Source organism: Lithobates pipiens, unplaced genomic scaffold (assembly GCF_037356315.1).
Source record: "Lithobates pipiens isolate NorthernLeopardFrog02 unplaced genomic scaffold, aLitPip1_a1.2 Scaffold_8, whole genome shotgun sequence".
NCBI classification, from domain to species: Eukaryota; Metazoa; Chordata; class Amphibia; order Anura; family Ranidae; genus Lithobates; species Lithobates pipiens.
The window spans coordinates 539,142,056-539,205,378 of record NW_027507903.1 but is presented as its reverse complement, the minus strand read 5'-3'; the positions used below and the strand labels follow the sequence as shown (position 1 = coordinate 539,205,378).

General features: G+C 44.1%; 1 protein-coding gene across 1 annotated transcript; it reads left to right on the top strand.

Moving 5' to 3' along the window:
• The first annotated feature begins 11,810 nt into the window (after nt 1-11,810).
• Nucleotides 11,811-62,298, top strand: ELMOD3 (ELMO domain containing 3). Its single transcript, XM_077469688.1, has 13 exons — nt 11,811-11,985; nt 23,022-23,259; nt 27,101-27,178; nt 32,745-32,817; nt 34,419-34,478; nt 38,970-38,990; nt 39,667-39,758; nt 44,782-44,905; nt 49,715-49,837; nt 50,265-50,395; nt 51,077-51,153; nt 54,100-54,227; nt 57,628-62,298. The coding sequence occupies exons 2-13, from the start codon at nt 23,248-23,250 to the stop codon at nt 57,846-57,848; spliced, it is 1,140 nt and encodes a 379-aa protein (XP_077325814.1). The 5' UTR covers nt 11,811-11,985; nt 23,022-23,247; the 3' UTR covers nt 57,849-62,298.
• Nucleotides 62,299-63,323: the final 1,025 nt, after the last annotated feature.

The window sequence follows — 63,323 nt, the reverse complement described above, 5'->3', positions numbered from 1 at the left end:
TCACCGTACACAGTAGTTTCTCTTGCTGGTTCATATGTCCTGTAGTAACATATAATTCAGGTGGAGAAACCACAACGTGTGGAGGGAGGGAGCCACATGTTCTACACATGTGGTAGTGTGAAATAGCTGCAGTGGCTGGAGAGAAGATGAGCTGCATTTCGGAAAATGAGTCACTGGAAAGGTAAGTGATAGTGACTCTTCTAATACAGGCATGTTTACTATGCAAAGTGACCCTGTGATGTTGTCATCCCTTTCTCCATTTTCAGTGTTTTAAAAGTAAAAGTCCTTCCTAAGAGCAGGTCTCGTAAGATGCTTGGTACTATTTTTATTAAGCACAATAGAGGATTTGGGAGGAAGGGACTTTTTTTTTTTTTTTTTTTTTTTTTTAAATGTAGGGCCCTCCACCAGAATTCACTGGTACCACATCCCTTTGAATACAATATAAAAAAACGAAGAAACCGAACACAAGAAAACTATATGGTATTTTTACGGTACCACACCCAATTTAAAAAAAATGCTTTTATTGATGCATGTCCAAATATGAAAGTATAAAATACATCAGAAACAATAGTCTTCTATACAAATCTCAGTTTTCCATCACAATGGTACTGGTATAAGCAATCAATACCCCTTACGTATATCATAATTGGAGAAAACATAATGGATTATATTTCTCCTTGATGGCTGCACCATGTAACATTGTGTACTTTTATTTTGTATAGATGTACCTCTATACTCCATATGCAGGACATTTTAATGTTTTATCTTTTTTTTGGACCTGTATCAATAAAAGCTAAATATTTCAAAATAAAAATTGGGTGTGGTATCATAAAAATCCCATATAGTTTTTCTCTCTCCAATTTAGATTTCATACTGGAGCCTTGATTCTCTGAAGTTATGGTTGGGTTACACCAATCGTCATCGTCCTGTCCAATAAGAATGCCTTTATTGGACAGTAAAATGGCAGTTGGCGGTGCTTAGTCTTGAAGTCAGTCACCAGTGACAAAAAACTAAACAAAATTAGGACAACAGCAGAAATGTTCCTGGCTAATAGTGGCAATGGACATCTTGTGGTGCCTGTTGCAAAATGGGGCTTTTATCTTTTTTTTTTTTTTTTTTTTTTTTTTTTTAAAACGTGTATATTGGAGTATAGGCTCTTTTTTTTTTAGTTTTCAAACAGACCCAAAGAATCTGAAGCCTAGTTTGACTCTTTGATTAAGGGTCCTTTCACACGGGGCGGATCAGTTCTGATCCGCCCCGTGGATATCCGTTTGCTCAGCGGGGATCACTCCGCCGATCCCCGCTGAGCAGGGAAATGACAGCTCCGTCTCTGCACACTGCGCAGGGACGGACCTGTCACAGCGCCGCTCTCCCCTATGGGAGATCGGATGACGACGGACCGCAGTGCCCGTCGTCACCCGATCCGATCCGCAGACGGATGGAAAAATAGCTTTTTCCTCCGTTACACTTTTTCGGATCGGAGCGGGTCGGATGTCAGCGGACATGTCACCGCTGACATCCGACGCTCCGTAGAGCTCTATGGAGCACCCGTTCAGGTCCGCCTGAAAAACTGACAGGCGGGCCTGAACGGCACGTCAGTGTGAAAGAGGCCTATATATGGTGGTCATAATTTATCTATCAGTATTTCAGCTAATATAAATAAAGAGTGAATAAAAGAGCTGAAAATACTTGTGTTATTTAGTCTTTTTGATAAGCAAAAATGAATGAAAATTTTAAATTAAATTTTGTGGTTGACTGCAGTCTGCGGCCTTTTGAAGTGAACACTTTTCACTTCAAATACACTGAAGAATATTTGACTTGGATTTATCACTTCTTTTATTCTCGTCACAGATTCCAGATAGAATCATTCCCAGAGTGAATTATCCTTCACACCAGATGCATTTCCGTACACTTTTTTTTTTTTTCCTGCACTTAGGACCAGTTCACACCAGATGCAGTTCTGTGCGCTTTTTTCTGCACAAAATGCATGCGCAGTGTTTTCAATGTATTCCAATGGCGCTAGTTCACACCATGCAGTCAGTTTCTGCACTGAAAACTGACCGGAAACTGACTGCATGATATGAACTAGAGCCATTGGAAGACATGGAAAACACTGTGCATGCATTTTTAGTGCAGGAAAAAAAGCACACAGAACTGCATCTGGTGTGAACTAGCCCTAAAAATCCATGCACAGTGTTTTCCATGTATTCCAATGGCTCAAGTCCACACCATGCAGTCAGTTTCCAGTACAGAAACTGACTGCATGGTGTGAACTGGAGCCACTGGGATGCATGGATTTTGTGCAGAACACTGCGCAATGTAGTGCATCTGGTGTGACCTGACCCTTAAAGAGCAAGGGGATTTTTTTTATGTGTATTATCCATTTATGAAGGATTGCCTTTATAGAAGACATTACAAGCCCTATTCCATGCTGTAAAAAAAAATCTGCCACCAGTAGAGGGCACTGTGAAGACAGAAAACCTATCTGCATTTGGTGGAATCAGCAGGTGGGTCACTGCAGAGCAGGGAGGCTGCAGTCCATGCTATTTGAAACAAGATTATCTTCAGGAAAGGAAAATCCATCATATCAACTACAGGGACATGTGCCAATACATAATTCATACTGCAAAATGCACTTATACTTTTTTTTTTTTTTTTTTTTTGTTATTCATGTTCACTGTCCACCAATTTTCACTGAAGACTATCAGCTTAATTATGACCACCATGTACTGCTCAAATTTTGGCCTATTCCTGCTGAAATGTGGACTATGGATAGCTTAAATGGTTTCTTAATATGAATGAACCAAGTGTTATTTTATGCTAGAAACCACATAAAGTGGATAAATTGGGTGAAAGTAGCCCCTGGGTACGCATCGATATCTGTATCAAAACAAAGTTGCCTAAAACTGCACCAATCCATAGCAACCAATCAGCTGTTTTTGCTTTTGTTATCTAACTTGTTAAATGACAGCGAGCATAGATGCTATGGGGTGTAGTGTATATGTTGTGCCTGAATGTATGGTTTTATACATCTACATTTGATTGCATTGATCAAAGCATGTAGAGCTGGTTTTCCATTGCAACCAACCAGAGTCTACCCGCTTCTCATACTGCAATACAGTCTCACCCGTAGCTGTGGACATCAAGTACAGTTTGCTTTTGATGAAGACATTTAAAATATTCTTTTTGTTTCTATTCAGCCGTCTGTACTGTATAATTCTCCTCCAGCACCTTTTCGGGAAATCCTGTTTAACATTAGACCACATGTGTAACAGATGTATTGCGCTTTTATTCTGTGGAGGTCCGTTTATCCCACTTGAAGTCTATAACTCTTTCATCTGATATCGGGAAAATAAGTTATAAATATCCCACCTCTGAAACATTCAAATATGTTTGGGGGTGGGCTGGGTTGCAAGGCTTGCTTTGGAAGCTTAAAGGGGAATCCAGCCTTCTTATTTGTAAGAATGTGCTTGAAGTAGAGCTGCACGATTCTGGCCAAAATGAGAATCATGATTTTTTTTTATTTTTTTTTGCTTAGACTAAAAAGATCACGATTCTCGTGACAAAATCTTTCACATTATACAGAAAAAAAAATGGGATAACTTTACTGGTTAAACTTTTATCACTTACACAGAGTCTATTCCATTGACAAATTGTTACAATGTTGTTTATACTTAAGTTCAACTGATAAAGAATGTTTTGATTCTTGGCGGGCTGTCCAGTTTTTCTCCTTCCTTTCTTTTGAGGGCTGTGGCTTCAGAAGAGCAGAGAGAATACTTTGCATAGAAAGAATTGTGACACACTTGAGTCAAGATCACGATAACGATTCTTGACGATTAATTGTGCAGCTCTAGCTTGAAGGAGTTCCCCTTTAAGTGGTCCTCTGTTGCGGTTGGTTGCTTTCTCGTCTTTCATGTTCTCTGTCCTAATCCCACTGTCTGTGAAAACATTTCTGTAAGAATTGAATACAATGACATTCTTTGTGAAATTACATGATGATCATGTTGGAAGGTTTTATTGTTTTGCCTTTTTTTTTTTTTTTTTTGTTTTAAATCATTAGAATATAAAATAAAGTCTTTGATAATGTGCACTGGCTTTTTGTGTTCTGAACTTCTTGGACAAATGTAGGTTGACTCAGGATTTATTTATTTATATTTGTACTTCATTTATATTTCATGATTTATTTTTGGGGCCCTCCATGTATCAGATATACAAGTCCAATGTAATCATAAGTTTAGGTAAAAACTAAAAGTAGAAGAATCAGCACAAGGGACATAACTTAGTGTGATCTACCCCTTTCAATTTCAATAGAAATCTTGCATCTTGAATCGCATGCCAAAAATCCAACATGCCGGTTATACCCAAGTCGATGGATGGATTGACTTAGGTGCATTCAGCCTGCCCATTGATGGTTCGAATATCGGCTGATCCGGCCAAGATTGAACCATCTATGGCCAGCTTTGGGCTTTATTAAAGCTCTGTAGCTATTAATACATCATTTAGGTATATTTTTTTTAATGCAAGCAATGTAAAAAACAGAATATTATTTGGTATCAGCCTATTGCTGTACAGCAAAGCTCAAGTGGGGGAGGGAGAAGCACCACAAGGAGCTGGTGTGTTGTGCTACAGTGCAGGCAGCGTGTTAATGAGAGGGGCGAACAGAGCGATAGAGGGAGTGTGCTGCTTCCCATTTCACTGTCCATTCATAAGCTTGGGAAGGAAAAGACATGCAAGACCCCTTTCACACTGAGGCGCTTTTCAGGCTCTTTCACGCTAAAAAAAAAAGCGCCTGAAAAGTTCACTGAAACCTATTTCCATTAAAATCAATGAATGCTTTCACACTGGGGGCAGTGGGTTGGCAGGGCGGTGAAAAAATGCCCCTCTCTATTGAAATTAATGGAAAGCTCTTCAAAAGCGCCTGAAAAGCTCTTCAAAAGCATGCAAATGTTTTACCTGCAGTTTAGAAGCTCCTCGGTGTGAAAGGAGCCTTAATGTTGCTGCTGAAGAGAAAAAAATCAGGGCTCTGGTCAGACAGGGATGTGCTGTATGCCAGAGCTGTGTAAATCTCAAGACTGGACAAATATTAATCTTTATGGAAGGTAGAACAGCCATAATATGTATTTCTTCTGTGTATTTATCGGTTAGTATGGTGTTTATTTTTAAAGTAAAAAATCCAGTCAAAAATTATTCTTATTAATAGTATGTTAAATATCTTTATCATTTTCTGTCTAGATGACTGGTTAGCTTAGAAAGTCTGTCTTTCACTTGAAAAGGTTGTGGTCGTTCTTAGACAGGCATGCCTAGACCCGTCTAGCCCCGCCCCCCCATCCCTCCTACCCTTCACAGAACATGATCTCCTCCTGTCTTCATAGCCATGTTTTGGCCAGCTGCTTCTTGAGAGAGGGGAGGGCAGGCTTTGGAAGTATGTTCTGAAGATTACAATGCAACATGCTGGCGATTTTTTTTATTTTTATTTTTTTTACAGTGTAGATGCATGTGGTTGTTTCTGCGTGGCACTGTGATGGGCACTGTGCATTGCTGGGCACTGTGTGTATGGCGTGACACACGTCCAGCTGCTGTGAAGAACGGGGGGGAGCTGGGGCAGAAATATGAAAGAAATAAGGTACAAAGGAACATTTTTGAAAGTTTGGAAGGCTACAGATAGATTTCTATTGCTCATTACATGTGAGTAATGAGTTTAAGGCTCCGTTTCCACTAGTGCGACTTGTCATGACACACAAAATCGCATGATAAGTCACAGCCCATTGATTTCATTGGCAAACGTTCCCAAAGTAGTGCAGGTACCTTTTTCAAAGTCACTGATTTTAAAAGGCGTAAAGATGGGAACATGTACCATTTAAAATCAATGGGCCGTGACTTGTCATGCGACTTTGGACACAGTCACATGACAAGTCACGTTTTCACTATTGTGACCCCAAAGTTGCACGATTTAGAGTGCAGCTTTGGTGCAACTTTACACTTTCTGGATCAAAGTTGCATCAAAGTAGTGCAGGTACCTTTCAAAGTCGCTGATTTTCAAACTGGCATAGATGGGAACAGGTGTCTTTGAAATCAATAGGCTGTGAATTGTAATGTGACTTTGTGTCCATATCATACTAGTGGAAATGGAGCCTTAGGCTATTGCGACCCCAAAGTTGCATGACTTAGCCTGGGTTCACACTTGTGCAAGCACAGACATCTCATGCGAGTCGCACCTGCACTGTGGTGCCGATCGCATACGAGGTCTGTGCATTGCGAGTTCAGCCATACAGTTGTATGGCTGAACTCACATTGGATTTGCAGGAAAATAGTGCAGGGACTTTTTTTTCTCCCGCACTGTAATCGGATCGCATGGGTGTTCTCACCCATGCGATCTGATTCTTATCCGAATCCACCGTTCGCACTGCGATCTTTGAACCGATCTGGGGGTGTCATTAACAATGTGTCAGCACCCTTCGGTTCGCAGAGGGCAGTGTGAACTGCCTGCGGGAGAGATGCAATGCGGGAACCAGAGCTGGAATCAGGCTGGTCCCTGCATCGCTACAGTGTGAACCTAGGCTAGAGTGCGACTTTGGAGTGTGACTTTGGGACTTTGAGTCCACCTTTACACTCTGGATCAAAGTCGCATCAAAAGTTGCATCAAAGCATTGTAGGTGCCTTTTTCAAAGTTCCTGATTTTCAATGTCGCATAGATTGAAACGGGTGCCATTGAAATGGGCTGTGACCAGTCATGTGACTTTATGCCCAAAGTCACATGACAAGACGCACCTGTGGAAACTGGGCCTTAGTGTGGTTGCCTGCGCTGTTCATTTAGTGCAATGATGAACCTTGGCACACCACACAGCACCCTGCATCTCTGGGCCCCTTTTAGATTACATAGCACCCTGCCCTTCTGGACCCCTTTACATTACATAGCACCCTGAACCTCTGGACCCCTTTACATTACACAACACCCTGCACCCCTTTACAGTACACAACACCCTGCACCCCTTTACAGTACACAACACCCTGCACCCCTTTACAGTACACAACACCCTGCACCCCTTTACAGTACACAACACCCTGCACCCCTTTACAGTACACAACACCCTGCACCCCTTTACAGTACACAACACCCTGCACCCCTTTACAGTACACAACACCCTGCGCCTCTGGGCCCCTTTACACATTACACGGCATCCTGCGCCTCTTGGCCCCTTTACACATTACACGGCATCCTGCGCCTCTTGGCCCCTTTACACATTACACGGCATCCTGCGCCTCTTGGCCCCTTTACACATTACACGGCATCCTGTGCCTCTTGGCCCCTTTACACATTACACGGCATCCTGTGCCTCTTGGCCCCTTTACACATTACACAGCATCCTGTGCCTCTGGACCCCCTGCATGTTACACAGACCCTCCATTCAGTGTAACCCCCGTTCAGTGCAGAGCCCCCCCCCCCCCCCCATTCAGTACCTCAGATAAGCGCGGCAGCACATGCTCAGCAGATCCCCTCCCCCTGTTTACACATAAACAGAGGAGGGGGAGGCGGCTGCTCGGCTGTGCCTGTGTGACATCTGTGATTGGACAGACAGCCCGCGGCCACGAGAGGAGGGGGTGGAAGGTGCACCTGTGTCACCCTGCACCCCCTCCCCCTGGCATCACAACGATAGCTCGCCTCTCCCTGCCTGTGCCTGTCACTGTGCTGCTGCCTAATCCCGCAGAACTGCCACCGCTTCAATCACGGAGGGGGGCGCCGGCCTGACACCCTCCCCCCCCAGTGTGTAGTACCCGGGGCTGCCCGCACCCCCGGCCACCTACTTAGTACGCCTCTGGGTTCAGCAGGAACCGGCAGAGATTCGAACTATTAGCGAGCAGGCTGAATGTACCAAGATGATCGATCCTGGGTACAGCCAGCGTAGAGGATTCTTTTCCGAGTGTATTGGTATAACCGATAGCCATAGTCACGGTCTTCTCCTGGCGGGGACTGTGGACCCCCCCCCTTGCTGGTAGCAGACAATGGGGGGGATTTCATTGCAACCCGTGGTTGCAGGAAAGCAATTTGCACCATGTATGGCTGGCCTTAGTCTGTCCCCTTTTAAATTGTAGTTTATTGCATTCCTCCCAGTTTGGAGGTTATATAGCTATGATTTATAACTAGGTACAGGAAAAGCTGCTCCCAATGCAAATAAAATGAATGTACAATGCACTTTTGGCTTGTGTTTAAGGGCCAGTTCACACCACAAAACACACTCCAGATCTGTTTCTGCATGCTCGTTTTTAATGCATTCCGGATGCATTTCAGGTGCTTTTTTTTTTTTTTTTTTTTTTTTTTTTACTTCTGTACTAGGGTACATTTGTGATGTGTTTTACTGTGTTCCAATGCAGGAAATATTATGCAGCATGTTTTATTTTTTTTCTTGAACTGAAAAGCTCCAGAACTGACTGCACTGGTGTGAACTATGCCTTTGGAAACCATATAACCTACTTTCCATGTGTTTTTGATGCAGAAAAAAAATGCACTAGACTGCATGTGGTGTGAACTGGTCCTTGTTGGATCCCCGTTGGCTGAACAGACTGGAGTGCTTGTTATCGGGCACTCACACCATGTCGCTGATGCTTGGTGATTGACCCACTGCTGCCACATGGGAGGAGCAGGGAGAGTGTTGGCACCAATTGGCAATCTAACTAGAGCAGTGTATTGCAATTAGCGGACCTCCAGCTATTGCAGAACTACCAGTCCCATGAGGCATAGCAAGACTGACAGCTACAAGCATGACACTCAGAGGCATGATGGGACTTGTAGTTTTGCAACAGCTGGAGGTCCGCTAATTGCATATCCCTGAACCAGAGCTTACACATACATAGGTTAAGCCAAGGTGTGAGTAGTGTCACTGAAGCCCTTGCTTCCAAATGAGAATGGGCTTGGGTGTGTTTGGATCAAAGCCACCACTGCACACCGCCAATCATAGGCAACGTGTGTATGCGCAGCTGCTGGTCAGGAAATGCCTCACTGCCTATGACTGCCGGTGTGCAGTGACGATCCGCACACGCCCGAGCCCAGTGCTACTTCCAAATGTCCTGATTTGCAGGGACCATCCCTAGGCCTTGTTCACACAGGCATATCAATGCAAACCCTGTGCAAAGGTTATGATTACCTGCATGGGGTGCACAGGTGTTATGTGCAGGCAGTCCTAATGATGCCCATTGGGATGCAGTAAATATACAGACAGCTGCGGCTCCCAATCTGACGTCTGTGTGTCCCTGCACTCACACGGCTTACGTTTGGGGTTGCGCACCCTCATGAAAGTAAGGGTGGGTGCCGTGGCTGTGCAGCTGCTGGGTCCCAACTGACATCAATGGGGCTGGGTGCATAAGCTGTGCATCCCAATGTTCACACTGATCCTCCTGTGTGAACAAGGCCTTCGTTTGGAATATTTGTCCTCAGGTTTTGAAATTTGATGGGCTTTACAATAAAGTTTCCATTCTACATTTTAAACATAAAGCTGAACTCCAGCCACAAAAACTCATTGATAATATGTATCTCCATAGCCACAAATGATATAAATCCACTTTGTGTGCATCAGATATCTTTGCAAACCCTGCTATTAACTTGTAAAGGTAGAATTTAACTAATCGCTGTGCTGCATATTAACCAATATCGATAGCAGAGCTATAGAAGGGGCCCAGAAGACCCCTCCCACTGCAGGCTGCCTACAGAATACTACACGAGGGGGTTGGGGACAAGGCCAGTCCCCCCTGCACGAGGAGAGAGGGCAAGAGTGACAGCCTTGATTATGGGGAGCTCCTGCACAGAGACACTGGGGGTTATTTACGAAAGGCAAATCCACTTTGCACTACAAGTGCAAAGTGCACTTGAAATTGCACTGAAAGTACAGTCGCTGTAAATCTGAGGGGTAGATCTGAAATGAGGGGAAGCTCTGCTGATTATATTATCCATGTGCAAGCGAAAATGCTGTTTTTTATTTTCCATGCATGTCCCCTTCGGATCTACAGCAAGTGCAAAGTGCATTTGCCTTTAGTAAATAACCCCCATAGTCTCTTTATTGGATTACTGAACAGATCTGGAAGAAATACACAAAGCTCACCAAGATTCAAGAAAGAATACACATGATGAATGTATTTAGACAATATTTGGTGATCCTGGAGTTAGTGTTACTAAACCCAGGACCCTGCATTCACTATATCTGGTCTCCCACAGTACACAGAAATGCAATTATTTTAGAAAATATAAACTGTTAAATACTTTTTCTCATCAGCAGTATATAGCAGTCTTGTGACCTCTATCAGTGTCTGGTTAAAGCCTGTAGGACAGAGGGTTTTTTTTTTTTTTTTTCTTCTTCTTCCATTCTCCCCTGACTGGCCTATGTGGCTGCAGAACCCCTGACCCTACTGTCTGGACAGTGCTGATTGGCCCTGTGCTGATTACATGCACTCTCCCAAGGAAACAAAAAAAAAAAAATACTCTCTAGCGATACACACCAAACTGAGCATGTGCAGAGTGCAAAGGCTCTGTCTTGTCAGAAGTGGGATTGGAGACAGTGGAAGAAGGGGAGGACCAGAGAAGACAGGATGAAACAGGCTTTTTTTTTTTTTTTTTTTTTTTTTTTTTTTTAATTAACACACACATTGCTGAGGATTAATCCTTTAGGTTCCACAGTGAATATAACCAGCATGCTTTACTGCATATACAGACTGATTTTACTGTTGTGGGTTAAGTAAAGCTTTAAGATTGAAGCCACCCCCACATGAAGTCATTCTCTGCAGCTATTACCTTTTGTACCACCACCCCCTCCCTTTATAATGTAATCTCTATGAGCGGGCCCTCCTGTACCTTTTGTATTGAACTGTACTGTAATTGTCTTGTCCCCCCACTACATTGTAAAGTGCTGCGTAAACTGTTGGTGCTATATAAATCGTGTATAATAATAATAATACGATTTACCCTTCCTGTCATCCATAAATGTTTTGTTGCTGTTCTAGCTTTGTGCTTGTTGTATTGCTGAAAACATTTACATTTTAAAACAATCTACATCTAGTATATTTGTCAATATAGCATGGACTTCTGATGGAGACTACAAGTGGATATATCACATATTTTAGGCACTTGTCACCATCAACAAACTGGCCATGAAAAATACCAGGCAGCCATCCCAGGAGTGCGTGTAGATGGGAAGTGGATGCAAAGAGGTTGCAGGAGACCAGCAATGCTGAGATGTAACAAATGGTGGAAAAGGGGTGAAAACGGTATATAATTTATGATTGATCTGAGTGGTTTGGCAAACTAGAAGTAATTTACGGTAGTTGTATATCTTTAAACAGTGAGGAGGGAACAGAGACGTGCACTGCTCCTCTGACATCATTGGATATGTTACTATGGGGACAAGCTGTAATGGGATTCCTGGAGTGCACATCCTGGCTGCATACACCTACACAGTACAGTATATGAACGCACTGCACACTGTTCCTAATCATATAAGCAGTATTGTATATATTCTGTCATATTTAATACTGTCACAGATTACACCTTTCATCATTTCTCTCCGATGGTTTTATTAAAGAGACCGTTGCAAGATTTGTCCCCACTACCGGAGACATTTTTTCAGACTTCTCCCCTTCTCATCAATAAGTCTCAGGCTTCATCAAAATGGCGACCTCCATTGAAGTGTATTCATGAGACCGGGGACACAAATTACGGTTGTGTCAGCTGATAGTGCTGGCGCTGTAACAGGGAGGCTGCTGGGAAATGTAGTCCGCATCCCGCCTACGGCCGTGCTTGAGTGGCTCTGTCGGACTACAATCCCAGGATGCAATGGGCGGCTTGGTTGCCAAGACTCGGGGAAGTTGATGGCCGCTGAGATTGGAGGGAGTAGCGGCGGGGATCTGTATGTGGGGGACACGGAGGAGGCTGGACGTGGGACGCCTGCACACTGCTGCACCAACGATGTGATGTGCACCGGGAGAATCGCTGCATAGACTATTGTATGTATAGAATGCTATATTATACATTGCATGCTAAGTACTACTGCTGCATGACATCATGCCTTACAGTCCTGCAGGCAAGAGATGTCTATACCTGAGATGGGAAGCTTTCATCACTGCAACTCATTTTCTGTGACCCTGATGTGGTGACACAAGAATGGGGTCACCCATAGACCCTGATTTCCCTAGAAATGGGGATCCTCTTCAGAGTTCATGTCTGGGATTGAAGCCTTTTATTTAGTGTTAGCGTTCAAGCGTCAGCTAGAAATGCAACTTCCTTTGCTCCGCCCTTTACCTTCTTTATAATATGTATATATATTTTTTACTAAATACCTTTTAACCACTTCACCTCTGGAATATTTGCCCCCACTTCCCCCCTTTATGACCAGGCCATTTTTTTATTTTTTATTTTTTGCACTACAGCACTGCGTTACTTTGACAAGTAAAAGTAGAAATTACATCCATTCTCTATATTGACCTATGCGGACAGCAGAGCTGTGGGAGGGGCTCAGAAGACCCCACCCACTATAGGCTGCCTGCAGAAAACTACACTGGGGGGCAGGGACAAGACCAGTCACCCAACACAAGGAGAGAGGGCGGCAGTGACCGGTCTCTATTACAGGAAGCCGTAATAATAGTCAAATAATATTGATGTCCTTTTTTGCCAAAAGCTTTCTTTTGGTGGTATTTGATCACCTCTGTGTTTGTTTGTTTTTTATTTTTTGCACTATAAACAAAAAAGAACTAATAATTAAAAAAAACTTTCTGCTATAAAACATATTCAATTAAAAAAATGTAAAAAAAAATCAAATTTCTTCATCAATTTACACCAATATGTATTTTGCTACATATTTTTGGTGAAAAAATCCCAATAAGAGTATATTGATTGTAGACGCTATAACCTTTGCGCAAACCAAACTATGAGATATATATATATATATATATATATATATATATATATATATATATATATATATATATATATATATATATATATTCTGTCATTTTTATTACTTTTTTTTTTTACTATTATTGACGGAGACAAATGACTTAGACCCCATTCACACCTGAGCGTTTTGTAGCTTGAAGCCTGAAGCTACAAAACGCCGGAGGGGAAAAAAAATCTATTATTTTCAACGGAGATGGTTCACATCTCCACTCCATGCCGCCTGAAGCTCAAACAAGTTCTGGACCCTTTTTTGTCCCTCGAATTGAGCAGATTTGGGCATTTTTCTTCTTTTGGCATTGGTGACCTTTTGCCCTGCACAAAATCGCGGTAAAAAACTGCGCACAATCGCAGTAAATTCACGCAATTTTCTGCTAGAAAACGCTACGCTCAGGTGTGAATGCAGCCTTATAGTGGCACTGCAATATTGCAGCAGACATTCTGGCACTAACTGACACTTTTTAGGCACCAGTGACACTAACACAGTGATCAGTGCTAAAAATATACACTGTTACTGTTCTAATTACACTGGCTGGGAAGGGGTTAGTATGTAGGGCAATCAAAGGGTTAAATGTCTACCTAGCCAGTGTTTTTATGTACTGTGTTGTACTTTTACTACTGGAAGTGATGGATTTTGTTCTCTGCTTTGCAGGGAAAGGATATCTATTACTTCCCCACTGACAGGACATGGCTCTGCCTTGTTTACATAGACAGAGCCCTGCCCTGTGTAAATTCATGACGATTGCTGGGTGTCAGATAATGTATCGCCACCTGCTCAACATCTGTAGTGTTCAATCGCAGCATGTCCGGGTTGCCAGGAGCGCGTGCACCCCCTACCCGGAAGTGGCAGATCACGTACTAGGTATGTGATCTGCTGCAGCCGAGCCGCTTTGATGCTGTATATCTGTGTTATACGGTCGGCAAGCTGTTCACTAATGCTCAACTCTGGGCATAAAAATCTTCATTTAAATTTCTCAATAGCCACAAAGGATAAAAATCCACTTTACCTGCATCAAATGCCTTTACAAACCTAGATATTGCTTATAAAAGTAGTGGTTACTTCATCAATATGCTGTATCTAGCCCAGTGATGGCGTACATTGGCACCCCAGATATTTTGGAACTACATTTCCCATGATGCTCATGCACTCTACAGTGTAGCTTTAATGGGAAATGTAGTTCCAAAACATCTGGGGTGCCAAGGTTTGCCATCACCGATCTAGCCTGTGCAGAGAGAAACAGAGCTGTGGGAGGGGCCCATCAGGCTCCACCCACTACAGGCTGCCTGCAGAAATCTACAGGAGGGGGTGGAGACAAGACCAGTCACCCTGCACAAGGAGAGAGAGCAGCAGTGACCGGTCTTTATTACAGGAAGTTCCTGCACAGGTAACGTTTCACACTGGATTACTGCACAGATCTGGAAGAAATACACAAAGTACACCAAGATTCAATAATACACACGATTCTTGTATTTAGACATTATTTGCTTATCTGCTTATTTCAGACTTCCAGATTCCTCACATAGGTTACAAAGTAGGTGAGGTTGAAAAAAAGACACAAGTCCAACGTATGTGTGTGATTATATGTCAGTATTAGATTGTATATCCCTGTATGTTGCAGTCGTTTAGGTGGTTATCTAATAGTTTTTTGAAATTATCGATGCTCCCCGCTGAGACCACCGACTGTGGAAGGGAATTCCACATCCTTGCCGCTCTTACAGTAAAGAACCCTCTACATAGTTTAAGATTAAACCTCTTTTTCTTCTAATTTTAATGAGTGGCCAGATGTTCGGAAGCACTACTGGGCACAACGGCCCCTTCTTAGCATCCTGTGTAGTTTTCGCCCAGGACCAATGCATGAAAACACCAGCGGTGGCAGCAGCAGCAGTCCCGGGACCCGGCCTTCTCCCTCTTATATCACAGGGCAGAAGGAAAGGTAGGGCTGGGGAAAAAAACTGTTTAAATCTTGAATTGAGTTGAGAGGTCAAATCGATTCAAAATTTAAGCAAATCGTTTTTTTTAGATTTTCTTTTTCTTTTCATCAGGACCTGCGCTGACACCGCGCTGATCCTGAGGAGCTGCGGGAAGGAGTTTTTAGGCGAGGCCGGAAGGCCACGGACTAGGCCGAAGCCGCAGCCTCGCCGAAAAACTCCTGCCTGCAGCTCCTCAGGACCGGCGCGGTGTCCATCAAAAAAAAAAAAAAACTGGATTAGAATCGTGAATCGAGTTTTTTTTTCTTAGAAAATCATCCAGCACCAAGGCAAGGCCCAAAAAGCTTCAGAAAGGCTTCCTGTCCTGGGCAAAACTCGCAAACTTTGTAGGCAACCTGCCCACAAGCCTCTAGCCTGACAGCTCTTGGCCACACCCACTCCTGCTCGCCTCTTTCTGGATTGTCAGCAAGGCCACTTTTGCTGAAATTCCCGCACTGTGAGCTGCAGTGCCTGAGAGGGGGAGTGAGTGAGACAAATGAAGGCGGATTTGAGTCAGGGAGGGTAAAGGAATTTGCTTATTTTATGAGGCTTGACAATCACATAGTAACTGGCTTTGGTACATGTTGAGACAGGAACGTTTAGTTATACTTTAACTTGACTAAAGCTTTGACTGTGCATTAGACACTGGGGGCGGGGGGTGTACACGCCGCCGGAGGCACGATTGTGCGCTGATTGGACACAGGGAATGCCAATTAGCGTGTCTGGTGGGCCCGATGTCCGCCAGCCACCCACAATCGCTCCCAGGAGAGGCAGAACTGCGATCTGCTTATGTAAACAAGGCAGATCGCTGTTCTGCCAGGGGAGAAGATGGAGATCTCTGTCTTCACCCAGTCAGACCATCCCCCACACAGTTAGCAAGCACCCTCCCCTATGGACACGTTTTACACTTTGATCACCCCTGGTGTTAACCCCTTCCCTGCTAGTGTCATTAGTACAGTAAGAGTGCATATTTTTAGCTGTTTTAACCACTTGCCGCCCGCCCTATAGCAAATAGACGGCGGCAAAGTGGTTTCATAATCCTGACCGGCCGTCATATGACGTGATCAGGATTATGAGCCGCTGCGCGCCCCCGGGGGCGCGCATCGCGGCGATCGTTGTTGCGGGGTGTCAGTCTGACACCCGGCAACTACGATCTCGGTAAAGAGTCTCCGACTGAGACTCTTTACCACATGATCAGCCGTGTCCAATCACGGCTGATCACAGTGTAAATAGGAAAAGCTGGTGATCGGCTTTTCCTCACTCGCGTCTGTCAGACGCGAGTAGAGGAGAGCCGATCGGCTGCTCCTCTGACAGGGGGGGTCTGTGCTGATCGATTATCAGCACAGCCCCCCGAGGATGCCCACACTGGACCACCAGGGACGCCACCAGACCACCAGGGATTCCAGTCAGTGCCACAATGGATGCCAATCAGTGCCCACAATGGGCATCACTGATTGGCATGCATTATTGATTGGCACTGATTGGCATCCATTAGTACAATATATTATAATACAATGCCGCCTATCAGTTCCCATCTGTGCCGCCTATCAGTGCCTACCCATGCCCACCTGTGCCGCCTACCCAGGCCCACCTGTGCCGCCTACCCATGCCCACCTGTGCTGCCTATCCATGCCCATCCATGCCAATCCGTGCCAATTTGTGCCACCTATCAGTGCCCTTCCGTGTCGCCCATCAGTGCTGCCTATCAGTGCCACATATCGGTGTCCATCAATGCCACCTCATCAGTGCCACCTCATCGGTGCCCATCAGTGCCGCCTTATCATTGCCCATCAGTGAAGGAGAAAACTTACTTATTTGCAAAGTTTTAAAACTGAAACAAAAAAAAACTTTTTTTTTTTCAAAATTTTTGGTATTTTTTTATTTGTTTAGCAAAAAATAAAAACCGCAGAGGTGATCAAATACCACCAAAAGAAAGCTCTATTTGTGGGAAAAAAATGATAAAAATTTCATTTGGGTACAGTGTAGCATGACCGCGCAATTGTCATTCAAAGTGCGACAGCGCTGAAAGCTCAAAATTGGTCTGGGCAGGAAGGTGTTTAAGTGCCCGGTATTGAAGTGGTTAACTGATCGCTGTAATAATTTCACTGGTCCCCCAAAAAAATGTCAAATGTCAGTTAGCTGTCTAATTCATCCGCTGCAATGTCGCAGTCCCATTACAAAATTGCTGATCGCCACCATTACTAGTAAAATAAATCAATAAATAAATATATCCCATAGTTTGAAGATGTTATAACTTTTGCACAAACCAATCCATAGAAGCTTTATTGGGACTTTTTTTTTACTAAAAAATATGTAGCAGAATACATATTGGGCTAAATTGATGAAGAAATTAGATTTTATTTTTTATTTTTTTTTTAATTATTGGCTATATATTATAGCAGAAAGTAAAAAAATCGTGTTGTTTTTTTTTTTTTTTTTTAAATTGTCGGTCTTTTTTTTGTTTATAGCGCAAAAAAAAATGCAGAGGTGATCAAATGCCACCAAAAGAAAGCTCTATTTGTGGGGAAAAAAAGAACATCAATTTTATTTGGTTACATCGTTGCACGACCGCACAATTGTCAGTTAAAGGAACGCAGCGCCGGATCGCAAACAAATGGCCTGGTCATTAAGGGGGTAAAACCCTCCGGGCTGAAGTGGTTAAATAGAGCAGATACTCCTTGCGTATCTGCTGATTGACACCAACCTTTTGTGGAACCGAAGTAGCCATCAAACTAGATGTGGCCCTTCAAAGTCTTCTTCTAGGCTAGGCATACCAGCTCCTTCTCCTATGAGCTGGTATGACACGGGATAGAAGCCATCCACAAATATATTGGACTACTTTTACAGGAACAGTTGAGAAGATAACCTCCTGCTTTTGTATTTTTGAATTGACCTGGTCCATAACATTAATCAGACCATTATTACATTCCTTCCAGCGTTTGGCCTTGGTAACAGATGGGTACTTTTAGCGACAGTAGCAAACGGTATTATGTAAACCACAGTAAGCCCTCGTTCTCACCGGTCCGATTTGTCATGCAATTTGACAGTTCCAAATCGCATGATAAGTTGCACTCCATTGCCGGCAATGGAACTGTTCAAATCGCTGCGACTTTGAAAGGTTCCTGCACTACTTTTTTTCCAATTTAATTTGCTTAGACTTCTGTTAAACTAAATCGCAAGCTGCTATGAAATCAGAGGTGCAAATCGCACTGAGGTAGCGTGATTTCAAAGCCGCACTGATGTGAACTGGGGCTAAAAACAATAAGATGCTGCCAGCACTCCATTGCAAACCTATGCGCTCTTATACATACCTCCCAACTTTTTGAGATGGGAATAAGGGACACCTACTAGCAAACCTATGTAGGCATAGGACACGCCCCCTGTCACACCCCATTAACCACTTGCCGACCGCCGCACGCCGATGTACGTCGGCAGAATGGCACGGGCAGGCATAAGCACATACATGTACGTCCTTTGCCTCCCGCGGGTCGGGGGCCCGATCGGGCCCCCGCCCGGTGCCTGCGGCGGTCGGTTTTCGTTCGGGAGCGATCCCGGACGAGGGGACGGCCATTCATTCATGGCCACCCCCTCGCGATCGCTCCCGACGAATGGAAATCCCCGGTGACATCACTTCCTCTCCTGTAATGTAAACACAGGAGAGGAAGTGATGTATTCTCTCCTCCGTGTCGGTATTTTTCGTTCCGACACGGAGGAGAGCGGATCAGTGAGTTGCACCAACACATCCCACACACAGTAGAACATGCCAGGCACACTCACACCCCCCCTTTACCCCCCGATCACCCCCCCAATTACCCCTGCCCCCCAGTCACAGTGACACCAATGTCATTTTTTTTTTTTTTTTTGCATTGGTGTCATTTGTGACTGTAATAACTGTTAGGGCAGTTAGGGTTAGCCCCCTTTAGTTCTAATGTACCCCCCTAACCCCCCCAATAAAGGTTTAACCCCGTGATCACCCCCCGTCGCCAGTGTCACTAAGGCTGGGTTCACATTGCAGCGGTTTATGAGAACGAATGTGATTCGCACCGCACTGCAGTGCAAATCACATCCGATCTCTGTGCGATTCGAGTTCAGCCATTCGCCGCACCCGCCGCACCCGCCACACCCGCCGCACCCGCCGCAAATTCGCACGGGACCCTTTTTTTGGCCCGCAGCAGAATCGGATCGCATGGGTGTTCACACCATGCGATCCGAGTTTGCAGATCGCACTGCGATATGCGAACTGATCTGGGGGTGTCAGTAACATTTCACTGACACTCCCAGCAGTTCGCATAGGGCAGTGTGAACTGCCGCCGGGAGGCATGCGATGCGGGAACCCGCCGCGGATTCGCGGCGTTTCCGCATCGCTCCAGTGTGAACCCAGCCTAATAAGCGATCATTTTTCTGATCGCCGTATTAGTGTCACAGGTGACGCTAGTTAGGCAGGTAGGTATTTAGGTTCGCCGCAGCTTTTTATAGCGCTAGGGACCCCCATATACTACCGCATAAAGCCCCCTGATTGCCCCCTAGTTAACCCTTTCACCAGTGATCACCATATAACTGTTACAGGTGACGCTGGTTGGTTAGTTATTTTTTTATAGTTTCAGGGCACCCGCCATTTATTACCTAATAAAGGTTTAACCCCCTGATCACCCGGCAGGTGTCATTTGTGACTAATAACTGTTAGGGCAGTTAGGGTTAGCCCCCTTTAGTTCTAAGGTACCCCCCTAACCCCCCCAATAAAGGTTTAACCCCGTGATCACCCCCCGTCGCCAGTGTCACTAAGGCTGGGTTCACATTGCAGCGGTTTATGAGAACGGATGTGATTCGCACCGCACTGCAGTGCAAATCACATCCGATCTCTGTGCGATTCGAGTTCAGCTATACAGATAGTATGGCTGAATTCGTGTCGCACCCGCCGCACCCGCCGCAAACTCGCACGGGACCCTTTTTTTGGTCCGCAGCAGAATCGGATCGCATGGGTGTTCACACCATGCGATCCAAGTTTGCAGATCGCACTGCGATATGCGAACTGATCTGGGGGTGTCATTAACATTTCACTGACACTCCCAGCAGTTCGCATAGGGCAGTGTGAACTGCCGCCGGGAGGCATGCGATGCGGGAACCCGCCGCGCATTCGTGGCGTTCCCGCATCGCTCCAGTGTGAACCCAGCCTAATAAGCGATCGTTTTTCTGATCGCTGTATTAGTGTCACAGGTGACGCTAGTTAGGCAGGTAGGTATTTAGGTTCGCCGCAGCTTTTTATAGCGCCAGGGACCCCCATATACTACCGCATAAAGCCCCCTGATTGCCCCCTAGTTAACCCTTTCACCAGTGATCACCATATAACTGTTACAGGTGACGCTGGTTGGTTAGTTATTTTTTTATAGTTTCAGGGCACCCGCCATTTATTACCTAGTCTCACTAGTGTACCCCTAAATTTAGGGGTGTCTACTTTCTAAAATGGGGTCATTTGGGGGGGGGGGTTTGTGCCATCTTGGCATTTTATGGCCTTCAAAACTGTAACGCCCTTAGAAAGCCTGAAGGCGGTGCTTGGTTTTTGGGGCCCCGTACGCGGCTAGGCTCCCAAAAAGTCCCACATATGTGGTATCCCCGTACTCAGGAGAAGCAGCAGAATTTATTTTGGGGTGTCATTTCACATATGCCCATGGCATGCGTGAGCAATATATCATTTAGTGACAACTTTGTGAAAAAAAAAAAAAGTTTGTAATTTTCCCGCAACTTGTGGCAAAATATAAAATATTCCATGGACTCAACATGCCTCTCAGCAAATAGCTTGGGGTGTCTACTTTCTAAAATGGGGTCATTTGTGGGGGTTTTGTGCCATCTTGGCATTTTATGGCCTTCAAAACTGTAATAGGTAGTGAGAAGTGAACTCAAAAAATTACGCCCTTAGAAAGCCTGAAGGCGGTGCTTGGTTTTCGGGGCCCCGTACGCGGCTAGGCTCCCAAAAAGTCCCACATATGTGGTATCCCCGTACTCAGGAGAAGCAGCAGAATTTATTTTGGGGTGTCATTTCACATATGCCCATGGCATGCATGAGCAATATATCATTTAGTGACAACTTTGTGAAAAAAAAAAAAAAAAAAAAAAAGTTTGTAATTTTCCCGCAACTTGTGGCAAAATATAAAATATTCCATGGACTCAACATGCCTCTCAGCAAATAGCTTGGGGTGTCTACTTTCTAAAATGGGGTCATTTGTGGGGGTTTTGTGCCATCTTGGCATTTTATGGCCTTCAAAACTGTAATAGGTAGTGAGGCGTGAAATCAAAAATTTACGCCCTTAGAAAGCCTGAAGGCGGTGCTTGGTTTTCGGGGCCCTGTACGCGGCTAGGCTCCCAAAAAGTCCCACATATGTGGTATCCCCGTACTCAGGAGAAGCAGCAGAATTTATTTTGGGGTGTCATTTCACATACGCCCATAGCATGTGTGAGCAATATATCATTTAGTGACAACTTTGTGTAAAAAAAAAAAAAAAATTTTTTTTTTGTCATTATTCAATCGCTTGAGGCAAAAAAATAAAATATTCAATGGGCTCAACATGCCTCTTATCAATTTCCTTAGGGGGTCTACTTTCCAAAATGGGGTCATTTGGGGGGGTTTTGTACTGCCCTGTCATTTTAGCACCTCAAGAAATGAGATAGGCAGTCGTAAACTAAAAGCTGCGTAAATTCCAGAAAACGTACCTTAGTTTGTAGATGTGACAACTTTTGCGCAAACCAATAAATATACAATTATTGACTTTTTTTTTTACCAAAGACATGTGGCTGAATACATTTTGGCCTAAATGTATGACTAAAATTGAGTTTATTGGATTTTTCTAATAACAAAAAGTAGAAAATATCATTTTTTTTCAAAATTTGCGGTCTTTTTACGTTTATATCGCAAAAAATAAAAATCGCAGAGGCAATCAAATACCATCAAAAGAAAGCTCTATTTGTGGGAAGAAAAGGACGCAAATTTTGTTTGGGTACAACATTGCATGACCGCGCAATTACCAGTTAAAGCAGCGCAGTGCCAAAGTGTAAAAAGACCTCTGGTCATTTACCAGCAAAATGGTCCGGTCTGAAAGTGGTTAAAGGAGAAGTAACCAAAAAAAAAGGTTAAAGCGGAGGTCCACCCTAAAGTGGACCTTCCGCTCATCGGAACCCTCCCCCCCTCCGGTGCCACAATCGGCACCTTTCAGGGGGGAGGGGATTATCCAGGTAACTGCACCCACTTCCGGGATAGCTCTCTGCGGAAAGGGGCATAACTTACGCCCCTTTCCGCAAGTGCCCGCACCTTCCCGCAAGTGCCCCGCTGCCTGCTGGGAAACACACAGATCCCAGAAGCAGCGGGGAGCGTCCTTATTGCGCAGCGCGATTCGCGCATGCGCAGTAGGGAACCGGGAAATGAAGCCGAAAGGCTCCATTTCCTGATTCCCATACCCAAGATGGCGGCGGCAGGACCCGACAGACGACCTAGACGACATCGCGGGCGCGCTGGACAGGTAAGTGTCACTATTTTAAAAGTCAGCAGCTGCAGTATTTGTAGCTGCTGGCTTTTAAAAAAAAAAAAAAACGCGGAGTCCCGGTGGACTCCCGCTTTAATTAAATCCACAAGGGTATTTTTTTTTTTTTTTACCACTACTATTCCTTTTTATTGGCTTTTAAAATGTAAAAATGCAGCAATTTAGAAATTGGATGAAAGGTTTAGTACTGGGAAACACTTTTTGAATGATAAATAGTGTATTTTATATACAACTCCATAGATCAGACCAGAATGAGGGACAAATGAGGAGGAAAGAGGGACATTGCTCCAAATCAGGGACAGTCCCTCGAAATCAGGGACAGTTGGGAGGGATGGTTATATTAGCGCAATGTCACATCAGTCAAGTAAACCAATGTTTCAGGGTGACATAGTGACTTGATATTGTGCTAATAAACAAGTGTCTATGCTTGCAACAGAGTGTTGGTGACATGTCATTGTTCATAACATGTTTACTGCCGGTAAGGTGACCAGGAAACATTTGAACTATGGAAAATGTTGTTTGGGTGCATTGCATTATAATGTATTAGGTGTTTGGTGAAAAAAGGTTTTTTTTTTTTTTTTCTTTCCAATCAGCTTCCACATGACACCTGAAGATATCCCTAGCGAAGACTGTTAAATCATGGAGCTCGGAAGCACCTGCACTATCTCAAGCACAGAACTATTTTGCACTACTCAGCTAGAGGCCTTATTCCAAGATGCTGGACAAGATGGGTCATGCTAGGCTTGGCTGCCACCCAGAGAAGATAGTGAACGCTGGAAAATAGACTCTTTCTATACCACCCTCCTCTGACATCTAAGCATGGCAAGCGAGGTATGGCAAACACCAATCTTTGTTGTCCTCGGCAAGCCTCAGGTGCCATTTCTCTATCTTCTGGGCTACTCTTTACTTGATGAAGGGTCACTCTAAAGCTGGCCATACATTAGTAGATTTTTAAGGAAATGTTCATGCAAATATTTGTGCGAAAATTCTAAGTACATTTGATGACTTGACAAATGCCTTTCAGAAGTCCTTCAAAATTTATTTTGCTTTTAATGTAGAAGTCCACCCTCAAATTCCTGCATCTACAGACATTCACGATCTAACAATAACCTATTTATCCGTGTAAAGAAGAAATCAGTATACATACCTTTTTTGAAGCCGCTCCAACCCGATCCCACACTGGGCTGTCAGGAGGCGGGTGCAGAGGACACAGCCGACAATGGAAGCCCCATAGTAACTCTATGGGTGAGGTCACTCCCCATTCATTTCACAGCCATTGTTGGCTGTGTCCTCTGCAGAGCTTTCGCCTCTGGAGACCGGACCGGATCAGCTTAAAAAAAGGTATGTATACTGATTTCTTCTTTACAGGGCTAGATAGATTAGTGTTAGTTTGTGGATGTCTGTAGATGCAGGGATTTTAGTGTTGGGCTCAGTGGTGGCAGGTGCTCAATATTTTGGGGGGGGGCAACGGCAAGTCAGCGACAACCCTCCCGCGAGAGACGGATGAGAATGCGGCATGCCCGATCGTTCCAGCATCGAGGGTGGGCAGAACAGCTCCAGCTACTGTCTCGGGTCCTCATTGGATAGATTGATGGCAGCAGGAGCCATTGGCTCCAGCTGCTGTCAATCAAATCCAGTGACATGGGGGTCGGGGCCAAGTCCTGCTGTCTGTGTCAATGGATGCAGCAGCAGGACTTGGGAGCGTGCCCACATGGAATGCGGCTCTCCATGGGGGCAATCAATGAGGAGGAGCCAGGAGCACCGAAGGGGACCCCAGAAAAGGAGGATTGGAGCTGCTCTGTGCAAAACCCTTGCACAGAGCAGGTAAGTATAACATGTTTGTTTACAAAAAAAGCTAACTTTTTACAATCACTTTAAGTGTAAAGGACTTTGTCACTGCTTCTGCCCTTCCTGGGTATGTGGGTAGTTAGGTGGACCCTCTTCCTCATCCTACAATGCAGTGCCTGTGCCTAAGTAATATCACTAGGTTCTAGTAATGTCATGTGGAGTCATAGGGGGCTTGCCTAAGCCTATACAAATACTGGTTATGTTTGTATTTGCATAGAATATTTCAGGGGACAGAAATTGGGCTTTGTGAGTCATTAACAGTTGTATTACCTTCAGGCTCATGAACTTTATAGTGCATAATACACAGCATAATTATTAGATGACATTGCTAAGTACAAATGTGCTTGAAACATTAACTGTCCCCCATCAAGCTCATAGTCCACTGGTATATAATATAATATATATAAATATTTTTTTCAGAAACTTTGCAATATGATAGTCTTTATTGTAAACATGGTTTAAAATGCATGTATACCTATTGACGCATTTCAGCCAAACATAGCCTTAATCCTATATATTTATAGGATTAAGGGGCTATATTTAGGAATTTTAAACCATGTTTACAATAAGGACTATCACATCATGAAATTATTGAACGAGTGGACGCTTCATTATATCTAGATTTGATTGCTTACAGGAACTTCAGCCATAGCACCGACTTTAGCTTGCTAAGATATTTGTGTTGAGTACACTGATTTTGTTTCATTCACTTAATGCACTGGTGCTCATGTCCATAGGGTCAGGTTGCACATCACACTGCAGCACTGTCTAACAAGACAGTCCTCATACATGATTGTTGTGTTTCAAATGCTAGTTTAGGCATTGACATGCCTCCTTAGACCCAGTCATGGAGATTTACTTAAACTGGAGCACTCAGAATCTAGAGCAGCTGTGTATGGTAACCAATCGGCTTCTAGCTTCAGCTTGCTCATTTAGGCCGGGTTCACACCTCTGCGATGCGGGAACGCCGCAAATCCGTGGCGTTTTCCCGCATCGCATTACTCCCGCCGGCAGTTCACACTGCCCTATGCGGACGGCTGGGAGTGTCAATGATATGTTAATGACACCCCCAGATCCGTCCGCATATCGCAGTGCGATCTGCCGACTCGCACAGGAATCGGATCGCATGGTGTGAACCCCCATGCGATCCGATTCTGTTGCGGACCAAAAAAAGGGTCCCGTGCGAGTTTGCTGCGGGAGCGATGCGAATTCAGCCATACTATCTGTATGGCTGAACTCGCATCGCTACGGAGATCGGATGTGATTTGCGGTGCGAATCACATCCGGATCTCCCCCCGCAGCAGTGTGAACCCAGCCTTAAAGAGGTCGTAAACCTCCATTGGTAAGTTGGACCTATAGGTAAGCCTATAATAAGGCTTACCTATAGGTACTGTATCTATCTCCTAAACATGCGCCATTTAGGATGTATTTGCTGTACACTGCGCCGATGATGTCATGCGCTGTGAACAAGTGGCTGCCCGTCCCATTTGTTCAATAGCAAGTGCTGTGACTGGTGGCTCCCACGCCCATGTGACGTCACGCAACTCCGGCCAGTCACACAACTGGAGTCTGCGGCCCCGGAAGGAAGACAGGCGAACATGGATGCAGCCTGCAGTGGGGACAGCGTGGGCTTCCTTTGCAGGTAAGTGCCACATAATGTGCTAGTATGTGATGCATACTAGTACATTATGGTTTTACTTTGCCGGGGGAAAAAAAGATTTACTTCCTCTTTTTAGGCTTTGACAATAAAACCTGGAAGCTGATTGGTTTCTATGTAGAGCTGCACCTGAATATGCACTCTCCAGTTTTAGTAAATCTCCCCTACTCTGTCCGGTGAGTATGATCACCTGCTGACTTGTCACCGTCCACAGGCAGCTTAGCACTTTAATAAGACGGATTATATTATTACAGAACAGAGAATGTTTTTCAGTTCTTTTAAGTGTAAGAAGACAATGACCTTCCTAAGTCCTGTCTCTGCAAAATACTAAAGCCCCATACACACTATCAGATTTTCTGCTGATTTTGGTCTTCAGATTTACCAAAACCATGTAGTGCAAGGGCCTTCCTGATGTCATACAAATTTAAACTCCTAAGGTTTGACCTCATATTATATGGTTTTGGTAAATCTGAAGACAAAAATCAGCAGAAAATCTGATAGTGTATATGAAGCTTACATAAGAAGAAACAGGGCAGATCTAGCTAGGACTGAATTAACTAGCACTAAACAGGAGGGGCAGCCAGAGGGAGAAACCAAAATCACATAGTAAAAAAGTTATATTGGTGCAAAACCTCCCCTAGATATCAGCATAATACTGAACAATAATAACCTGATGCAGTTCAATGCAACACATAAAAACACACGTAAAGAGGACAGAACAGTGACCATAAATGAAAATCGGTGATCTACTGATTTGTTTGCTTCACCATTTGTACAGGACGATACAATACATAAATCCAAGTTGCTAGGATTTTGGATGTATATGATTGTCCTTAGATCAGATGGATCTCTATGCCCGTTTTCGGCAGATTTAAAGTAAGTGAATCATCAATTCTCCTCCTGCAGAGGAAGTAAAGTTTTGTCATGGAGATCAGCCAGGTAATCATAGAGTTCATGGTGCCGGTGGGCCATACTTCTCTGCCCTGACAGGAGAGGACCTCTTGGTTCTCCACTCCCATCTGGGCAGCATGTGAACACACGACCCGCTCTCAGTTCTTTTTATTTTTGTACATTTCAGGACATTGATTTATGTTTTCTAGTGTCTGATCTTTGACAGATGTGTGGTGCAACATCCAGATGTTTACAGGTTTTATGCTTTCTATTTAGGTAATGAATGGGGTGTTTGTCACCTCTGATCTTCACCAACCTGACAGCGACTTTCTGACATCTATGAAGTCTATGCCGGTAAGTGTAGTGAAGGGGTGATATCTTAGATACTTGCCTAATAAGTGACATTTTTTTTTTAATTAATATTTATTACAGGAATGTATATAGCACAGTACTAATAAAAAAAAAATAAAATAAAAAAATATATATATATATATGTATGTGTATATATATATATATATATATATATATATATATATATATATATATATATATATATATATATATTTATGCATTTTTGCAAGTGCTAATTGAATTTTATTTACATTATTGTACATTCTCTTCAGTCTCTACCCTCAAGGAGTTCACAATCTACGTTACTCGCATACATACACATACTAGGACCACTTTAGCCAGGAGCCAAGTAATCTACCTATTTGTCTTTGGAGTATGGTGGGAAACCAGAGTCCCCGGAGGAAACTCACACCAGCAGGGAAAACATGCAATCTCCATGCAGATAGTGTCATAGTTGGGATCCCAGTGCCGCAAGGCATAAGTGCTATTTTAGGATGGATATGCTGTCTGTATGTATATATACTGTATAGAATATATATAAAACCTCATTGATGTGGATCTTTTTTTTTTATGTTTCTTGGTGTAGATTTTTTTTTTTTTTTTTTTTATGTATGTTGGTCTAGTTTTTAAAGTGAAACTATACTCACCTTGTATCCAACGATGCAGCACCCAAGAGCTCCCTACCATCTTCGGGTGGCTGGCTTTAAGGTTTAGATCGCTTTCATTGGCTGAGGTAACGTCACACCTGAGGTAGTGCAGTCAGCTTCGGCATTGTAGAATGATAAATGTGTGCCTCATTCTGTGCTGTCATGGAGCTGCCAATCTGATATGTCAGAAGATAGCACTGTCAGAACACATCACTGTACAGAGCACATTGCCGTGAATGCAGGTTAGTATGCAGGGGCGTAACTAGAAATCACGGGGCCCCATAGAAAAATGTTGTATGGGCCCCACCTCAAACAGCACCCACAAAAAAATTGCGGGGCTTAAATTAAATAGTGGGCGTGGTTTAAAATGCGTGGCTAAAAGGGAGCGTGGTTCAAGTCTGAGATCGATGAGGAAGGAAGGAAGGAAGAAAAGGGATGGAGGGACAACAGGCCCAGATCCTACACCACAATAGCAATATACGTATTCCAGAAAATTTAACAATCAACAGATAAAGGTACTCCAAACAGCTGGTGTTAGCGCTTCAATAATCCTCACCTGTACTCAATGTGGCCTGCCTGTTCCCAATGCAGCGTGACCTGCCCGTGCCCAATACTGCCTCACCTGTGCCCAATGCAGCGTGACCTGCCTGTTCCCAATGCAGCATGTCCAGTGCCCAATGCAGCCTCACCTGTGCCCAATGTGGTCTCACCTGTGCCCAATGCAGCATGGCCTGCCCGTGCCCAATAAAGTCTCACCTGTGCCCAATGTGGTCTCACCTGTGCCCAATGCAGCATGGCCTGCCCGTGCCCAATAAAGTCTCACCTGTGCCCAATGCAGTCTCACCTGTGCCCAATGCATCATGACCCGTGCCCACCACAGCCTCACCTATGCCCAATGCAGTCTCACTTGTGCCCACCTGTGCCCAATGCAGCCTCACCTATTCCCAATGCAGCGTGACCCGTGCACAATGCAGCCTCACCTGTGCAGAGGAAGAGGCGAGCCAGTGGCGGAACTACTGGGGAGGATGAGGAATGCATACTGGAGCTCTCAAATGGCTGCTGGCAAGCGCGGGGCTGCCTCAGAGTGGGGAGAGCGAGCACCGCCCGCACGGTCCCCCAGGACGCAGTGACAGAAGACTTTGTAATTGGTAGCATCTGTTTAATGCATACGAACAGTGCCAGAATTACCGCCATAGTGACACACGCGGCCGCTATGGGGCCTGCAGCTGAGAGGGGCCCGTGGGAAGGATCAGATGAAGCGAGGAGAGGAAGAAGCAAGCTGTCTGTATGAGCAGAGAGCTGTAATAGCTTTCATTTGAATGTCCTGTGTTCCCGGGGCTCACCGTCACATAGCCCCACCTCTTGGCCCAGAGCCTTTGGTGATGTCACATGTCCCGCATTGGACCAGTGTTCTGTCTATCAAAGGCGCCGGGCCAAGAGGTGGGGCTATGTGACGATGAGCCCCGGCAACACAGGACATTCAAATGAAAGCTATTACAGCTCTCTGCTCGTACAGACAGCTTGCCTCTTCCTCTCCTCACTTCCCCTGATCCTTCCCACGGGCCCCTCTCAGCTGCGGGCCCCATAGCGGCGACTTGTGTCACTATGGCGGTAGTTCTGCCACTGTTAGTATGCATTAAACAGATGCTACCAATTACAATGTCTTCTGTCACTGCGTCCTCCTCTACACACTTCCAATACCAGGGTGTAGGCCGATGCGCTCATGTTTGTCAGGAGGAAGTGAGATGCAGGCCACAGGTGCTTGTCAGTCCCAGTAGAGGGATTGTGTGGGTCATAGATGCTTGTCAGCCTCACTTCTCATACTAAGCTTTCCTGGTCTCGGTGGCATTGTGTGATGATAGGTAGTTGGCCTGTGATGGGCAGCATCCAATATTCTCCACCTCTCTATGTCACACTGTGCAGCCCTGAATGAAAGGCAGGCCAAGATGGTCATTGACCCCCTTGATGGACATGCAGTATGCATACGCTATAGGATGAGACACTATAGGGTCAGAGTATGTCCGTAAGGCCATGATCTCCTAGTCTAACACTTAAGCTTCATAAGTGCGTGTTACAGACCAAAAGAGATGTACACTGGGTTGCACCCTTCCTTGAGAGATGTCGGACCAAGTCCACCACTCTTACTCAGAAAATGATATCAGCCTGTGCAGATGGGCAAATGATTTCCTAAACCTGTGTGAGACTAGCATTGGATTTTTACACTACTGGGGTGAGAGAGGACAGTAGCCTAAGCCATGTACGTGTGATGGATTTTTTACATTGGGAGGTCGTAGGCCTAAAGAAATGTATACTCAAAGGCTACTGTACTGGGCACCAAAGTTTACATAATTGTGCCATCCATAGGGCAGCATCCTAGTCTAGCTCATGAGTGCTCAACCTGTGGCCCTCCAGTTGTGGAACTACAAACCCCATGAGGCATTACAAGGCTTACAGTTACAAGCATGTCTCCAAGTGCAGTAGCTATTAGCTGCTTTCTGGGGGTGATGTTTGAACAACGATGGCACCATCCATGTTCTGGTGAGAAAGGATGATGAAGAAATGGTCGGGGGAGCACTGTAATCTGAGTGGTAAAAAATGGCTGATTATGACCAATGATTTTGTATGCATGCTATTAACAAAAAATTCAGATGCTTGGTCTCATTTAATGTTATTATAGTGAAAACCTTCTCTGTACATGTTGTAATTATATACAGTGTGAGCATGTGCGAAAGCCAAATTGGTTCCTTATGTTTACTTATTCTTCCTTCTTGGTATTGCACAATGCTGGGCCTTTCGAACCCTTTATCTCAGTGCAGGTCTGACAATCAGGATTGATGAAAACGCTCTGTGTAGTGTGTAATGACATGAAATGCCCACACTGTTATTTGTAGCCAGTGGCTACACTGTCTAGGCTTTAGGCCACCTGAGGAATTTCAGAATCAGTGTTTTCTTCTATATATGGTAGGAAAGAGGTATGTTCTAATTCAAAATAACAACATGATTTAATAGTGTAGACAAGTAGTCACCAAACTGTGGCCTCCAGCCCGGATGCGGTCCTATTTCTTGCCTTTATCTGTTGTAGCACTATTCCTTTCACTGATATGAGGCGCTATTCCTCCCACCAACACCAAAGATGAAGCACCATTTTTTCCACTAACGCCAACTATAGGGCACTATTCCTCCCACTAATATCATTGATGGGGGAACTATTCCTCCCACTAATATCAATGATGGCGCGCTATTCCTCCCACTAATATCAATGATGGGGCGCTATTCCTCCCACCAATATCAATGATGGCGCGCTATTCCTCTCAATAATCTATCCGATGGGGCGTTATTCCTCTCAATAATCTATCCGATGGGGCGTTATTCCTCTCAATAATCTATCCGATGGGGCGTTATTCCTCTCAATAATCTATCCGATGGGGCGTTATTCCTCTCAATAATATCGCCGATGGGGCGCTACTATTCCTCTCAATAATATTGCCGGTGAGGCGCTACTATTCCTCTCAATAATATCGCAGATGGGGCACTACTATTCCTCTCAATAATATCGCCGTTGGGGCGCTACTATTCCTCTCATTAATATCGCCGATGGGGCGCTATTCCTCTCAATAGTATCGCAGATGGGGCGCTATTCCTTTCAATAATATTGGCGATGGGGCGCTATTCCTCTCAGCAATATCGGTGATGGGGCGCTATTCCTCCCACTAAAATTGGGGATGGGGCGCTATTCCTCCCACTAAAATTGGGGATGGGGCGCTATTCCTCCCACTAAAATTGGGGATGGGGCGCTATTCCTCCCACTAAAATTGGGGATGGGGCGCTATTCCTCCCACTAAAATTGGGGATGGGGCACTATTCCTCCCACTAAAATTGGGGATGGGGCGCTATTCCTCCCACTAATACCGGGGATGGGGCGCTATTCCTCCCACTAATACCGGTGATGGGGCGCTATTCCTCCCACTAATACCGGTGATGGGGCGCTATTCCTCCCACTAATACCGGTGATGGGGCGCTATTCCTCCCACTAATACCGGTGATGGGGCGCTATTCCTCCCACTAATACCGGTGATGGGGCGCTATTCCTCCCACTAATACCGGTGATGGGGCGCTATTCCTCCCACTAATACCGGTGATGGGGCGCTATTCCTCCCACTAATACCGGTGATGGGGCGCTATTCCTCCCACTAATACCGGTGATGGGGCGCTATTCCTCCCACTAATACCGGTGATGGGGCGCTATTCCTCCCACTAATACCGGTGATGGGGCGCTATTCCTCCCACTAATACCGGTGATGGGGCGCTATTCCTCCCACTAATACCAATGATGGGGCGCTATTCCTCCCACTAATACCAATGATGGGGCGCTATTCCTCCCACTAATACCAATGATGGGGCGCTATTCCTCCCACTAATATCAATGATGGGGCACTATTCCTCCTCTTACTGACCACAGGAGTTATGTCATTTCTTTACTCCAACAGACCACCAAACCTGAGACTACCTCTGATGCCGGGTCATTTTCACTCCCACTGACCACATTCCAGCCCCCCTGATGTCTGAAGGACAGTAAACTGGCCCTTTTGTTTAGAATGTTTGGAGACCCCCTGGTGTAGATATTACCTTTTTATTAATATGAAGTGTACATTTTAGTAATAACTCCACTTTTACATCTCAAAGAGCTGAATGGCATAGCCAGTTTTTTGTATGAAGTAGATCCTCAATTCAAATGTTATGTGATATAAACACAATTTTGAGGAACATTTCTTTGGAAATAAAGTCACCAAAGAAGGAAAGGGGGAGAAAAGTTCCCTTTCACAGTGTGACCCTTTTCATTTTTATTTCAGATGTTGTCAGTGAGAATAAATGTGGTATTGTTTATTGTAGTTATAAGGTCTGTTCTGATATTTTCTTTGCAGATTTCTGCAGTAAAGCAGAACAGTGTGTTGCAAACTCTGGTGAGCAAAGGAGAGGAACTGAACAGAGAGATGGGTATGTTCCAAATTTAGCATAAAGAAATAATACTCTACATTATATACTGTATGTCTACATTTGACATCCATGGAAGCTGTTGTGCTAAAAAAAAAAAAAAGCAAGGTTCTCTCTCAACTACTGAGAGCTGCTAATTATAAATTATACAAAATGGGGAGAACAATATCTAGATTATGTGCTTGTATACGTATACATGCAGTAACTGCTGTACCTCTATGCTCTGCATTGTAAGCTTTTTTTTTTTTTATTTTTTTTTTTATTTTTTTTGAGAACTCAAAAAACACTTTGAAACAAAATAAATATAAAAATGTGAATATTTTATTTGAACTAATTGATCCTTTGAAATCACCACTTTCATGTAGGGAGATGAGAGTATTCCTTACCCTTCTCACACATTTTCACAGGCATTCCTCTTCACCCATTGTCTGGCCACAACACCCTTCTCCCACCTTGTCACAGGCCTTTCCCCTCATCTGTCCTGCCACAACACCCTCACCGGTTCCACCTTGCCACAGGCCTCTCCCCCCATCTTCTGTCCTGCCACAACACCCTCACCGGTTCCACCTTGCCACAGGCTTCTCCCCTCATCTGTCCTGCCACAACACCCTCACCAGTTCCACCTTGCCACAGGCCTCTCCCCTCATCTGTCCTGCCACAACACCCTCACCGGTTCCACCTTGTCACAGGCCTCTCCCCTCATCTGTCCTGCCACAACACCCTCACCGGTTCCACCTTGTCACAGGCCTCTCCCCTCATCTGTCCTGCCACAACACCCTCACCGGTTCCACCTTGTCACAGGCCTCCCCCCTCATCTGTCCTGCCACAACACCCTCACCGGTTCCACCTTGTCACAGGCCTCTCCCCTCATCTGTCCTGCCACAACACCCTCACCGGTTCCACCTTGTCACAGGCCTCTCCCCTCATCTGTCCTGCCACAACACCCTCACCGGTTCCACCTTGTCACAGGCCTCTCCCCTCATCTGTCCTGCCACAACACCCTCACCGGTTCCACCTTGCCACAGACTTCTTCCCTCATCTGTCCTGCCACAACACCCTCACCGGTTCCACCTTGTCACAGGCCTCTCCCCTCATCTGTCCTGCCACAACACCCTCACCGGTTCCACCTTGTCACAGGCCTCTCCCCTCATCTGTCCTGCCACAACACCCTCACCGGTTCCACCTTGTCACAGGCCTCTCCCCTCATCTGTCCTGCCACAACACCCTCACCGGTTCCACCTTGTCACAGGCCTCTCCCCTCATCTGTCCTGCCACAACACCCTCACCGGTTCCACCTTGCCACAGACTCTTCCCTCATCTGTCCTGCCACAACACCCTTACCGGTCCCACTTTGCCATCTCCCCCCATCTTCTGTCCCACCACAACAGGCTTGGTTGTGGTAACACCCCTTCTCCAGCGGTACTTTTGCTATAGAGTTTACTTTTGTTTTGTGATTATTCTCCCTGTAGTGTGCATTTCCTACTGATTGTGGAGATACAGTATAATTACTTGAAAACATATATTATATACGTATAAGTATATTTTTTGTATAATGTTTGGAACCCTAAGTTAGCATTGCAAACAAAATATTCTTCTGTCCACAGAAAATGAAGATTTGCTAAAAGCAGAGCAGGAATGGGACGCACTTGAAAATATACAGACAGGTGGGTTGCCGGTCATGTGATAATGGGTGTTTTTAAAAAGCTAACAACTAAAGTGTGCCTAGGGTATGACAATAAAGGAAAACTAAAAGGTATAATATGAAAGATGATGTTGTGCTGAGCAAATAGATACCTAACATGTCATGCTTTTAAGTTGCATGCCCTTGTGGAGTGGCACCAAACGACAGTACTTACAAATCTCCGTAGGTGAATCTTTAAAAATGTCTACAGGTTACCAGTTTAGAGCTACAGAGGAGGTCTAGTGCTTGAATTTATTGCTCTTGCTCTGACGTTCACGGCGATATCTCATGTGTGGTTTGAACACAGTTTCCATATGTGGGCGTGACTTAAGTATGCGTTCACCACTGCGCAGGTTACGTGGGGACAGGGACGCTTTACTTCTTGTATTTTAATTATTGATTTTATTGCACCTTTTTTATTTTTACACTTGTCCTTTAGTTGTTTTTTTTTATTTATTTTTTATCACTTTTATTGCTAACGCAAGAAATGTAAACATTCCTACAGCATGACAGGTCCTTCTTTTTATGAAGAGATCTGGACATGGACATGGACATCAGGCCATGTAAACAATGTTTACATGGCCTGAAAACCGAAAGGGACATCATGATGTTGCTTAGTTCTCCAAGTGCATAGAGATGAGCAGCTGCCATCTTGCCATCGCTTATCTCTATGTCAAGCCACTGCCAGCGCCAGATGGTTTTTCTAGGCTCATCGATCGGTGCCTTTCACTCTGCCGCTTCCTGGTGGTTCCCGGGCTTGGGTTTCCAAAAGTGATCCCACAGCAAATCCACCGCAGGGATCACTTTTATCTGAAAGTCCGGCATCTGAGAAAAAGAAAATACCAGGGTCATGGCATCTAGCTGCAGCCATAACTCGGGTTTTTAATGTCAAATTATGTATTTTCCCCGGTTAGGCGGTCGGTAACTGGAGATAGGTGTGTGTTTATATATGTATGTGTGTATAGTCCAACATGTCCTCCCTGATTTACAGTTTGAGTTTGCGAATCAAAGAATATTCATGCCCCCTGCCAATTGGAGAGCTGTAGCTGCCAATCATAGGTGGGGCATATGGAACTGCTGCTTCCTTGCTGATGGCAGCTTTCTGCAGTGTGCTGTCAAGGCAGAGATGTTGGGAGCAGTTAGACACTTAGATTTAAGCTTCCTCCTTACAATTGGGCTTTAATGTTACCACTTATTTTACACTATCTCTGTCTTTTGTGTCCTGCAATTATTTAAGTAGTCCTAGAATGCTATCTAAAGCCTACTGTCTGCTTTATAGTGATGGCTAATTTTAACTGTACAGACCAACAAACAAGAGAAAGAAAAGATGGTTTCAAGTTCCTTGAACTATAGAGATTCTTTTGATCCCCTCCTAATAACCCCTGCATCTATTCTTTCTACAGTAGTTCTGCTGATTTTAGCCATAGATGTCCAAAAGTGGTCAGAAGTCTGTAAAATATTCCCCCAGGGTTATTTTCTCCCACTTGCCTCTCTCTGGCATTTTGGACACCTCCACCACCTAATTTGTTCCCTCCCATGATAACCCATTGGTATTCAGATGGTGGTGCACAAGGGGTGTTTATTTATATGAACTCGTAGCCCTTGATGGCATTAAATCCTTTCAGTACCTTTAAGAACATTGGCAGTTGCCAGCAGTCGAGTCTTTTTGATTTATCCAAATTTATATGTACCGTATATACTCGAGTATAGGCCGACCCGAATATAAGCCGAGGCCCCCAATTTACCCCCAAAAAAACTGGCAAACTTATTGACTCGTGTATAAGCCGAGGGTGAGACATGCCTGTCCATCCCTGTGTGTGTGTCCGTCCATCCCTGTGTGTCCGTCCATCCCTGTGTGTCCGTCCATCCCTGTGTGTCCGTCCATCCCTGTGTGTCCGTCCATCCATCCCTGTGTGTGTGTGTGTGTCCATCCATCCATCCATCCCTGTGTGTGTGTGTGTCCATCCATCCATCCATCCCTGTGTGTGTGTGTGTGTGTCCATCCATCCATCCATCCCTGTGTGTGTGTGTGTCCATCCATCCATCCATCCCTGTGTGTGTGTGTCTCCATCCATCCATCCCTGTGTGTGTGTGTGTGTGTGTGTGTGTATCCATCCATCCCTGTGTGTGTGTGTGTCTCCATCCATCCATCCCTGTGTGTGTGTGTGTGTGTGTGTGTGTGTCCAGCCTACCTGTGTCCCGAGCCTGTGTCCCGAGCCTCCGTCCCGTGCCTTGCCTCCTTGCCTCCGTCCCGTGCCGTGCCTTGCCTCCTTGCCTCCGTCCCGTGCCGTGCCTTGCCTCCTTGCCTCCGTCCCGTGTCGTGCCTTGCCTCCGTCCCGTCCCGTGCCGTGCCGTGCCTTGCCTCCGTCCCGTGCCTTGCCAGGATCGCCGCTCTTCGTCGGCGCCTCGGCGGCCATTCTAAAATTCAAAAGCCGCGCCTCCGCCTTCGCCTGTGATAGGCGGAACACTGAATTTCCCAGCAGCCTGTGTTCCGCCTATCACGGACATCGTCTCATCCTCGTCCGTAGTACGAGGATGAGCGGATGTCCGTGATAGGCGGAACACTGACTGCTGGGAAATTCAGTGTTCCGCCTATCACAGGCGAAGGCGGAGCCGGAGGCGCGGCTTTTGAATTTTAGAATGTCCGCTGTCTGTCTGCTCGACACGCTGATCGAGCAGGCAGACAGCGATGACTCGAGTATAAGCCGAGGGGGGCACTTTCAGCCTCAAAAAAGAGGCTGAAAATCTCGGCTTATACTCGAGTATATACGGTAGCTTGCTTAAATAACATGATGGCCCGCCAGAGCACCTAACTTCTTTCGAGAACCGATGCTGGAAGGAAGCTGAGAGGCTTAGTTTCCAAATCTATATGCCGCCTTTACAGACTCGATTAATTCAGGTTCCCTTCCCTATACAGACAAATGATTTGTGGACCTCAGTAGAAACTCAGATCATGCGACTTGGGCCAAGATTTGGCTAGCCCTTTTCTAAATGTTCCTGGAACATCTATGCCCAATAAAATGCTTACAAGTTACTTACCTGCTGGTACATAACCCCTGGCCACATCGCCTAGTTCACCCCCTAAGCGTCCCCAATATGCTTTCGGGGCTGTAGGGAACCGGGCGCACTCCTCCACATCTGCTGGACCTGCCCTAAGGCACTCCTGTTCTGGATGCAAGTCTATGCCATGATACGGTCCATTCTTGATGCTTTTTTGGCTAGCAACCCCTGGGAGACCCTGTTACACAAACCAATCTTATCCTTATCAAGGAATCAGTGGAAGCTATTGGGGTTTTGTGTTCCTGGCTGCCTGGCAAACCCTCACTCGAGTGTGGAGACAGCCTTTCCTTAATATTGCTGGAGTAAAACCGGGACTTGTGGGCATTATAGTGCACGAGAAGCTTGCGTCTATCCTGGAAGACACACGTCCAGTACCTTAAGGTCTGGAGCAGTGTTAATTTAGTAGACTAAAGCATTTTAGTCGACGAAATGAATACCATTTTAGTCGACTAAAATACGACTAAAACTAAAACAATTGAGAAGACTAAAATGTAACTAAAACTAAAATGCCATTTTAGTTAAGACTATGACTAAAACTAAATTGCAATTACTGAAATGTACTGTAGATTTTAATCAACTAAAACGTAGGACATTTTAGTCGACTAAAATGTACTGGAGATTTAGTCGACTAAATATGACTAAAACAATTGCAGAAGACTAAAATGGGACTAAAACTAAAATACCATTTTAGTCCTAAGACTAAAATTAACACTGGTCTGAAGCCCCTGGATTGATTATAACGCTCAGACAAATATAGTTTTGGTATGAGTGGTGAGGCCACCCCGGTTGACCCACAAGCTCCCCTCTTCCACGCTCTTATTCCAGGCAAGTTTCCCCACCTTTCTATTTATCGGTTTCTAATTCCTCCATAGCCTTTTACATGGAGATATGTGCACCTACTTCTCCCTATCCCATCCCACCTCTCTTGCCTTGGAGGTTGTAAGAGCTGGGGGACATTATTTATTTTTAACGTTTCAGCAAGACACTTCTTACAGTTAGCGAAGAGCATTCCTCTTTCTAGATAATATATTGTACTTGACCATTACACAAATCTTAATCCTAGGTACTTTGCTGTTTTATATAATTCATCATAACTGATGTTCTTTGCTCATGTACTATGGTTTACGTTTTGCGAGCCTTATTCTGATCCTCCATTTGTACCATTATACTGCTTACTGTTTACAATTTTCTTGTAACTTGAAAAAGCCTAAAATCTTTTGTGAAACAAAAGTGGCCAGAAGAGGCAAACAAAATGGGTATGATGGATATATCTCACAAACATTTTACACCTTACTTCTGTCTCCCCTTATCTGGCCCACAAGTACCTTTTTATAATGGAGCCCAGCTGCCACCTTGTTTTATACTGTATATTTTAAATGTATTGATATGTGTCTTTTGTTTATTGTCTGTTTAGGGCTGTACTGTGAAAAATCAGGTATGTGTAAACTTTTTTTTTTCTTTTTAGTGAGTTTATTGAAGGGGGCAATAGATTTACAGTCGCCACTCTCAGCTGTGAGTGGACCGGGAACTGAGTGATCATCAGTCATATGATCACTCAGTCCTTTGGCTTAGACCTGGTGGGGACAGCTGCAAAATCAGACTGATGCAGCAACAGGGAGGTGAGTATGTATATTGTTTTTTTATTTTTTTATTCCCGCACTTCACTTTTAACCCAGTCACCATGGAAAGGCAGATTATATTGTCCAAGAACAGTATGGAAGGTTTGAAAGTTGTGGACCCACCCCTTTCTAGTTATATAATCCTATCCTTTACATGGCTACAGGTGTGAATTGCTGCCAAATACCAGGGTAGAGGTGTTTAATCTGCATTGCATGTGGAAGACAGATGCTGTCAAAAGCCCCCGCCCCTGTTGAAGGATGTTTCTGCCAGTTACATAGATGCCTCCCTCATGCCCATTGCGAACCAGTTGTCCTCTCTGTCCAGAATGTGCACCTCACTTTCCCTTGAAAAAATACACCGAGTTGTACATGTGCTGTTATCATACTGTAGATAAGAGAGCTGTATGTTTGCCTTTCTTACCTTGCCTATGTACCTTTTTTATCTGCCAAAATATATTTGAGACGTACCTATATTACAATTTTTGTAAGCAGGACTTTTGAGTGACCTTCCAGGACAAACGCCTTTGATCTCCTTCAATGAAGCATTGCAATATTTCCAGACAGCAGACCTATCTGAGTATATGGTATGTATCTGATGGGATTTTAGTAGCAGTGTCCCATTTTTCATTTTGTCCCTGACCGACCTTAAAGTAGTTAAGTAGTTGTGAAAATGCAATGTTATAGACTCTTTCTAATACAGTCATGCAGGCACTAAAACAGTTTTTGCTTAGTTTCAGGAATGATCTTTCTTAAATTTTTTTATAAAGTTAAAAAATTCTGTCATATGACCAAGTATCTCTTCCTCCTGATAGTGGGTTCCGAGTTACAGGACACCGTGCAGACATAGAGTGCCTGTTTTCTGTGGTCTGTTCAGCCTGAGACGAGATGCAGGATGTGTTTGTGGAGGGGGGGGGGGGGTTTGCCAGAGGCAGGCTGTGATTGGTTGGGGCATGTGGTGGCTGAACAACTACCTAGTACGGGCATGTAGGCATAGCCTGTACCTCTAAATGACCAGCCAAAGAATGGAAACTGACCACACTAACACAGATCAGCTTTCTTTGCTTTGTGTGGTCAGTTTAGAACACTGAAGAAAGGTGACTGGCAGGATCAACCAGGTACTTCAGCTGAAAGAAGTACCGGTATGTGAAAATGCATTTATGTGAACACACACACAGAAGAAAAATAAATATATAGGGTAACATACACTTAAATCCTCTCCAAGCACATGTTTTCTGGCTGGCAGTCACAGCTCAATAACTGACTCATGTAAAGATCTTGGAGGGGAGGGATAATTTGACCATGCAGCTTCTTTTTAGCTGGCAATGTTCCACCTGACTCCTTTGGTTTTTTCACTTAAAGGATGTCTGGCAGAAGGGTTCTGGCAGGACCGCCCATGGAGAAAAAGTCACTTTGTGGGTGGCCCCACGTCACTCGCCCACTCGACCATTCTGCCATTGAAAAAAATGAAAGGAGCCAGGTGTAAAATTGTCAGGCAAACAGCTGCATCCAATCAGATTCAGGCATAGAAAGATGTTAGATTTTTTTCTGTCCAACCCCTAATCTATGAGTTTAAAAAATAAATGTGTACATAAACCAGCTTTAATCTGCGTTGTCCCAATCTTCACAGGGAAAATCTGTTACTGTAGGTGACCTAGAGGCAACTTCCTTCTTTACTGTAGTGCAGGGGTAGGGAACCATTTTGGCTGAGAGAGCCATGGACGCCACATATTTTAAAATGTAATTCCACGAGAGCCATACAATATGTTTAAAACAATTTTTTTTTTTTCATCGATTCATCTACTAATTTAAATTTTATAACTGTAATATCCACATCTCCCCTATGATTGTCTGCTTGCTTACCACTACATAGGCAGGCAGATCCACGAGCAGTTGAGGCGGGGGATGATGACGTCAGCGTGCCGCTCACCTAGGCCACCACCGGGTGTACCAAGATGGCCGCAGCTCCGGAGCTAGGCCGAAGCTGCGGCCTTTCCTATGGGCTCAATCCACGGATCGGCACACCACACAATCCGCGGATTGAGAGGTGAGAGCCAGAAGCAGCCATCAAAAGAGCCACATCTGGCTTGCGAGCCATAGGTTCCCTACCCCTGCTCTAGTGTTTGGTTGCCCTCCAGGTTTTCCTTGCTACCTTCACACTCACTGTCTACCTTGCCTTCCTGTGGGTTATCCAATCCTCCTATATTCCCACCTTCCATTAATCCTAATCTTTTGTGAGATTCTACAAGTGCATCTCAAAAAATTGGAATATCATCAAAAAGTTAATTTATTTCAGTAAATCAATTCAGAAAGTGAAACTCTTATATTCTATAGATTCATTGCACACAGAGTGATGTATTTCTAACATTTCTTTATTTTAATTTTGATGATTATGGCTTACAGCTAGTGAAAACCCAAAATTCAGTATCTTAGAAAATTAGAATATTGTGAAAAGGTTCTGTACCTTTTTATTGCAAAAATAGTATTAAAACATACAACAATGTCAAAGGCACCTAGACTGGCCGCACAGGGGCTAGAACTAGCGAATAGGAGACAAAAAGGCACAATATAAACAGAGGTGGGAAACCTCCTGTCTAAACGGTCACAAAAATCCTGAGTGCCACTACATATTTAGGGGTAACTCCATTAAGTGCAGGAAATAACCAGGGCAAATTAACTCTGTATTAAAATCGTCATAGGCATCTGTTGGCTATCCAAAAGGGCTAAGAGCCCCGGTAAGGGAGACTGACTTGACTTGACAGTTGTCCAGAAAACAGTCAGACACCCTCCACAAGGAGGGTAAGTCACAAAAGGTCATTGCTAAAGAATCTGCCTGTTCACAGAGTGCTTTATCCAAGCATATTAATGGAAAGTGGAATGGAAGGAAAAAGTGTGGTAGAAAAAGGTGCACAAGCAACAGGTATGACTGCAGCCCTAAGAGGATTGTGAAACAAAATTCAATCAAGAATTTGGGGGAGATTCACAAGGAGTGGACTATGGCTGGTGTCAGTGCTTCAAGAGCCACCACACACACACGTATCCAGGACATGGGCTACAACTGTTGCCTTGTGTCAAGTCTCTCCTGACCCAGAGACAACGTCAGAAGCATCTTACCTGGGCTAAGGAGAAAAAGGACTGGACTGTTGCTCAGTGTTCCAAAGTCTTCTTTTCGGGATGAAAGTAAATTTTGCATTTCAATTGGAAATCCAGGTCCCAGAGTCTGGAGGAAGAGTATAGAGGCACACAATCCAAGTTGCATGAGGTCCAGTGTGAAGTTTCCACAGTTGGTGATGATTTGGGGAGCTATGTCATCTGCTGGTGTTGGTCCATTGTGTTTTATCAAGTCCAAAGTCAGCGCAGCCCTCTACCAGGAAATTCTAGAGCACTTCATGGAGATGCTGATTTCATTTTCCAGCAGAACTTGACACCTGCCCACACTGCCAAAAGTACCAATACCTGGTTTAGTGATCATGGTATCACTGTGATGACTGGGCAGCAAACGCACCTGACCTAAACCTTTATAGAGAATCCTGTGGGATATTGTCAAGGGGAAGATGAGAGACTCCAGACCCAACAATGTAGACGAGCTGGAGGCCGCTATCAAAGCAACCTGGGCTTCCATAACGAAACCAGAGAAAATTCCCAGCTCAATTCACCAACCAGTCTGCTTACCAACCAAATTAACCTGTCCCAACGGTATGCGTTAAAAACAGGGGTTTAGTTGGCACATATATGCAAATGCGTGCATAAGCTGCAAGGCCTCTTCACGGCACCCTGTTTTACTTGCAGTCCTAACCTTCTAAATTTACGAGGTTCTCCACAATGGAAGCACTTGCATTCTAATGAATGGATTATTTCATGCTTTTCCCTTCCATGTGCTCCTTGCTGTGAAGGCCCGTTATAGGTGGGGGCAGGGGCCATCTCTTTGTTACTGGGGAAAATTTGGTCAGGGGACACACTGGGCCCATTTTTTTTTTTTTTTTTTTTTTTTTTTTGACACTGTGCTATGTGTTGGATGTCCAATGTGCCCCTGTGCCTTTAAGGCAGATTGGGCTACCACCAGCCCCACCTGCCCCTTATCTATCCATTAGAATGCATGTGCTTCCATTGTGCAAACTCTCATAAATTTAGAAGGTTAGGACTGTGATACAGGGTGCTATCAAGAGGCCTTGGAGCTTATGCATGCATTGGCACACATTTGCAAACTAAACTCCTGTTTTTAACGCATACTATTGGACAGGTTCATGCGGTTGGTAAGCAGACTGGATGGTGATGATATTCACATTTTTTGAGATGCACCTGTACATGATTGTTCAGTCTTACTTTGTTTAAACAACAGGTATGCTTTTTAAAGCAAAACCCCAACCAGTGTAAGTATCTGAATTTGACCTGGCATCAGGTTATTGCAATGCCTATGCAGCAGAGCTCATGCTGGGGAAGGGAGAAGCCACACACGAGTCATTCATTTGTGTCACAGTGCCTCTATTCATGCCACCCCCTATATGGTTAATGAATAGATTCATGCAAATCGTGAATCTATCCATGTCCTCCGCAGTCACCTCCTATTCATGCGTCCGTCCCTTTCAGGGCACTGGGCCCACGAATTACAGTGGCGGGGTGTTGTTTTTTTTTTTTGCAGCACCTGATTAGAGCCATAGGCTCTTATAGGCTTCAAAATAGGGTGGACTTGTGGCACAGAGCATTGCTCTCGGAGCCCACCCAGATGTGTTAGAAAAGCAAATGAATATTCGCTTTTTCTAACACTGAATCGCCTCTCCGCCAATAAGGAAGTGCGAGTCTTTTACCCGTTTCCCGATTGCCTGAAAGGTTAGGAGATCTCAAAAGGGAAGAGGACACAGGCTGAGGCAGGCATCTGGCAGCCTCTCCTGTCACATTGTCCGATGTGCCTGCTGATCCCCACCGCCGATAGGGTAAGTGCTGGTGGACTGGCAGACAACGGGGGGCCAGGTGTGGTTGTCCGCCCCCCCCCCCCCCATACGACAAAACCACCAGCTACCACTTCACAGTGCTCAAATGCTAGCAAGGGACACGCATATAGGAGATAGAGTAGAGTTACTGGGGGATGACTTCATCAGTCTGCTGCTTCTCCTTTTACTGTCAGATCACAGGTTGTGAGAGGGACAAGGCAGCAGAGAAAACGAATGTGTTCATCTGTCCTACCAGATAGGGCTGTGCTGTGTTGTAAATCTCAGGACTGAGTGGACAGAAACGCAGATCCTTTGTAGGATGAAACAACTCCCTTGTATAGGTTTCATCTATTTTCAGCTGTTTGTCTTGAGTTTAGCTCTAACATCTAATGGTAAATGTCACATCACATAGTAATGACTGAGGAACTCGCATTGGGTTGTCCCATATTGTGTGGTTTTTTTTTTTTTTTTTTTTTTTTTTACTTTTCAGCAATGTTTATAATGTACATAGTGAACTGTGCCTTTCATGCATGCAGTTTCTCACTTCCCTGGCCAAGGTCTAAGAATGAGTAGTACACGAAGTGAAACCAATATATCATACCTACAAATGCTCCTTTCCTTTCCTCTTTGCAGTGTGGTGTCTCCCCTGTATGTCTGACCAATTGTTCATTTCCTTCTCCAGAAAAGGATCCAGCCCACGGTGCGGCGCACTGGCCTCTCTGCAATCACTCACCTTCTGTTCGGACCACCGCGGCTTAATAGAGACCTCCACGCAGAGAGAGACTTAGTGCTGGCAATAGCACAGTGTAGGTGTTGTGTTTGGTGTAGGCCAAAGGCTTGTTTGCTTATGCGCAATTTTCAGATGTTACGCTTGGTGATTTCCCCATCCAGGTGTGAAGAAAATCCCTCAGAGAACTTATGGGAAAGGGAAACATGTCACTTAACCAGTTAGGGGAAAGGGGGTTCATCTACTAAAGGAGTAGAGCATATTTACTTTGCAATTTTCACTTCTCTTCATGAATGAGTTGAAGCTGTGACAGTTTTTTTTTTTTATATATATTTCTCACACATGATTGGGTATTCTTTGCAAAGTAAATATTCAGGTAGTCTCACCCCATTCATTAGGCTAAGTGAATATTTTCATTTTGCAAAGTGAACATGATCTACTCCTTCAGTAAATCATTCGTGCTGTGTTTGGCTTTCAGCTTATGGGAAATGCACTTTGCAGTAAGGGTACAGACAGGCATCTACCTGATTCCCACTGGGAGGATGCCTTGTATAACTAATACAGGAGAGCCAAATGTGACAGCTGAGCATCAAATATAATAAATGGCGGCTCCGTCTCCAACTTGCATTGTGCAGACAGCAGATTGTCCAAGCTCAAAAGACAGAATAAAATTCCCCTACGAACACCAGGTGATATAGAATTGACAATACTCAATACTGTGCACTCTGAAGAATTTTAGTTCTGGGGACAACTGTCCAAGAAGGAATTCCGCTGTAGTGTCATATTTTGCTCCCCATCGTAGAATGCTCCGGAAGTGACGTTGCGGCCAGAAATTTCGCACTGTACATGTGCGATGCGTTCCAAACACTTGCGCCATGTGTTCCAAAGGATTTGCGACAATGCAGATGAGTGAAACCGTCAGACAATGTCACGGAAGTGAGGGGAGGTAATCCCCTCCTGAGCCACGGTTACCCGCTCTCTCTCCGCCGTTCTCCGCTCTGTCTAGAGTTAACATCATGATTACCTCGCCTCACTTCCGTGACATTATCTGAAGATTTCCACTGAACGGCATTGTCGCAAATCCTCTGGAACGCATGGCGCAAGTGTTTGTAACGCATTGCACATGTGCAGTGCGGAATTTCTGGCCGCAACGTCACTTCCGGAGCATTCTACGATGGGGAGCAAAATATGACACTACACCGCCTCCCTTTTGGAGATTTCCTCCAACTTCCTGTAATTGACAGGACATAGTATTAAATGCAAAATCAGTCAGCGCAAAACAAAAACCTTCTGTTTTAAAGTATAAGTAACGGAGCAGCTGAACACTAAAGGTAAATATAACAAAAACCTCAAAGAAACATCATAAACAGAGCAGTGCAGCGCTGAAACAAACCCCCCTATTAGTTCTATATAAAGTCTCTCAAGATAAACAACAACATAAAAAGGAAAATGATACAAAGTGAATGAACAGTCTATGATGGTACTGATCGACAGTCCTTCATTCTTCTCAGTGGATAGAATGCATACTGATATCCTTAATCACCAGAGAACAGGAGCTCCCACCACCAGACAGCCAAACCGCTCACCTTAAAGAATTGACCCCTGACTGAACAGGTCAAATGGAGCATTCACCACTGCCAGTGGTCATATACCAGGATTCAGGTGGATCAAAAAGGTGTAACTCGGCTCCTTGGAGATCACAGCGTTGTCATCAATGATGGCTCAAACTCCCCACATGGACATTATAAAATAGAAAAATATATATAGTGCAGACCGTATAGATAAAAAAACTAATTTTATTGCCAAAAGACAGGTACTCACATACAGAGCACTACAACTAGCGCTGGATTATAAGCATGGATGAACGAAGTTTACTTAAACAATGCAGTAAGGTGGTTGCAGTGACATTCCAGGGTCCTCCCGCACGCGTGTCGTCCTAAACGGGACTTCATCAATTGATAGGACATAAAGAGAAATCTCTCCAGTGGGACAGCAAAAAACATTGTTTCTGTGCAGAGTTTGTAATAATATAGGTAGATGAGGCAGTATTATTTGGTCATATACACATCTGCTTTGCAGTGCTACACATAAAATAATAAAAATACTGAGAAGCAAACATTTACAAATGTATTTAAAAAGTCTTAGTAAAAATCACAGAAAATAGATGCTGTCACCTTGCCCATGTGGGACAAAGTGATATTGTCTCTGGAAAGGGCATCCTTTCAGCCCTCATTTATTTACCTTAATCTTACTCCCTCATGGTGAGAATAGCTAGCACTTCTTAGTATGAAAGGAGCATGTGTAAGCACTGTCACATTAGGAAGGGAGTAACTTTGCTGGTCACCAGCACAGGAGATCTCCATACTGGCTGCAGGGTAAGCTAGGTGGGGTTGAGCATATGAGGTCAGGGAATGCCATTTATTAAGACATTGTCCTCTTGCTCTGTATTGGTCAGGAGCTGCCTCATTTCCATTGGTTGCTGCCCATAATTATTCCCCATTTCCTGACAGCTTTTATTTGAAGGGGCTAGCACTGTGGGACTGATCGCTAATGTCAACTGCTGGGTTGAGTATTGCGTGCTGCACACACTCTTTACCACCATACAGTGTCAAGAAAGTATCTCCCCTCTACTGCACCTGTTGCGCAGAGCCACCTACAACTTGGATCTTTTTTTTTTCCCCTCTGCCTGCTACAGTGATGTAGGTCACCTCTGGTAATCCAACCCTGGCAGTTATTGACTCTCATCTTCTACCCATCTGTCTGTGTTTCATGTGTACATGGAGCCTTGCCTCTTACCCTGAGCTTATCTGCATTGTGGCTACAGTGTGTCCGGTTTTAGACCCATGGAAAGAGTTGCACTGCAATGGGTGCCCCCAGCTCACCTTCCACTAATGGATTGTAGGTTGTTTACAGCGCTCCCACTTATGATGCCAGGTCTGCAGCCTGGAGTCATGTTGTCCTCTACAATGAGAATCTCTGCTGTTGGGTGTAGCTAGGTCCTGTGGCCAGCTTACACCTCATACACACTAGTAGTTTTGTTTTTCTTTCAACGCAGTAGGGCTGAAGGGAAAAACAACTGACAGCTTAGGAGTAGCCGCTGTACTATCTATCTGACTTTAGTATGGCGATTCCCCCCTGCTATTCTATTGTGTTCTGACAGGGAGACGGTCCCCCTGCCAGAACACTCCGGTCAGCTCTCTCAGCCATTGACTGAGAGTGCTGATTGGGAGCCGGGCGGCAGACCTTTTTCAGTCATGCCCCTTCGACAGAAGCCAGCCAGATCCAAGTACACACGTGCCGATTGTTGGCTGGTTTCTATTGAACTGGTCAATGCTGCCCGACATTCGGCCCATGTGTATGAGGGTAGTGTCTGCCTTTCACTTTATCCAGGACATTGTTCTCTCATCCTGATGTCTGGCTCTGATTCATGAAAAGTAAATTTTCCTCCATTACCTAGATGTGTGGTTCAGGCTGTGTGGGACTATCTTTCAGCCACTGCTTTCACAAAGGCTGGTTCTTTTTTGTCACTTCAGATGGTCCCTGGAAGGACGCCCTTGCTTCATTTCTCCTTTTCTAGGTTGCTCAGATAGACCATCATTCAAGGTTTGGGTCGTTCTCCCCACCTGGTCTGTTCATATGAGCTCTATGTTCTATCACATTGACTTTTCTGCTTCAACTGATGCCAGCTTCAAGCATATGGTCCATTAGGTGGCCCTTTGAGTTGACAACCCCAGTTCTGTTGTGTCAGCTGGGCCTGCTAGCTTTGCTGCATTGCCCACACCTCAGTTGAACTGTTTTTCCACGTTATGAAGATTTTTGAGACTTCTATGCCCTTCAATGGACAAGAAAGAAAAACGGATTTCTTTACTGTATATCTCTTTTCTTGGAGTGCATTTATAGATACAGGTCCTACCACTCTGTGCCTATGAGCATGCTCTCTGTATTAATTTGCAAAAATGTAGTTTTGGCCAGCATGGTTGAAGTGATTACTTGTTGTGCCAGAAAGGTCCGGCTGCTGTGTATGCTGTAATACAGTGCAGCAGCTTGTGTATACAATAGCTGTGCTCTGTTCCAGGGCAGAGTCGCACACTCTTCACTTTTGTGGCTGCAAAGAAACAGAGATGGTCATGTGGTATATCGGCCATTCAGGAAGCACCTTGTATTTTTATAAATCAATAGAAGACATTTTCAATTAATGGAGGTGGAGAGGCGGGCGGTCCCATCAGAGAATGCCTCCTAAGAAGTTTATTTCATTTTAGCCATGCTGACCTAAGCTACTTTGTTTCCAGTGACTTAAAAAAAAAAAAAAAAGAGTTCTGGTTTAAGATTTCTGGTGTCCTTCAATTGACTCCAAGAAAAAAAAAGTATGTTGTGTACAAAAATCCCATTAGCCTTCAAACACCGATAGTCCTAAGGCCAGCGTGTTTTGATGGTCTGCTTTGTTTACACTACTATACTATCACTACTATAATTAGTGGAGGATATTTGAGCCAATTCTTGCTATCCATTTTGCAAAAACAAAGCTTAAGGGCCCGTTTACATCATAACAAAGTGTGCTGCAATTCACATGTTTATGGGCACTGAGGCCCATTGCATTAGGCAGCCTATTTAAAAGGAATGTCCTGGCAACACACCAAAACATGGATTCTGTATGATTTTTAAGCACAGGGCAACATAATGCATAAAATATATGCATCAAAATGTTGTAGTGTTATAGTGCAGGTGTGTTGCAAAGCATTTTAGATGTGTGTTGGGGTAAAATTAAATGTACAGTGCATCGCAGCGAACATCTACAATGTGTTACCATGGTGAACGTTCTGGTGTGCCTGAGCTTTAAGAATGTATGAGAAGCAGATGTTTTACAATATTTTTTTCATTTCTTACTCAGGTCCAATGGACAGCAGTCAACAAGTTCATGTTAGAGTCCTTCAGACCATATACAAGAAGATGACAGGCGCCCGCTTTGACTGCCCTTTATATGGATCACACTGGGAGCAATTAGGATTCCAAGGTGAAACGGCAGTTATTCTATCTATTGGTTTATATAGTGGGGTAATGTCTTCTGTAGAGCTGTTCAAAGTGAGGGGCTGTTGATGACAACATATGCATACACTTGAAACTCTGCTCACCGACCACTGCCTGAACATCCATGCAGTCCTTTAAATCTCAACTCCAAGCAGCTACAGAAAACACAGATCATTACAGCAATGTGTTAATTAAAATAAATTATCAAAATTATATATAGAGATATCTTGAGATAATTTATTTTTATTTTATCTTTTCTCTCTCTCATAGGCTTGGTATACAAACTTTTGTTTGCTACATTAAGGAGATGTCCTGGGCAGCTATTTTTTAATTGAAGTGCTATGACCATATCATCACGATGTGCTCCTGTGAACAGTCAGTCTGTAACCATGCACATACTCCTTCCCTTGCAGGTCTGGATCCTGGAACAGACTTGAGAGCTGCAGGTCTGCTCGGTCTGATGCATCTTCTGTACATGGTGATGGAGCCAAAAACACTGCCCCTGGCACATGATATCTTCCGGCTGTCACAGCACCACACACAGGTCTCTATGGTCCTTACTGTGCATAGATATTGATTAATGCCTATGACTACTAAAGCAGGGCTATCACATATTGTTGTTTTCTTCCGAGCTATAGGGATTTGTTTATATAAATGGCAAGAGGGATCACAGTTTTATTATGGGGGGAAAATCTATGCAGGTAAATAGCACCGTGCACATCTTATTGAACAGTGATCACCCATTTGTGTGATCCACCTAACTTCTTGTGAATTGTGGTTCCCAGTTACTGGGTATGATGACTAATGAAGATGGAGGTCACAATGCACATGCGCTTAGGTAAAGTTATCAATACGGGGATTTATTATATTACTAGGGTGATGTCACCGTCATGTTTTTTTATTTGTTCATTTGTCTGGCTGCAGTTTTAAACATTGTGTATTTTTACCACCGAAAGTTTGAGGTGTAAGTGAGCCCCTTTATTGGCTAACTTGAGTTATTAAAAATGCAAAGTTTATCCCTAAAGAACCACTTGCATTCACAGTCAAGTCATTATTTCCTCTGTGAACTGTCAATCAGTAGTGTAGATATCAGATCATATGGTAAGAAAAACAGCAGATTGGCCAACTGTCATCTCATGTTTGCATCATGTAGAAAATGATAATACACAATGTGCATTAGTACTACATGATTCTTATTTGTGTAACTCTCTTGTCTCTTGTCCAGAATTTTCCCTTCTGTATAATGTCCATAAACATCACCAGGATATGTATACAGACCCTGAGAGAGGAGCGGGTGTCAAGGTGAGCAGTTTAAATGGGTGCGTCAGGCTTCATTCATACTTACGGATGGAGCGGACTCCAATTACATGTGCAAACCCCGGTGGTTAGCTACAGGAGGCAGACCCATTGAAAGCAATGGAAGGCTGCTGCCTCCCGCTGCTAATTGTGGCCGCTCACATGTTGGAGTGATCACCTGCGAGTGCTTGACCCTGGACATTGACAGTATGCTTCCAGGGCTGATCACCCACAGGCGATCACTCCATGAGCAATTACACGCAAGTGGCTGCAATTAGCTGCAGTAGCCGGCAGCCTCCTATTGCTTTCAATGGGGCTGCCTCATACAGCTATTCACCGGGAACCCCGATTGGGGTACTCGCATGTAATCCGTGTCAGTCCCATTCACAAGTGTGAATGGGGCCTTATACAGTTCATGGGCTTGTGGGGGACCCCCTTCCAAAATCACTGACATGGAGTCTCCCCAACTTTCCCCCATCCCCTTATGCAGCTATAACAGCCTCTGCCCATTTGGTAATATTTTTGAGTGTATCTGTGAGAATGTGTGCCCATTCAGCCAAAAGAGCAGTTGTGAGGTCAGGTACTGATGTTGCATGAGAAGACCTGGCTCACAGTTGACGATCCAACACATCCCATAGGTGTTTAACAGGGTTGGAGTTGGGCCACTCAAATTCCTCCACACCAAACTCATCAAACCATGTCTTTTATGAAGCTGGCTTTGTACATAGGAGTACAGCCATGATGGAACAGCTAAGGGCCTTCCCCAAGGTTATAAGTGTACTATTGTCTAAAATGTCTTTGTATACTGTAGTATTATCAATAACCTTCACTGGAAATACCTGAGCTCAATCATTTAGAGTGTTGTCCACACACCTTTGACCATATAGTCTTTGGTGTCTGACTCAAGGATGTGCTATCAGACCATTTGGGTGAAGTTATAAGTTATCTTTGTGTAGATTTCACTGGCATGACATTTGAATAAAATTGAAAACAATTCCCTCCCCGTGCAACTGAAAACACAGGGCCCCCTCTAGTGGCTAATCTCTAAATCTCTCTAACAGAAGAAGAAGCATTACTACATGTGAAAGGCACATTAAAAATTATTGGAAGTTTAACCACTTGCCGCCTGCCCTATAGGCAATTGACGGTGGCAAAGTGGTTGCATAATCCTGATCGGACATCATATGACGTGATCAGGATTATGAGCCGCTGCGCGCCCCCGGGGGCGCGCATTGCGGCAATCGTTGTTGCGGGGTGTCAGTCTGACACACTGCAACTACGATCTCGGTAAAGAGTCTCCGACTGAGACTCTTTGCCACGTGATCAGCCGTGTCCAATCACGGCTGATTACAGTGTAAATAGGAAGAGCCGGTGATCGGCTTTTCCTCACTCGAGTCTGTCAGACGCGAGTAGAGGAGAGCCGATCGGCTGCTTCCCTGACGGGGGGGGGGGGGGGTCTGTGCTGATCGATTATCAGCACAGCCCCCCCGAGGATGCCCACACTGGACCACCAGGGACGCCACCAGACCTCCAGGGATGCCCAGCAAAAGGTAATCCTCCCTAGACCACCAGGGATGCCAGTCAGTGCCACAATGGATGCCAATCAGTGCCCATAATGGATGCCAATCAGTGCCCACAATGGGCATCACTGATTGGCATGCATTATTGTTTGGCACTGATTGGCATCCATTAGTACAGTATAACATAATACAATGCCGCCTATGAGTGCCCACCTGTGCCGCCTATGAGTGCCCACCTGTGCCGCCTATGAGTGCCCACCTGTGCCGCCTATGAGTGCCCACCTGTGCCGCCTATGAGTGCCCACCTGTGCCGCCTATGAGTGCCCACCCATGCCCATCTGTGCCGCCTATCGATGCCCATCTGTGCTGCCCATCCGTGCCAGCTATCGGTGCCAATCCGTGCCAGCTATCAGTGCCAATTTGTGCCACCTATCAGTGCCCATCCGTGTCGCCCATCAGTGCCACCCATCAGTGCCGCCTATCAGTGTCCATTAGTGCCACTTCATTGGTGCCACACTATTGGTGCCCATCAGTGTAGCCCCATCAGTGCCCATCAGTGAAGGAGAAAACGTACTTATTTACAAAGTTTTGAAACTGAAACAAAAAAAACATTTTTTTTCAAAATTTTCGGTATTTTTTTATTTGTAGCGCAAAAAATAAAAACCGTAGAGGTTTCAAATACCACCAAAAGAAAGCTCTATTTGTGGGAAAAAATTATGAAAAATTTAATTTGGGTACAGTGTAGCATGACCGCGCAATTGTCATTCAAAGTGCGACAGTGCTGAAAGCTCAAAATTTGGTCTGGGCAGGAAGGTGTTTAAGTGCCCGGTATTGAAGTGGTTAAAGAGGAAGTAAACCCTAATGAGTTTACTTCCTCTTTCATTCCCTGCAAAGGCAAAGCACAATGGACTACTATGCATCACATAGCAGTCCATTATGTGTCACTTACCTGACACAGGAGCCAGCGAAGTCACCGCTATCCCCTGTAGTCTGAAGCATCCATCTTCTCGGTGGGGTCTCGCTGCTCCGCCGCTGTCATTCGGCGAAGCCACGATGACGTCACTCCCGCGCATGTGCACGGGAGCCGGCACGCGCGGCATCTCGGTCGTTGAAGATGCCGCGATCAGTGCACCTGCGCGCCGCTGTCTACGGTGCATGCGCCGTAGACAGCGGTGCCTGTCTTCGGGCAAATATCTCCTAAACCGTATAGGTTTAGGAGATATTTCTTGGACCTACAGGTAAACCTTAATCTAGGCTTACCTGTAGGTCAAAGTGTGTTGTAAGGGTTTACAACAACTTTAATTCTGCAATAATAATTGAACTTATGCAAATGGTAAAAACACATACTGCCGATTAGGAAGGAACCATTTATACAGAAATATGTGGCACGTACTATACTTGCATGTATGAATATCTGAAATTAATTTTACAGGGAGTGCAACCGGAGACAGCAAGTCTTTGCTGTACTGAATGATCTCTATGTGGCCATTTTCTACCACCTCTACCATGTGTGGAAGACACAGAACAAAACCATCAGTGACTCTGGCTTCATCCTCAAAGGTGAGTTTTATTGTACTGTATTTTCTGTGATGGGGTACATGTCTGTGTAGGTAGTAAGTGTCTACAGAAAAATATACACTGATCTTCCATAGCATTATAAACACTGCGCAGTAAAGTCAATAACTTTACTTTTCTTGTTACAATGGCACCTGAAAGTGTGTGGTATGTATTGGGCAGCAAGTGCATGGGCAGGAGTGATGTCATCCCTGCCTGGCCAATGAAAGCGGCTGTCAGTGGCTGGGCAGGGAGCTCAGTGAAGCTGCATCGCTAGAACTGAGGTGAGTATAGTTCTGTTTTAAAGTGGTGTTCCCCCCCAAAATAAAAATATGAGTAAAATAAAAAATAAAAAGATTGGATTTTTTTAACTCGCCTCTAAATGCCTGTTGCTAGGGGGTCCCTCATAGTCTGCCTCCTTCAGTGCCCGACGTCACTTCCCCTCAGCACAGTCAGTCATCACGTGACAGGTCCCAGATGACTGCACAGCGTATCACAGTGCGCGGCGACGCTCGCGCATGCCTGGCTGTGGCGGGTGCCCACAGTAAGAATGTAAGAATGCCGGCGCCGACGAGCGGAGCTTCGTTTTCCCGCATCGCTGGACCCTGGGACAGGTAAGTGTGCGATTTATTAAAAGTCAGCAGCTGCGGTATTTGTAGCTGCTGAGTTTTAATTTTTTTTTTTTTTAAGGGGCACCCCACTTTAAGTCAGCCCTAGAAATGTATTCTTTAACAGTTTAAAGCGGAAGTTTAGCCATAACCATGTGTTAAGAATTATTATTCTTTAACAAAAGAACTTACATTCTACATTAATAATTATGCTACCAAAATGTGTGCTGTAAATTGCCTTCAGCATTGCTCCTTATTCTTTTTGCTGGAGGCCACCATTTTGTTGAAACCAAGAGCAATCTCTTTGGTATCAAAATGTATACATCACTTTCTGTCATTTTAAAATGTGTGCATTTCCAGCCTTGATTGTATGTCTTGGCTCAGTTAGAGAGGAAGGCTGACGTAAAAAGGAGACCCTATCAAGGATTAATAATAAAGCAATAATTCTAGCCCTAGACCAACTCTGTAACTCAAAACATGTAACCAGTAAAAAAATTTAAAGTGTCACCTATGGGGATTTTTAAGTACTGAAGTTTGGCGTCATTCCACGAGCGTGTGCAGTTTTGAAGGGTGACATGTTGGGTATCTATTTACTCGGCGTAACATCATTTTTCACATTTTGCAAAAAAAAAAATGGGCTAACTTTACTGGTGTGTTGTGTTTTTTTTTTAAGCATATAACTTTTTTTTCCCCCAAAAAAACGCATTAGAAAAATTGCTGCGCAAATACTGTGCAAGATAAAAAGTTGCAACAACTGCCATTAGGGTTAGGGTTAACCCTAACCCTAATTATATGTAATTTTCAAGCAAAAAATGTATGATTTTTACATGTAGGCAAGAAATGTCAGAATTGGCCTGGTAGGCACGTGGTTAAATTAACCCCTACCCTGACCCTTATCCTATCCAAATGTACTCATTCCTATTTTAGGACTTTGAGAATTAGGAGGAAGTCATTCTATTCTTTGTAACCTCTGACATGGAGCTTACACATGGTTACATCTTCTGACTCATATATCAGCACTGAAAAAACACTGTTTATATTACAGTATATTAGGTTCTCCAAATAAAAAGCCAGATTATGTAAATGGTGTCGCACATGCTCATCCTCCATATCATTGCTGTATATGTAACATACAGTCATGGCCAATAATAATGACACACCTGCATTTCTGTCGGATAATGCACCACTTCACCAAGAAAATTGTTGAAATTACAAATGTTTAGGCATTCTCGTGTTTTTCATTTGTTTGTATTGGTATGACACAAAAAAGTGGAGAAACAAAAAGCCAAACTTGACACATTCCATGCAAAACTCCAAAAATTGCCTGGACAAAATTGAGACCCTTGATTTGTAATGTTTGGTAGCACACCCCTTGGAAAAAATAACTCAAATCAATTGCTTCAATTCAATTGTAACCATCAATGAGTTTCTTACACCTCTACTGGAATTTTGGACCACTCTTCTTTTCAACTGTTCCAGGTCTCCCAGATTGGAAGGGTTCCTTTTCCCAACTGCTGTTTTTGAGACTTCTCCATGGGTGCTCCATGGGATTTAGATCTGGACTCATTGCTGACCAGTTTAGTACTCTCGGGTGCTTTGTCCTAAACCATTTCTGGGTGCTTTGGGTCATTGTCCTGCTTTCAGTCCCATGACCACTGATGGAGACCCCACTTTCTGACAGTGGGTCCCAATATTGCACCCCAGAATTCTTTGGTAATCTTTAGATTTTATAATCTCTTGCACACGGCCAAGACATCCAGTACCCGAAGCAGCAAAGCAATCCCAACACATCAGTGGACCTCCACCATGTTTGACTGTATTCTTTTCTTGAAAAGCCTCATTTATTTTTCTGAAAACAGTAGAATGATGGGCTTTACCAAAAAGCTGTCATTTTGTTTCATCTGTCCACAGCACATTCTCCCAAAAGGATTTTGGGTTCCTCGGGTAAGTTTTTTGGCAAACTCCAATCTGGCTTTTTCATGTTTTGTGTCAGCAGTGGGGGTTCTCTTGGGTCTCCTACCATAGCATCCCTTTTCATTCAAATGGCGACATATAATGTCACCTGACACAGTTGTACCCTGTGCCTGAAGGTCAGCTTGAGTTTGTCTGGAAGTTGATCAATGTTCTTTATCCACCATTCTAACAGTCCTTCATTGCAATTGTTCTCTTTCATCCACGTCCAGGGAGATTAGCTACAGTGCCATGGGCTGTAAACTTCTTGACAATGTTGCGCACAGTGGACACAGGAACATTAAGAGCTCTGGAGATGAACTTGTAACCTTGAGATTGTCAATGCTTTTCCACAATTTTTGTTCTCAAATACTCAGACAATTCTTTGCTGCTCTTTCTCCTCTACATGCTCCGTGTGGCACACAGACACACAACAGAAAGGTTGAGTCAATTTTTCACCATTTTAACTGGTTGCCAGTGTGATTTTATATATTGTCAGCACTTGTTACTTGATACATGTGAGCTTAATTACAAATTACAGGAGCATCACAAACTTGGAATGCAATTATTTCTTACATTTTGAGAAGGTGCCAATAATTTTTGTCCAGTCCATTTTTGGAGTTTTGCATGGAATGTGTCAGATTTGGCCTTTTGTTTCTCCACTTTTTTGTGCCGTACCAATACAAAAAAAAAGCAATAAACATGAGAATGCCTAAACATTTGTTATTGCAACACTTTTCTGGGTGAAGTGGTGCATTATCTGACAGAAATGCAGGGGTGCCAATATTTTTGGCCATGACTGTACATACAGAAAATATCATAATTTCATCTATTTTTCTCTATTGCAGAACTTGAGACATTTGCCAAGAGAAGGCCTAAAGATCTTTTACGCCAGCTGGAGGCATATATCAAAGAGCGCCCTTTGCCTAAAGATCTACCCCTGGAAATCTGGGCCCAGCACTCCTCGGAGCAGCGGATCTCCAGCCATGAGGGCAGTAACGGACAGGCTGGGGGGATGTGTTTCACCGGGGTGTGTGAGCAACAGGTGCAGGAGGACCGTCTCATTTGAAGCCACCTCTGAGCATGCTGGAGGCATGAAGGTGTATGTGATCACCAATGTTGGCTATGTAAGCCACGCGCCATCCATGTTGTGCATTGGGTGTAACTGCCAGGAATGTGGACTGCAGATAAAAAAGCACCATTTGTGTACTGCTTAAATAGAGCCTAGTTTATAGCTCATGTGTACCACATGTAAAACCTAAGCTGCAGATCACGTCTGACGTGACTAACGTTATATACTCAGGGCATATCACCCAGGCTGATTCCAGTATGGAAACACTTAGGCACAAAGAAAACAGCAAGGATGCCAGCATATAATATAGAAGCTGGAGATCAGTAGCTAAGCTAATAGTGTAGGCAGCAAGGCTAATATGAGAGTGGTGGTGATGGATCAAGCAGTGAATAGTAATACTGAGGCCATTTACAATACATTAACCAGTGGCCATGCATGTCATACTACCATGTCTGCTGGCATTCCTGGGGTATGGTGCATGCTGTAGCCAAGCCATTCAGGTAGAGGGTTGTAGATGGCAACACTTCCCTTGCTTCCTGTTACAGAATGGCACAAACCACTGAAAAGGTGATTGGTGGAGGTGGTACTGTTTCATTTTACTGAACTCTAATTCTAAGCTACCCAAGTTCTCTTGTCTGTAAGCTCTAAGCAATAGGCATTTGTGAGATCTGTAGTTAAGAATCCTATAACAGACGGAATGTAAGCTTAAGGACACAGTACACTAGGGTATCAGCTAGGTGCTCTCTCTTCTGCATCTAGTGTATCAGCTAGGTGCCCACTCTTCTGTGTCTAGGGTTTTAGCTAGGTGCCCCCTCTTCTGTACAGCATATGTACAAAGCGGGGTGGCACAGCTTCAATAAAGCAAACCTGTCATTACAAAAAAGCAAGTGCAGCGTAAGCCTCAGTCACACTAGCCGCACATACCTACATACGTGCAGTGTACCTAAACGTGCATTTCACATGGTAACTGATGATGTCATGCTTTAGTGCAGAACACATTTACCTGTTTTGCGCAAAGGAGCCAAAAATTTATTTTAAGTGAGGACAGGTCATGCAGCTTGTTATTAGCGGATGTCGATAAAAATGATTGTCCTGCAAATCATTCTCTGTGGGCAGTTTTTAAGACATGTCAATGCATGCAATGTGGTGCCAGTTGTGTGTATATGAAGTTATGAATAGCCAGCAGTAATCTAAGATGTCTGGCTCTGTTGACAGTGCAGATAATTAAAAACAAGTTACATAAAGTGATCACAAATTGTTGTTCTTGTTGGTTCACTAAAGATCATTCCTTTCATATCAAGATGTTTAAAGATAAATCGTTTTCAGATCTTATTAAAAATGAGCCCATTTATGGCCCAGCTAAATGTTGAGGGTCAATGCTGGAGAAGTATAATGCTGTCCATGTTGGTATATGACCAGTCTGATAAACGGAGCTACCTATGAGAGCTTTTGATCAACTGTGCAGGAAAGATGGAATCCTTAGAATTCCTCTTTTCACCTGCTATGCCAATATACAGTTCATTGTATGTTAGGTAGTGACCCCTTAAGCTTTGAGTAACTCTTACTTAACTCTAGTCAAGAGATGAGCAGGAAATGGGAATTGGCCAAAACTTTAGCCAAACTTTACAAGTCTGCCAATCGGTTCTGGTACTTTTTGTTCTTTGGGTGATTATTTAGCTATATATATGCTATCAGGACTGATGCACGTTTTTTGTATATTTCTGTAATAATTAGGCTTGGTGTATAAATATCCTAAGCCTACCTTGGACTTGATTTGAGTAACAATGCAGGTCCAGATGGAAAATCAGTAGTCAAGACAAAGTCTACCAGTTAAATAAGATCTTCAAGAATGAGTCAGATGTCTAAATCTGGGCACAATGAGGGTAGCGATGTGCATTGCAGCCTAGTTATCTTTATCCCAAGCTGGAACTCATATTTACAGCTAGCCTGTTGCTGTGAAAATCTGTGTAGACTTCTGTGGAGCCAACAACGAATTCTGGCTAAATGGAGAGCACTGCACAAGCAGTAAAAGTTTGCTGGCTCTTCAACTTGCAATGCAAAGCTATCTCAGCTAAGGTGAAATCATTATGGCCTGTGCCCTGGTCGAGGGATCTAGCATTCCCAGAGTTCTTCTTTAAATGTAATATAACTTACAAGTAGATGTACTCTTAGGCTTGTCTGTTTTGCACAATTAAAAAAAATGAATTGCCTTGCAAGCCCTCTTTATAGTGGACTTAATAGGTCCCTTAAGAAAAGTAAAACTGGGGGTTGATGAAAACCTTGAATGTTTGAATAAATGTTTGTTCTATTTGCTGTTGTAGGGGCCCAAATGTACTCAATAACACTGTAGGCCTGAGCAAGTGTGTGTGAAAAGTAAGTGTAAATTAACTGAGAGATGCGAATTTCAGGAGCTAAAAGTGGAAAATCAGGAACAGAAATATATATATTTTGTATACCTCCTAATACATGCACTTTCCCTCATGTCTTGTTTCCTAGTGCTGCAAGTACATACAAAATACCTGACGAGCCCACCAGAAATCCAGTGAGCTCCTAGCCTCTGGCTTAAGCCAGCAACACTGCTTTGCTGCACCGAAATATCGGGCAGTATTGTCAGTCCTGCCTTAGTTCTCCCCTGCTGGACATCAGAATACCTCCCCCTTATGGAGGGTTGTGTAGTCCAAGGGAAGAACTAAGGCAGGACTCACAATGTTGCTTGATATTTCTATACAGCAGAGTCAGTGTGCTATAATGGTACCGCTGTATTTTGGCTGCTCTCTTCCTGTTAAAGATCTGTGTAAAACAACCTTCACACCCACCTATTGCACTACTTTCATTTGTAAACTATCCATCTCACCTACCTACTGCACTACTATCATTTGTAAACCATCCTTCTCACCTACCTACTGCACTACTATCATTTGTAACTTTGTGAAATTATTCAGCAACAGTTCCTCTGTTTTCTACTGAAACATAGAAAAAGCCTTCAGCCAGTGAGCAATGTCCAGAAGCTGAGGACCTCTATCTTAGATCAGTTTGAGTCGAGCTTGGGCACCATTGGTGTGCATGGAGCCCAGCTGAAGGGAATTTCCATGTTGTATCTTGGAAAACCCCTTTCTAAGGCTGAAATCTACTAAGCTTACTTTTAAATCCTTTAAAGTTTTTTAGAGGCTGAGTTATGTCTGGATTTAATTTTTGGGAAGCACTAAAACATTTTCCCATATTGATGACACATTGCCAAATTCTCTAGGGCAGCCATTTTTTTTCTTTTGTGCCCTCCCACATGCAACTCTTTTGCTAAAATCTGTGAAAAATCATGTGTACTGCTATCAACAAACATGATTTGTATTTCTGTGCTGGGTAAGAATCGACAATCTGTTCTGTGTCTGTTGAGCAGTGAGGAAAAAGATGGGAGTTCTCCAGCTATGTGGCCAACGTTTGGCAGTGGCTTCCATTTTCTTTTTTGTTTTTTTGTTTTTTTTAGATAGTGGCGGGTTTTTCCATTTTGATCATTCAAAAGTTGGGCACAGTTGCCCAAAAATAATTGTGTATGCGTGTCCAGTCTGTTGAAAGAGTTTCTACTGGAGAAGACTGGGGAAATGAAGAAAATAATTTGATTGGTGTTAGTGGACAACAAGAACAGTTCTTCTTTTGGCAGGAAGCCTGAAAAAAAGATTCAAGGAAAACAGAGTATTTACTAACAGCAACCAATCAGATTCCAGCAGTCATTTTTAAGTGTGTTTCAGTCAATGGAATGGATGTGCTTTATTGTTACAAATATGCTGTATTTTTTTATGTTCTCCTTTCAACTGTCATTTCCTTTCCTGCCGCTGGAAGGTGACGTAAAGCCAAAAATGGAATAAGTTGGGCTTATTACATTTCAGTTCTCCTAAAATTTCTAAATGAAAGTTCATAGGACTTGTTTAATTTACAAAGTGAAATTGAACACCTGATTCGTTATTGCAGACAAAATCGCTATCTGATTTATTTCTCCAGCTTTATACCATATGCTTGTCGTCTGCTCAATGTAGGACATTTCCAGTAGTGTCCCTTGTGCCAGAAATGTCGTTTATCAATGTGTAATTTTTTTAATTTGTGATAAATAAAATGTAGCCTAAATCCACCAATCAGAATGTAAGCTGTCACTATATGGTGCAGATGAGAGAAAAGCACTTTATAAAAATAGCTGTTGGGGGTAAAGGGATTGGGACCAGATTTTAAGTTATAAAGGAGCTTTTAACATAAAGCTGGAAAATATTTTTTGAACAATGTTATGGAGTTTTAATTAAATGTAAAATTATTTTGGAATACTTTCTGTATGTGATCTGTAGGACATGGACATAGTAACATGATGCTATGTAATATGTGCATGTGCAATAGTGAATCTGTGCATGTTACTTTAAATGAATGCAGCTTTGTACACATTCCCAGAATAAAATGTCTTACAAAACCTTCTTTTTCCTCCTGTTTTCACTCATTATGGAGTATGAATCTCGCATTAAAGAGACAATGTCATGGGTTGATTTACTAAAAGTACAAAATCTAGTGCAGCTCTGCATAGAAATCGGCTTCCAGGTTTTTTTTTTTCAAAGCTTAACCACTTGCCCTCAGGAAGATTTACCCCCCCCCTTTATAACAGGCCATTTTGCGATAAGGCACTGCGTTACTTTAATTGACAATTGCCTGGGCATGCATCACTGTACCCAAATAAGATTTATGTCCTTTTTTTTTTTTACCCACAAATACAGCTTTTTTAATTTATTTTTTTGGTAAAAAAAAATCCCAGTAAGTGTATATTGATTGGTTTGTGCAAAAGTTATAGCATCTACATACTGTGATATTTTTATTTATTTTTTACTAGTAATCAGCAACTTATAGCAGGACTGCAGCGGATAAATTGGACACTGACCCTTTTGAAAACTTTTTGGGGACCAGTGACACTAATACAGTGATCAGTGCTAAATAATATGCACTGTCACTGTACTAATGACACTGGCGGGGAAGGGGTTAAACATCAGGGGCGATCAAAGGGTTAACTGTGTGCCTAGCTGTTGTTTTCTTACTGTGGGGATAGTGCTTGTACTAGGGAAAGGCATAAGGCACAAGATCCATGCCCTCTGTACTGACAGAACAGCGATCTGCCTTGTTTAAACAGGCAGACCGCCGTTCTCCCACTTTACTGAAGGGTCGGCAGGTGCCGGCGGACATAGTTTCCATGGTACCTGCTGATCAGCTCCCACTGTGTATAATATACATCGGGAGTGGGATGATGGCATGGTCGCGTGCCCCAGACCTGGAGGCACGTTGATCCCCACTGAGCAGGCAGGTGACAGGTCCGTCTCCGCTCATTGTGCAGAGTGGATACTGACAGAGTCCTGCTCTCCCCTATGGGGAAAACAGGTGGACCGTTTTCACCCAATCTTATCCAGTCCTCCAGACAGAAGGAAAATAGGGTCACCATCCGTCTGGATTTGG

Excerpts from the sequence above, each read along its gene's own strand:
- ELMOD3 (XM_077469688.1), top strand. Across the intron at positions 44,906-49,714 it reads AGTGCTGGCAATAGCACAGT|GTCCAATGGACAGCAGTCAA; the intron begins GTAGGTGTTGTG and ends TTTCTTACTCAG. Across the intron at positions 54,228-57,627 it reads CTCTGGCTTCATCCTCAAAG|AACTTGAGACATTTGCCAAG; the intron begins GTGAGTTTTATT and ends TCTCTATTGCAG.